We start from the raw sequence: 72,089 nt of genomic DNA on the forward strand, positions 1-72,089 counted from the left end.
ACGCACTATGCAAAGCATCCGAAACAGCTTTGGCGGAGACTGCAACAACAAGAGTAGGGGGCAAGTGTAGGATCAACAGAGGCAATTTATCCACATCTTGATTGTTTTGAGAGATGGTGCATGTAGGGAAAAAGATGGAGCCATCGAGTTACCCATAGAGATTGTGACCATGCATAAGCATTGAAACTTGAGCTTTCCACAGGGAGAAATTATGACTTGTTTTTAATTTTATGGGCAGTTGCGTAAGGGATTGAGAATTGGACAATAGTAATGGCGTTGTTGACTCCATCAACATTGGTCACAGAAATATTGGTGGCCATTTTAGTGGTTGGGCTAATAAGCGGGAAAAAAGACAAAGGATCGACTCGTGGGAGTTTAGTGTCGCTCTGATACCATAAAAGAGAAGAAAGTAGAAGATGAAAAATACTACTATGTTATTTGATTGTATGGCAGACCATTTATATATATATTTATAGCAGATGCATCAACAAGATAAACTTGAAAAGGATAATGCCTATCAGAAAAGAGTCTAAATAGGAGGAGAGAGTTACAACAAATTTTTAAAGATTAGTAACTACAAAATAGAATTCTACAGTAGTAAGGAATCTTAGAGTAAGCAATAATTAGCCTTTATTATAACTCACCAAGTTGTAAGAAAATATATACTTTACTAACACACTTGAGATATAGGGAATACATCACATTATAAGTGGAAGGTTAGTTACATGTTGTTGACCATACAATCTAAAATAATTTGTGAAGTTCTTTTCTTGTTTTTGTGGTGCAGTATGTTGAAATTTCTTATGAGATTTTAAAGTACCAAATAGTTTCAGTAGATTTTCAAACAGAATCAATTATAATAGCAAAAGAAAATAAAGTCTTTGATGTTATGCTCCACTTTGCACAGGAAATTTTGGGAGAGAACAAAAATTGAACTCAAATATTTTTTTAACTTAGTCAAGCGAAACAACTCAACGAACCTTAAACTATTTCATCATCTTTCTTTTCTCTAACATTGAAAAATAAATCAAATCAAAGTTAAAGCAGGGAAAATACAAAATTCTAAAAAGAGCCAGGCATACAATTCTTTACAAAGCTAGGCATATATTGTTGAAAATCCAAAAGCTTAATGAAGGAGCTTAGTTGCATCAGCTTTCCAAAAGTGAAATTTTCATCAACTCAAAAGAGAAACTATAGTGTAGACTCATCCTTTTTGTGGACCCAGCGTAAAGCAGCTAATGCCACGTGGTAGAAGCTTTAAATTAATGGATACCAAAAGATCGACAAAATAGTCCGGCCGACAAAAGTTAATGGAAAAGTTACATTACCAACACAAAGTAAACCAATCAAAATTACACAAGAAAGTCAAATGTCGACTTTGTCCTGAACGGCAAGCTCTAACTCTCCCTTATTAATACTCCTCTGTACACGGTAAGTGATTTTTGATTGTTTTCACGTAGATTAAAAATTTTATTTTTTAATATTAATTAGTAATAAAATTAATTATATTATCCTTTACTATTTTTTTTTACATAAATACTCCTAACATATACTTCAATAATATTTACTTCAAGGGCAGCGTAAAAAAAAAATAATTAATTTATTCTTAAAATTTGAAAAAATTACTTATTTTGAACAAGAAAGAAACCAAAAAATTACTTATTGTGTAGTAGGAATACAAATAGGAATATAGTAAAGTAAGGTACAACTTAACCTTCAATACATTTAAAAACCGACATATTAATATTGCTTTCGAAAGGAGAGAAACCAGTACCCCACTAGTTTAAGTTTGAGTTTAAATGAGCCTTTTTGGAGTACGAAACTGACCAATTATTTTTTTAATGTGAATTTGAATATTTTGAAACAAAAAAATTTACTATAAATTACAATAGTTAAGTATTTACAGAATAAAAGAAAACCTTGTTTGATTCTCCAAATAGTTATAGATTCACATAAATTTGAATGTGGATACTGATTTATAGACAACCAAATTAATTAATTTTTTTTTAAGATGAACTTGAAGCATGAATAGTATCCAACTTTCTTTAGGTTGGAAATTCTCACTTGTCTGAATTCTTCCTTTGTGCCAGTGGTAAACACTGGTTTAATATCCAAATCCAACAATATATTATACAGACGGCAATGGTGTTGATTTCCCTTCGTTAATCCACGACTCAAACTTCCTCCCGACGTTGGATTTTGTTGCCCCGACCACAATTGTATATATGTACACTTTATTACTTAAGTACTTGAGTTTTATATGTATAGTTAGTGGCATAGCAGGAATTTTAATAACGGAATTGGAAAAAAGAATTCAAGAATGCCACATTTGAAATCTTAACCACTTTGACACTACATTAGAAACCTTTCACTTTTGGTCTCTCGGTTCTTATTGGGATAGTACCACTCCTAAGTAAGCACATTTAACTTTTCAAAAATGTCTACATACTGCATATTCCTTACACAAAGGGACAAAAAATACACATTTTAATTAATTGAAAGTTGAATGTGCTTAATCATAGTATACCATAATTAAGAATTATAATTATAAATTATCAATAATTTTGAAGGACCAAAATTGCTATCATCCCTTCCTTATTTTTAAAAGGTATCACTAATTGTTTTAATTACCGTATAATATTAATTCAATTGTGCGTAACTGAAATCATTGCTAAGATATGAAAGGTCCTGTAATTTTTTTTAAAAGTTACCAGTGCGCATCTATTGGCACATAAAAACAAAGCACAATTAAGCAAAGAACTCATGCAATTTGTAAGCAGCTTAATCTGATTTATTATGGAACCACTTTGAAACGTATTTATTTACACCGTATGACCTTTTTTTTTATGCCATTCTTTAAGTTTTGTCCCGGTTAAGTCAGTGGACTAAATTTCACCTTTAAAATTAGTTGGATGATTTTTTTTTTTACTTTTACAAACAAATTTAGCCAACTAAACTTGGGAGGGATTGAATTTAAATAGTGGCTAAAAAGGCCATTTGTGCAAATATCCTCTTTGTAACATTTCAAGAAAAGAAATGTGTGATTGAGTCCACCTCTAACTCATGTTCTTCCAATTTGGCAAATAGATTCTTCTCTCGAGGCAATCAAATAAAATAATAACTTATCCGTATCCTTGTTTATATCAAATTAATGTATGGGATAAGGTTTGGTACACACTACTATCCTCCTCAGACCCCACTTATGGGATTAAACTGAGTCTATTGTTGTTGTTGCACATCAAATTAACGTATGCAATACATTTGTCTTTTATTCACATATTTATCACCTAATCATAAGTATTTTACTCTAATTTTAACTAATAAAGTTAAATTAATTGATATAATGTAGAGTAAGTTTTTACCGTAAAGTAGCTTAGCTCGTGGTAAGCCTAGTCCATAAATAAGAAATTAAAATTACATCGAGCAAGGAAGTAAACGAGTGGGCCATTAAAAGGAAAAAAACAACCAGAAAGCAGACCCTATCTCTTTGTTAAACAAAGCAAGCTGTAAAAGATCTTTGGTTATTTATTTAATCCCTTTAGTTCAAATTTTCATTTTGAGCTATATATATAGCGGAAGTGAGCAAGAGCGGATGCAACTTTACGTTATTGGGTTCATCTTAATTTAATACTTTTGACGTGAAACATAAATTTATATAATGAAAATTTACCAAAATTTTAACAAATTCTATGCTCATAATATTAAAAATATAATGAGTTCAAAGTTAAAACCTTATAAATTGAATTTATAGAGTTCAAATTTTGAATTCGCCGAGGAACTAGTACCTCGACAACGAGCCATCGTTTGGACTCCCTTAGTCCCTCGGATACCAATTCCCTTTTTACTGTTATATATCCTCACGATTATTGCATTTTTTACTAAAATATGCTAGCACAATGCGCGTGGTTTTCGTTTTCTAATTTATCTCAAATAAGTTATTCATCCCCTTTTTTATATGGTGTTATTTGTTTAAGTATTAAATTTAAAGAAAAAAGACTGGCTCATACTCGATCCAATTTAAATTATGTGAACTTAATCAACTTATTTCTCGTTTAGTTTGTTTGGAAAAAAATGAACTCTCTCTAGAGTTGTAAAGAATCGAACTTAAACTTTCATTGCCACACAAAATGCTATGGCATATTTAACATTACTTTTTTTCCCTTTATTTCTCACTCGGTATTTGATACATGCTTTTGAGATCCCGATTAATCTAGATTCGTGCCTCATAAGGATCATTAAAGGGGAAGTGCTCGCGCAGAAAATTTTCATTCTTAGGGATCGAAGCCGGGTCTTTAGTCAAGGGTGGAAGAATTTTATCATCCTACCACAATATTTGGTGGTTCTTTATAATCACATAAATGTTATAACATGTTTAATACCACTAGTATCAACAGATCTTTATTTTTTTCTTAAATTTCGTGACCAGTAAAATAATTTCACATAAATTGAAATAAATAGAGTAACAAATATACGCTTAGAACTTGTATCTTATATATACCATGATATTTTTGTGATTATAAATATATGTGATCATTATGTATATAGTCAAACCTCTGTATAACAGTCTCATTTGTTCCGAATATTTTTGTATGTTATAGCGAAATGCTGTTATAGAGAACATATATTATAACATAACATGGAAATTGATTCCACAAAAACTTGGCTTTTATAGTAAAGTGTTGTTATATGGGGATAATGTTATAGAGAGGTTTGATGGAAGAATTTAAATAGAGTAAAAAAAAAGAGTCGCATAAAACGGATGAAAGAATACAACAAAGTGACGATCATACGCCTCAAATCTTTGCTTGACATTAATATCATGGCACTTTGAAACATTTCAGAGACACCTTATTTCGAAGTGGGTAATTTAGTTTCAACCCTTAAAAGTAGTACATGGGATTCGGCATTTTGAATGTGCGCAACAAGAAATCTACAATAATATCATCCCATCCTCCTAAGTTGCCAACTAGTCTGTATCCAGCTTTCACCAATTCTGCCCTTTTCTGAGTTTTCCAGTTACCTTTATGTTCTGTATATAATTCTGAATCATTTTTTCCCCTACATGCAGCCACAACATTAATTAATTAATAATATATATCATAAATATACCATATCCATATGCCTAAAATCAAGATTAATTCTTACTTGCAAATGAACTTGAACCAAGAATGGTAGCCAGCTTTCTTTAGGTTTGCAATTCTCAGTTGTCTGAATTCTTCCTTTGTGTCCGTAATAAAGATTGGTTTAATACCCAAATCCAACAATATTTTATACAGTAACAGAACACCTGGCACTGCCGGTGATTTTCCTTCTTTAATCCATGACTCAAACTTCTTCCCGCTTGATTTTGTTGCCCTGACCACATATAATGTATACACTATCTTAGAGGACAATATAATTTTTCAGCTAAGGAGATTCAATTGAACTGCTTACCCAAAGCCGACTTGAGGACGAGAATAATAAGGAACATTAGATAGCGTGGTTTCATCTATATTAAAGACCCAAAGGTCCTTCCCTTCTTTGGAAATGTTAAGGGACTTGGCGTACTCGATAGCAGCGATTACCACAGCGTTACAATCGTCGCGGTATTGCTGGCTAGTCATGTACTCGCTCACGTAGCTTTTGCATTGAGTGGGTACTGTTTTCCAGTCACGGATGTTGTTGGTTTCAACTGCTATACGCCAGCTCAAACAATTGATTTTAGCACCAGCTTCTGCTGCTCCAGTAGCTATAAAGAGGAGGAAGAGAATGACCTTCATGTTATTGATATTTTATGTTACTCTATTTCTTAGTAAGTGAGTATGTGTGTTGGTCCTTTATATAGAGTTTGAACTTTGAACTGACCCCTTACCATCTTATGATAAGTCAGTGAATTACTTCGTGCCATCTTTCTGTATTTTTTTATTGTTTTAATAAGTAGTACTAGTAAATTATTGAAGGTGTTTGGTATGCTTTCTTCCTTAAAATTATTTATATTTATCATGATCGTACGGAGAAATAAATTATTGTTGTTGGTCCTAACAAAAGATGCCCAAAGGCAAAACGCAACCCCATCTTACAATTTTTGTTTGGTATCACTCTAAAAATGCAGCAAGCGGGTGTGGGGAGAACTTGAACCATTGGACCAGCACAAATACGAATCTAAAATTTCTATAATATATGTGCATTTTCAAAAAGGAAAAAAATAACTATTTTGTGGGTATTGAGTTCTCTTTTATTGAGTAAATAACTCATCATTCAATTAAGTGTATCATTCTTCTTTTTTAGAGCATAATACTTCATCCATTTCAAGTTAGATGATGTAGTTTAATTTAACACTTGGAAAAAAAAAAGACTTTGGAAACATGTGATCCTAAAAGCTTAAGGGGCAAAAACTTTGTGGGATCATGACATTTTCATTAAGAGTAAAATGGGTAAAATAAAAAATTTAAATTTAAATTGTTTCTAAATATAAAAATGTGTCACTCTTTTTATAATGTGAGTATGTCATAGGGAGTATTAGATCGATTTTAGCAAATATGTAATAAAATACCTAATTTAATAGAAAATTAGGGATTGACGTGTAGCATTATTTAGGGCTAAATCTGTCCTTGAACCAGCACCTATAATTCCAAGTTATTCACTTTCTTCTTCTTCTTTTTCCTTTTTTTGTATGGAGGACAGCCCCTGCCCCTCGACAACGCCCTATTTTGGCTTGGTCCTTTATACTTAGTAGCTACTCCCTCTTTTTCTTTCTTTTTATCTTCAATCATTGCATATTTAAATATAGGGAGAAGGGCCAAAATTATGCCCGTACTGTGTTAAACAGTTTACCTCTATCCTTCGTTATACTTTTCGATTCAAATTTAACCCACTGTTAACTGATATCGTATTATAATTTCATATATTTTGACATTATTTACCCTATTTGCTTGTTGTTTGGATGCTAATTTGTGCGACAATTGAGCTTAATAGAACTTATTTCACGTGTAGGAATGTTTAGACATGAATTGGAGAAAGATTGCACGAAATGGTACCTCATAGCTACAAAATGGAGCAATAAAAGAAGACTGTACAAGGCAATGAAAAGTCATGGTCATAGACAGTACAAGGCCTTGTCCAGGGCACTGTCATTGGCGCCCCTGATAGTGCCTCGCGCAGAATCATTGGCGCCCCTGACAGTGTCTCGCGCAGAAACAGTGGCGCCCCTGACAGTGTCTCGCACAAAAATGTTGGTGCCTCTGACAGTGCCTCACACCGACACTGCTATCTGAGCCAATTTTATTTCCTCACTATTTTTGGACATGTAGACTTCGGCCCCAACCCTATAAATACCTCCTAAAGTTAGTGTTTGAAGGGTTAGACATCATTAGAGAGGCAATAGGCTACAGAACACTTTGGAAGCACGAATCACTCGAGTTTTTCACTCCGCCTTTCTTTAATTTATAGTTCAATGCTTTTAGATATTACTATGATTATTTACACAGTTATGAGTAGCTAAACCCGTCATTTAGGGTGGATGGAATTAATTGTTGGATGAAGTCTTGATTGCGTTTTGATAAAATTTAGCCGTTTTTACGCTTTAATTGTTCAACTATGTATTTCTTATGGTTAATTGAAGGGTCCTTGATTAAACGTGTCTAGTTATCTTTTGTTGCTTGAGAGAGAACACTTGATAAGAGATTAATTACTTGAATTTAAAAGTATGATTAGAGATAACGAAACTTTGGCGCGATATTTATGAGTTATACGAATTATCATCTAGAGTAGTTCGAGAGAATACTTCTAGTAAATTATCGTAATTGATCGAGAGATAATTGCGGTAAACAAGAACTCATCATCTTTAGAGAGAGTTGCGGCGAGATTATAGCTAACGTGTGAGGAATTAATCTGGAAATTGGAGAAACCATAAATCCTAGATCTTTTTATCCTTGATTCAACCCCATTCTTCCTAGTTGATAGTTTTTATTGTCATTTCTTCTTAGTTAAGTAATTTTTGTTAATTCGCAAATCATATCTTGAACTCTGAAAGTTGTCTAAGCTTATTTTTAATGACACTAAAAAGTTGTAGCAAATAGGTTAGTTCTCTGTGGGATTCGATACCGGACTCTTAAACCAGATTATTTTTGCAACGACCGCTTAGTCCTTTTTATAAGGCATAGTTACTCGTGATCAAATTGTAGCATCGTTGCGGGGGAACTAACGGTGTTATTTGTTACAACTTGAAAGAATTGTTAGGATTTTTACTTTAGATCAATTTTTCATGGTGCAAAAAATATTTTCATTAAAATTCTCACGTTTGAATTCTTCTGTGCCTCAAGTGCATGCCTAGAAGCTCCTTGAGAACTGGTGAACTATTTGAAAGTCTCTCAGATTCCGAGAAAGAATTGATGACATTGAATCGGGCTAACAAAAAGGGCAAACAGCAAAAACAGAACGAACAAATCGAAATTTAAATGGGTGACGTCGAAAACGTCAACGGGAACAATAGAAATAATCAAGTTGACCCAAACATCAGAGTGGTAACACCTATTGTACCAAAGGCTGTTCTATATGATTGGGCGCAACCAACTGCTGACAATCTGGCAACTGCAATTGCAGTCCCTCTGATACAAGTGGAGACTTTTCAAATTACAAACAACATGCTGCACTTGCTATAGAATAAAGGGATGTTCTCCGGGTCTTACATCAAAGACCCACAACAACATTTGAAGAATATTCTATCAATTTGTGTCACTCAAAGACAACCGAATGTGACACCCGAAGCAATCAGATTGTTATTGTTTCCATTCTCAATGACTGGGGATGCTCAAACTTGGCTGAATTCGCTCCCAATAAACTCCATTGCTACTTGGGAGGAACTAGTCAAGAAGTTTTATCCACCCAATAAGACTGCAAGGAAATTTGATGAGATACTGCAGTTCAGGTAGAAACCAACTGAAATTTTGCAAGAAACCTGGAGAGGTATAAGGATATGTTTGTGAAGTGTCCACACCATGGCATCCCAGATCAGATGCTAGGACAGAGATTCTATATTGGTTTGGCTGACAGTCTAAAGGCCAATGTAGATGCTTCAGCAGTGGGTGCATTCTTGAGCAAATCATTCACAGAGTGTAAGATTCTTCTTGACAATATGGCTCAAAATTCAGGTTGGATGACGAGGGATACAACACTCACTCCAATAGTGCATTCTGTTTCTCTTGACCCAAACAATACAAATGCATAAAACATAGTCACTCTCGTGACCCAGATGAGCTTGTTGACAAAGAAAATTGATGATATGAGCACGAAACAGGTTCATATTGTTGACACGTCAAATGGAGGCCTATGCACTCATTGCATCAATCAGTCGTATATTTGCTCGTGGAGTGGAGAAAATGATAACCATGGCTTTAGAGAAGACATGAATTACGTAAATAATTTTGGGGTTCAGAGGCAAGGTGGACAACAATGGGGACCTCAAAATCAGCAGTAGTGACCAACCCAGCAATATTACAATATCAATCCTCGGGGAGCACGACCACAAGGCTAAGTTATGCCCTATCAAAGGCAACAGAGTTACAATTAGCAGCACCAACAACAACTGGCTTACCAACAGCCTCATCAACAGCAGGTGACCAGACATGGCGACAATTATGTGATAGAAATCAAGGGCATGTTGCAACAAATCATTGGGACAAATGGAAGGAAGAAAGAAAAGTTAGTCGCACATGACTCGGCTATTAAAGGCATTAAAACTCAGTTAGGCTAGTTGTCCATGGCTTTGAACAATCGCCCATAAGGAACGTTGCCTTCAGACATAAACATCGATCCAAAAGAGCAGAAACCGAATCAGTTAATGTCAGTGAGTCTCAGGAATAGAAGGGATTTGGACAGAGAGCAAAAAGTTGCTCAATCTAATAAAGATGCAGGGCCATTTACTCCGGTGCCATTCGATATTGATGAGTCGATGGAGCTCACAGAGGTTGTAATTGAACAAGCACAAGTTGACAAAGGCAAGAAGAAAGAAATTGAATAGTTTCCAGAACAGGTAGTGGAAACGACTTCTAATCAGGAAACAACACAAAGCAGTGGGCAGAAGCTACTTCCTGAACCATTCCATCAGAGGTTGTCAAAGAAAAAGAAAGATGATCAATATAGTAAATTCATGGAAATGCTCAGACAGATTTAATTGAATATTCCGTTGATGGATGCTTTGAGGGAAATGCCAAGTTATGCTAAAATGATGAAGGATTTAATGTCTCGAAAGTTTGATTTCCAGGACCTATCTACTGTAACTCTGACTCAAGCTTGTAGTGCGGTAGTGACAAGTCCTATGGCTCAAAAGTTGTCTGATCCCGGTAGTTTCACTATGCCATGCACAATTGGAAGTTATGTTTTTGCTAAAGCATAGTATGACTTGGGAGCCAATATTAACTTGATGCCCTTGGCAATATACACAAAGTTAGGCATTAGCAGAGCTAGACCAACCTCAATGTTGTTGCAACTAGCTGATCGCACAATGAAAAAGCCAACAAGAAGATGATGTGCTCGTCCAAGTGGGGAAGTTTGTATTTTATGCTGATTTCATTATTCCTGACTGCCAGGTTGATGAAGAAATACCCATAATTTTGGGAAGGTTGTTCTTAGCCATTGGGAGAGCATTAATTGACTTTGAGATTGGAGAATTGAAAATGAGGTTGAATAATAAAGAGATAATATTCAATGTTCAACAATCTATGAGGAGGGCTAGTGAATTTGCAAATTGTTCTAGTGGAGGCAGTTGATGTTATACTACAAGAGGAGGATGAGACTCTCTATGTCAGAGACCCATTAGAAGCTTATTTGATGAATTTGAAAGAAGTGGATGGTGAAGAGTTGACAGACTGGGTTATGGCTCTCAAAGGTCAAGGGTTATGGAAAAGGGAACCTCAATTTGAACCACTACACTTAGAAGAAAGAGAAACACCACTTGTGAAGCCGTCAATAGAGGGAGCACCACAGTTGGACCTGAAACCGCTTGCAGCTCACCTCAGGTATGCTTTCTTAGGGCCTAACTCTACTTTACTTGTTATTATCTCATCTGGTTTGTTAGTTGTGCAGGTAGAACAACTCTTATAGGTTTTACAGGAATGTAAGATTGTTATTAGTTGGACCATGATAGACATTAAGGGTATTAGCCTAGCCTTTTGCATGCATAAGATTCTCTTGGAAGAGGGGAAAAAACCTTCCAGGGAACAACAAAGAAGGCTGAACCCGAATATGAAGGAAGTGGAGAAAAAGGAATATATTAAGTGGTTGGATGCAGGCATCATCTTCTCGATTTCGGATAGTGTCTGGGTAAGCCCAGTCCAATGTGTTCCGAAGAAAGGTGGCATGACTGTTGTGCAGAATGAGAATAATGAGTTGATCTCTACTCGTATAGTCACGGGCTGGCAAATTTGCATGGATTACAGAAAACTGAACACTGCCACCCGGAAATACCACTTTCCCTTACCATTCATTGACCAAATGTTGGATAGATTGGCAGGGAGGTCTTACTTATGCTTTTTGGATGGATATTCGGGGTACAATCAGATCACAATAGCCCTTGAGGATAGAGAGAAAACGTCATTCACTTGTCCATATGTCATCTTTGCCTTTCGGAGAATATTGTTTGGCCTATGCAATGCACCGACCACTTTCCAGAGGTGTATGCTAGCCATTTTCACTGATATAGTTGAAGCTATTATGGAAGTCTTTATGGATGATTTCTTAGTAGTGCAGAATTCATTCAATGACTATCTTACCAATTTGAGAAGAGTGTTGAAAAGGTGTGTGGAGACAAACCTGGTGCTAAATTGCGAGAAGTGCCATTTTATGGTACAAGAAGGTATAGTGTTGGGCCATCGAATGTCAAGTAAGGGTATTGAGGTCGACCATGCTAAGGTTGACGTAAAAGAGAAGTTGCCACCATCCACGTCGGTCAAGGCAATAAGAAGTTTCCTCGGGCACGTTGGTTTCTACGGGCGATTTATAAAGGATCTCTTTAAAATTTCTAATCCCTATGTAAACTGCTTGAAAAGGATCACCCTTTGTGTTTTCTGATGATTGTAGGTTAGAATTTGAGGAGTTGAAGAAGAGACTAGTGATTGCACCAATCATCGTTACACCCGACCGGGAGCATCCATTTGAGCTCATATTTGATGCGAGTGACTATGCTATAGGAGTAGTTTTGGGGCAGCGAAAGGACAAAATGGTGCACCCAATTTACTATGCAAGTAGAACGCTAAGCGGTACACATCTCAATTATAATGTGACTGAGAAAGAGATGTTGGATGTAGTGTTTGCATTCGATAACTTTAGGTCTTATTTCATAAGTTTAAAAGTGATTGTTTATACTGACCATATAGGACTTAGTTACTTGATAACAAAGAAGGAGTCAAAGCCACACTTGATCTGTTGGGTTCTTTTTCTACAAGAATTCGATTTGGAGATCTGCGATAGGAAAGGAACGAAGAACCAAGTGGCAAACCACCTTTCAAGGTTGGAGGGAGCTGAAAAGAAAGTAGAGGTTGAAGATATAACAGAGACATTCCCGGATGAACAATTACTAGCAGTGGCAATAGAGGAGACTCCTTGTCATGCTGATATTGCTAACTATTTAGCAAGCGGTATTGTACCTTATGAACTCTCTTCGACTCAAAAGAAAAAGTTCTTTCGTGATTGTCGGTCTTATTATTGGGATGAACCTTTACTATGAAAGTCTGGGAGAGAGTGGTAGAACTAAGGTTGAGGAGGATTATGTCTATTTTCGAGAACTAGTTTGGGTTTATGCCGAGGCGTTAGACTACACAAGCCATCCACCTTGTTAGGAGATTGATGGAGCAGTATAGGGAGAGAAAGAAGGACTTGCATATGGTGTTCATCGACTTAGAAAAGGCGTACGATAAAGTTCTAAGGGAGGTTTTGTGGAGATGTTTGGAGGCTTTATGTATACATGTTGTCTACGTTAAGTTGATTAAGGACATGTATGATGGAGTAAATACCCCAGTGAGGACGGTGGGTGGGGACGTGGACCATTTTTCAGTTATGATGGGGTAGCATCAGGGGTTGGCACTCAGCCCTTTTTTGTTTGCTCTGGTGATAGACGTACTGACACGCCACATCCAAGGGGAGGTGCCGTGGTGCATACTATTTGTAGATGATATTGTATTGATCGACGAGATGTGAGACGGTGTGAATGCGCAATTAGAGGTATGGAGGCAGATCCTGAAATCTAAAGGTTTCAAGCTAAGCAAGACTAAAACAGAATACTTGGAGTGTAAGTTCAGTGGCGAGACTCAAGGAGGGGAAGGGGTGGTGAGGCTGGACTCGCAGGTCATCCCTAGGAGAGGGAGTTTTAAGTACCTTGGGTCTATTATTCAGAGGGATGGGGAGATTGATGAAGATGTCACACATCATATTGGAGCGGGATAAATGAAATAGAGACTCGCTTTCGGTGTTTTATGTGACAAGAAAATGCCACCGAAACTTAAGGGTAAGTTTTACAAAGTGGTGGTCAGACCAACAATGTTGTATGGGACTGAGTGTTGGCCAGTCAAGATCATTCATGTCTAGAAGATAAAGGTAGCAGAGATGAGGATGTTGAGATGGATGTGCGGGAACACCAGGTTAGATAGGATCAGAAATGAGGTTATTCGCGACAAGGTGTGTGTGGCCCCTATTAAGGACAAGATGTGGGAAGCGCGACTTAGATGGTGTGGTCATGTGAGGAGGAGGAACACAGATGCACCATTGAGGAAGTGTGAAAGGTTGACATTGGAGGGCCTAGGGAGAGGTAGAGGTAGGCCAATAGACATGGCGCAACTTCAGCTCACCGAGGACATGAACCTTGATAGGAAGATATGGAGGTCGAGGATTAGGGTAGTAGAGTAGGTAGTCTAGAGTGTTCATAACAATAGTATTGGTACCAAGTCTCGCTTTCTGTTGGCAGTAGGTTTTTATGACTAACCATTGTTTTCTTTCATTATTGATCACCTTACTGTTTTGTTGTTTTTATTCTGCTTTTATATGGCTTTTTGGTATTATCCCTTTTAGTCTATATTTTCATTAATGTGGTGCTTATCTGAGCTGAGGGTCTATTGAAAGTAACTTCTCTATCCTCACAAGGTAGGGGTAAGGTATGTGTACACACTACCCTCCCTAGACCCCACAGTGTGGGACATTACTGGGTATGTTGTTGTTGTTGTAACCTTTACTTTTAAAAATTTATGTGGATAACATGATCCAGAGGTGTATCCCCGAGAAAGATCATTCTTCTGTTTTGCAGGCTTGCCACGCTTCACCATATGGTGGGCACTTTGGAGGAATTCGGACAACTGCGAAGGTGTTGGAGTCGGATTTGTATTGGCCGACTCTATTCAAGGATGTCCATGCCCTGGTGAAATGTTGTTATGAGTGCCAAAGAGCCGGCAATATATCTCTCTGTCACGAGATGCCGATGACTACAATTCAAGAGGTAGAAGTGTTTGACATATGGGAGATTGATTTTATGGGACCATTTGTCAGCTCGTATGGTAACAAGTACATATTGGTACCAATTGACTATGTCTTCAAATGGGTTGAAGTTGCGGCTCTTCCAACAAATGATGCCAAAAGAGTGATAGGATTTCTAAGGAAAAATATTTTCACACAGTTTGGCACTCCGAGAGCTATAATCAGTGATGGTGGAACTCATTTCTATAATAGAGCATTCACAAGGCTGTTAGAAAAGTATGGAGTTCTCCATAAGGTTTCCACACATTACCACCAACAAATGAGTAGGCAAATGGAAGTGTCCAACATGGAAATCAAAAGTGTCCTGACCAAGACAGTGAATGCGACTCGGACTGATTGGGCAAGGAAGTTGGATGTTGCATTATGGGATTACCGCACAACATTTAAAACTCCAATTGGTATGTCTCTATACAAGTTGGTGTTTGGAAAATCCCGCCATCTTCCGATGGAGCTTGAGCACAAAGCCTTATGGGCATTGTGGCAGTTGAATTTGGATATGGAAATCGCAGGCACAAGTAGAGTTTCAAAGTTACATGAACTCGAGGAGTTCCGGCTACAGGCATTCGAGAGTACAAGATTGTACAAGGAAATGATGAAGATGATGCATGACAAGCACATTCTAGACAGGAACTTCAAACCCTGAGATCTAGTGTTGTTATACAACTCGAGATTGAGATTATTTTCGGGTAGGCTGAAATATAGATGGTCGAGACCATTTAGAGTTGTGCAAGTGTTCCCAAGTGGAGTGGTAAAAATTGAGTCCGAAGATGGAACGAACAGGTTTAAAGTGAATGGGCAAAGGTTGAAACACTACCTTGGAATGATTGAACAAAAAAGGGAGAAAGATGTGACGTACTTGGAAGAGCCTCAATATGTGAGCGAAGTGTAATCCTAAAAGCATGCGTCTTGCCGTGACGTTAAATTAGACGCTTCCTGGGAGGCAACCCATGGTCGTGTTGTAGTCATCATGACATGACGTTAACTAAGGCGCTTATTGGGAGGCAACCCAATTTGTAGCGTAGATTTAGTTTAGTTTTAGTTTTCATTTGATATTGAGGCGGATTAACAAGTGAGTTTTGTGTGGGTTTGTCGTGTTTTTGTAGGTAGTGGAGCTACTTGGAAGATTGATGTGCTCGAGATCCTAAACAAGCTAAAGGGGTGCAAAACAAACAAGAAGACATTGAGCAATCGTGGGGAGAAGTCTCCTCTTAGCGCACCTCATGTCTCCTAGCAGCATCCAAACATTGCCCCGCCCCATGCTAAAAATCCAGTGCCCCAGATGCTGCCTTGCGATGTCTGTCGCGCTAAGCTTAGCGCCCTAGACTTTATGATGCAACCTATATAGCATCATTATTGGCGCGCCTCATGCCGCTTCGTAGCATCCAAACGCTGCCCTCACGCTGCCTCGTGACTTCTAGCTCGCACGCCTCACACGGCCTGGCGCTGTCCAACGCGCTAAGGCCCTATGTAAGTCTCTCGATTTTTTTTCTTTTGTTTTTCCCATTCAACCAAACCCATTAACAAAACAACATTCCCCTCTTAATTAATTACCAGCCCCACAAACATCCCGCTCTTGTAAAACCCAAATGACCCCAGCATCCACAACAAAATGAGAAACAAAATCTTCTAACTAACTCCCAGCCCCCACTGTCCCGTGTTCAAGGAGACACCAAAAATCCCAACGCCTCAAGCCACCACCTTACCTCCAATGCCTCGTTCTCTTTCTCAAGCAACATGTATGATTTTCTCTCTCCTCTATTATCTTTTTTTCCTTGTAATTTCTAGTGTTAGGTGATATGCTCTACAAGGTGCAATTGTGCTAAAAATTTCCAACGCCAAATACCCCTTAGGATATGTTGTGATTGTTGTAACGAGTGTTTCACACTCGATTCCCAAGCCCATTTTGGGAGGATGGAGCAATCCTTCACCCACAAAGAAACTCACACACAAATAATGCATACAATGTGTTCGATAAATTGCCTCATTGGCGATTTTAGTCCCAATGGGAGCCCGAGTCTCCGGGATTGGTTGTTTTGTATTAGAAGTGCATAATTGATATAAAAACCTAAGTGTGGGGTAACTCTACGGAGTCGATGTGGATTGATAAAGTGTGTTTGCAATGACATACGGGCTATGTGTAGTGCCGAAATTTAGATACTAATACACTGAGTAGCCTATGGTTTAAAGTAATTAGCATATCATAGAGCATTTAGTGTGGGGTCACTCCGACCTTATTTTTGTGATAGTTGTTGTTTTCTTGCATTGACAATTGTCATTGTTGACAGGTACGTGCAATATGGTTCGTGCAACAGCTATTTCTGAGGCACCGGCTAAGGCCAAGGCACCACCAAAGGCAAAGGCCACCTCGTCAGGCCCACCGCCAAAGAACAAGAACTGAGTTGAGCCTATGTCTGGTAGTCACAGTGGTAAAGTAAAGCAAGTGTCTTATGCTTCTATTGGGGCACAACCTCAAGAGAGAGCGACTCGTAAGTATGGCATCAAGAGTGTGCCCCCATATGGGAGGGGATGGTACACAAAGTGTTGCCCAAACTCATATCTCCCTGATTTTGCAGTTGATGAGCACAAATTGAAGTCCTGTGACCCTCAGATTTGGGAAAGAATACATGAACTAGGACTGGGTTTTGTATTTAAAAATCCTGGAGAGGCAAACTTTAGCTTAGTGCGCCAATTCTACGCCATATGGAACATTGAGAATACAAAGCAATTGGTGCCTATTCGTGGAAGGCTTATTGATATTTTAGCTAGTGCATTATATAGATTTTTGGATGCCCCTGATGTCCTATGTTGTCTGTTGTGTGACTTTTTTGACCGGCCTGCTTACACAAATATTAGGCACACACTGTGAGGTGTTAATTCGAATGCGGTGTGAACACGGGACAAGATACAGAACACCCGTACTTCTTTGCTGAACGTGAAGTTTATGAAAATTGCTAAAGTGTGGTTGCGCTTGCTGAACACGAGACTACTTTCGTGTGATTATGATTCTGTTGTTGTCCGATAGAGAGTATGTCTAGTGTATTTCTTAATGAAAGGGTGGTCGATGAATGTAGGCCAGTTGATACGTAGCCAGATGGCATAATCTAGAAAGGGCACTCTAACTAGAATATTCTTATGCAATATTTGTGTAGAGAGCAAGTGGATGAGGAGCCCAAGTTTGACATATTGATTCCATCCATATCTCGAGCTACCGACATAGCGGTTATCCGTGGGCCAGATAAGGGAGATGGTACGACATTGACTACAGCGGAGCGTCAGGCTCGCGATGAGAGCATCCTGGCTTATTTGTATAGGATGATGGATTTGCAGTTGAGGATTAGGGGTATGCCTGCTACTTCAGAGGAGAGGACTTAGTTGACTGAGCGGTTCCCGCTCACCATACCTGCACAATGATTAGTTGGTTTATCTGTGGGCTAGGGGTGCCACAGAGGAAAATATCAACACTCTAGAGCATTCGGTACAGGGTGACGAGGAGCAAGTTGATCTAATGATTGATGCCACTGGTAAGGATCTGGGTAATGACGTTGATGATTGGGATGAGGATGACCAAGCCTTATTCGATGAGGGTCATCGTCTCGAGGATTGATCAAGGAGTTCTTATTCACCCTTTCTACTTTAATTATGCATTGGGGACACTGCATTTTTAAGTGTGGGGTGGGTAACTCTCAATGTGCATAGTAGTAATAGATTAATAACCATATTAGCTTCTTCTTCTTTTCTTTTTTTAATTTCTAGCTTATTATTTACTTTTTTGTTAGCTTCTTGTTTTATTATTTTAGGATACTTTAGAATAGTATTGAGTAGTGTAGTAGTTTTTATTTTATATTTTATATTTTATAAAAAGAAAAAGAAAAAGAAAAAAAATTTGACTTTTCCCGATGATGGATCTCCTAGACAGTTTTCTTGAGGGATTTAAGTCTAATAAAAAATACAAAAAAATAGATAATAGAAAAAAAATACAAAAACATATCTTTTATTTTTCTTAGGTAGTAATAATCCCCCGTGGTTTTTTTTCATTCCTTGGTTCTTTTCCGTGAGATGTAACTTGAATCGGGTAATAGTTTTAATTTATTTATTTTTACTTTTATAGTAGTATGTAGGAAATAAAGGAGAAACTGATGTGATTTGCACCCTTTGACTTGTTTGATGGTTGCATATTTAGGTTCTGGCATGCGTTTCACCTTCCCTTAACTTTAAATATATGATGATACCTTGGTAAAAATAAATAGCATGTGGTATAACTCCTATGTCTCGACTACTTGACTTGTGTTCACTTTGTGCTTTATGCTTAATATATCTCTTGGATTTGTGAATACTTGCTTGATTGAGAGTCCGAATGAAATCGTCCTTAGGGAGTCATGTGCCATGTGTGAAGTGAGTTCTTTGCATAGTCCATGTTATTGTATTTTAGTCTAGAACTTGCCTATAATGTGAATTGAATCGAAATCCTAGGTATTGCTTGGTTTGAAAAGTGATGTTAGACTTTCTTTGTTCTTTTTGAGCTTTGTTGCCTATCACAAATAAAATCGTCCCGAGTTACCATTTTTGAGCCTATAAGCTTTTCTTTTGGCACCCGCATTGCAAGCGTATCCCCGTTTATTCTTAATTGAATCATTTTGATCCTTAGACCTCTTAAAGCACTTGAATTGTAAAGAGAGCGCTAGAAAGAAGTAATGAGGAAACTTGGGGTAACTTTTGATTGGAACCAATAGAAGGATGAAATGTGCACTTGTGCTGTAAATAAAAATCCATTAGCGGCAAGGCAAAAATACAAAAAAGGGAATAAATGAATAAATAAAAGTTTCTTATTTTTGCTAGTGGATGTGATCTAAAGCAGTGCATAAAGAAGAAGGAAATATATTCTGGGGTGAGCTATCTTGTGATGATTGAAGTGGATTGAAGGAATTTTGCGCCTAAAGTTGAATACGTGATGTGTTAAAGTGCTTAGGAAGGTTAGCCACTATATCTTAAATATAGTCTACCCGTCCCTTAGCCCACATTACAGCCATAATAAAGTCCTAGTTGATTTCGGATCGAGCGGACCTACATTAGTAGATGTTTACATAATGGGCAAGCCTATGGTACCTTTTGCGTGCATGTGACTTCTTTGAGAAAGTGGATGATTTTTCTTCATATGTATGAGTCCTTAAAATATATTGGATCATGTGATTCAGATGTGTGGACTGCTTACTCTTATTTTTATTGTGAGGGCACATGGTTTCACAAAGGATATGTAACATTATTAGACTTCTCTATTAGATTAAGTATTCAAGCCTCAGGTGCATTGTGACATTGAGTTAGTTTTCAAGGCTAGGATTGTTATAATCATGTTGTTCCTGAGTTGGATGTTTTGAAATTGGGCATGAGTATGGGAAGTGTATTTTGATCGCATATGCTAGAGCTTAATTCTTACTATCAACCATGGTCATAAGTGTAGCGTGCTGTGAATGTGTGGCTTATTGGGTCCTTGAAGAGGAAGTGTTTGGTTGGTTGACTCAAGGGCGAGCAACATTTAAGTGTGGGGTAATGATGTCGTGCTATAATTTCATATATTTTGACGTTATTTACCCTACTTGCTTGTTGTTTGGATGCTAATTTGTGCGACAATTGAGCTTATTTCATGTGTAGGAATGCTTAGACATGAATTGGAGAAAGGTTGCACGAAATAGTACCTTAGAGCTACAAAATGGAGCAATAAAAGAAGACGTGCAAGACATTGAAAATTCATGGCCATAGACAGTGCAAGGCCTTGTCCAGAGCACTATCATTGGCGCCCCTAACGGTGCCTCGTGCAGAAATATTGGTGCCTTTGACAGTGCCTCACGTCGACGCTGCTATCCGAGCCAATTTTATTTTCTCACTATTTGTGGACATGTATACTTCAACCTCAACCCTATAAATACCTCGTAAAGTTAGTTTTTGAATGGTTAGACATCATTAGAGAGGCAAGATGCTACATAGCACTTTGGAAGCACGAATCACTTGAGTTTTTCTCTCCGCTTTTCTTTAATTTGTGGTTCAATGCTTTTAGATATTACTATGATTATTTACACAGTTATGAGTAGCAAAACCCGTCATCTAGGGTTGTGGAACCAATTGTTGGGTAAAGTCTTGATTGCATTTTGATATAATTGAGCCGTTTTTAGGCTTTAATTATTCAACAATGTGTTTCTTGTGGTTAATTGAAGGGCCCTTGATTATCATGTCTAGTTATCTTGTGTTGCTTGAGAGAGAACACTTGATTATATTGTTGTTGAACAACGCCACTTTTGAGAAAGTTAAGAGTTTAATTACTTGAATTTAAAAGCGGGATTAAAGATAATGAAGCTTTGGCACGATATTTATGAGTTATACGAATTGTCAGCTAGAGTAGTTCGAGAGAATACTTCTAGTAAATTATCGTAATTGATCGAGAGATAATTTGTTACACTCTATGTTTTCGTACGTGAAATGTTACATATCGCAATTTCATACATTAAAGTTTCGTCGTAAGTTAATCGACATAAGTTTGGGAATGAGATTATTTTGAGATTATAAGCATTTTGCTATTTCAAAATAAGTGATTAGTAAATTCGTGAAGGTGAGAGGGTAAACAAATCAAAGAAAATGCGTTTCGTCGAGGTTTGACAATTTGGGGTAAAATACGGTCCAAACTATAATACCCCATATTTATGGACTTGTGCCATACAAGATACCACATGACCATGATAGTAAGGTGTATAATGTATGTTAAAAGTGAGTAGTATTTTAAGTAATTTGAGATAATTCTTAATTATGTGGATAATTGATTAATTATTGAGTAATGGAATATTACCTAGTTAATTAAGGATTAGTGAATAATTAATTAAGGTGTTGGATAAGGCCTAAAGGCCCCCAAACGTGGCAACAATATATGTTCCATTTGGTGACTTTTAAGTCAAATTACAAGGTGGCATTTGGAGAATTTTTTGTGGCCAACTCATTACCTTAGTGGGGCCCACACCCACTAAGGTAAAAGACATCTCAAAAATCCAAAGAAAGACATATCAATTCTTCATAGCAAGATATAGTGCTTCAGCAAATTCGCACAAGTGATGGAACGTGATTTTTGCTTCAACAAGAATTTATCCGAAGTTATACTACGAGGCTTCTTAGAAACAATAACGGAATTTTGCGATTCTAAGAGAGTACGGTACAATCTTTCTCAAGAATATCACATGAATTTTCCTATACTTCGATCTGCCGTTACATGTTATCGCAATTGACGTGTGTTAGAAGGATTGTCAAGAGAATCAGTTCAGGTATGTTAAGGCTAAACCCTTCCTTCATTTTGGCATGATCTCGTAATTACATGTGTTTGATAACGAGGCATAAAGAGAAGTTCATACTCCCGAATTTATATACATTATTATAGTCTCATAAATTACAGTATTCTCTTTATCGGTACTTCATATTTAATTGAGTATTATCTTCTTCCAGTCAAGAGAGCAGAGAGCCTATATATACAGTATTACAGTATTTTTATTACCATCGAGCTATAATCGATGGGCAGGCCCATATTGGGCAACCTTCGATCAGATGGTAAGTTATATACCGAGCCTACTGTGCCGAGCGCCTATGAGCGAGCCCAGTTGGCCGAGATACAAAGCCTAGTATGGGCGAGCGCCTATGAGCGAGCCTACTACGGCAGAGCAGTTGTATATATACCGAGCCTTATAGGGCCTGACAGTTATTTTACTTACTATATTGAGAGAGTTGAGTCAGTATCAGCAGGTAAGCATATCTTCAGGTTATCTTTGACTCCCGGTTACTTTCAGTTATTATATTATCAATTCAGTTTTAGCTTTCAGTTATTATGTTGCCTTACATACTCGGTACTGTATTTCATACTGACGTCCCTTTCTCTGGGGACGCTGCATTTCATGCGTGCAGGTTCATACAGACAGGCGGGTAGACCTCCTCAGTAGGTGTTGCCCGAGTTCAGCTTTATCGGTAAGCTTAACGTCCTTCGGAGTTGCTGGGTCTAGGAATTTTGTGTACATCTTGTGTATATATGTATATAGGTTATGTGTAGGTCGGGGCCCTGTTCCGATCACGGTACATCTATCAGTAGAGGCTTGTAGACATATCTTGCTAGTTAGTGCAGTATGTTGGGCTTGTAGGCCTTGTATGTATATTTTGTTGGTTTGTCAGTTGTAGTAGTTATGACGGCCTTGCCGTCCCAACTTTATATTGATGTTTAGTCAGCTTTGGTATCCATTCAGTTTTATACTTTGCTTCGCAAATTATCTTGCAATGTGGCCCATGGCCAAAGTATGACATTATATGTTCAGATTCCCTTAGTCGCAAGTTGGTACGCAATGATAGGTGAGGCACCAGGTGCCGGTCTCGCCCCCTAGGTTTGGGGCGTGACATAATTGCGGTAAACAAGAACTCATCATCTTTAGAGAGAATTGCGGCAAGATTATAGCTAACGTGTCAGGAATTAATCTTGCAATTGGGGAAATCATAAACCCTAGATCTTTTTATCCTTGATTTAACATCATTCTTACTAGTTGATCATTGTTATTGTCATTTCTTCTAAGTTAATTTTGTTAATTCGCAAATCAAATCTTGAACTCTAAAGGTTGTCTGAGCTTATCTTTAGTGATACTGAAAAGTTGTAGCAAATAGGTTAGTTCCCTGTGAGATTCGATTCCGGACTCTTAAACCGGATTATTTTTGCAGTACCCGCTTAGTCCTTTTTATAAGGCATAGTTGGGCGTGATCATTAACATAGTAAACAAATTTGTCAGTAACACAACATTGGGACCCCTAAATTAAAAATGCCACGTAATTAACCTCACCACCCCCAATACCTTTTATCCCCTTCGAATTCTTCTTCAACCAGCAGTTTCACCACTCAAAAGACTCAATTTTTCACCACTAAAAAGAGCTTCAAAACCAGAATTTACTCAATAATTTTATGCCTCAACAGTATATTCAAGTAACTTAGAATGAACTTCAACACCTGCTGTAGAACATGACAAGCCTATTGGATATTCTTCAAACTTTTCGAAACCCTTTAATGGTGATTTTAGTCTCCTTTCAAATGCATCTCCCAAATCGGTAAGTAAATCTAAAATAAAGTACAACAAATGATTTTTTTCAAATGATTCTAACAATGATTAACCTCCAAATTTCATTTCTCAGATTTCGAAATTTGAGATCCGAAATTCTTGCGCAAATCCATCAGCAATATAAAGATATGGCCTTTCCAAATTTCAACAAACACATGATGAGAATGAAAATGAAAAAGAAGGTGATTTAGAGAGTTTGGATAAAGCGTACAGTCGCTGATGACCTCCAGCGAAGATGCCGATGAAGATGAAGAAATCAGCAAGCCTCAAATCGCCAACAAACCCAGCTAACAATTTCGCTCAAACTTCAATGAATCTCAATACTTTTATGTTCTCAAGCTTTCTTTACAAATTCTTCAATGGTGTCGTCACAGTAATCAAGCAAGATATGAAGAAAAGAAATATTTTATATGACATAAAGTGGGTGTTGAGTAAAACTAAGGTAGTGATACTTTGGTGGCTTTTAATCTTATCGACAATTTTTGTCTGTGTGAGTTAGTTAATTTGAATTTCTTGCTGGAATTGGGGAAAAAGCAGGCAGGTGACGGTGGACGATAGAGATGGGGTAAAAATTCCAAATGAGAATGTTTTTTAAATTTTTTTTTTTTGATTTTGTAAATCTATGCAATAAATAAGATATTGTAAAAAATGGTGACATGGACTCCAACTTCCATTTTATTTAGAGGTGGGCGTCTCGGTTCGGTCAGTTATTATGAAAGTAAAGTTCGGTTTATCAGTTTTTGGTTTTATAATATTAATAACCAAATCAAACCAAAGTATTTACGGTTCGGTGCGATTTTTTTAAAGTTCGGTTCGGTTATTTCCGATTTATTTTTTGGGTTATTAACGGTTCAAGATTTTTATATCTTGGATTTACTTCCAGTGGTCATAAAATGCGAGAAACTTTGTTCTAAATCAAGTCTGGCTAATATGGTTTGGACGCATTAATGCGGATTGAGTGATTTCAGCTACTCTAATCTAGAGAATCTTGGAATAAACAAACACAAATCTAGTTGTACTTGAACAAAGTTCTATTGTTAATTATTGGATTCAGTTCCTTTTAGAGCAACCCACTACTACTGTTTCTAGTAGCAATATGAACAAAATAACAATTAACAAAATAACAATTAATCTACTAGCAGGATTTCACATCCAAACAGAACACAACAGCTACCAAAATTGCTCAGAGATCAATGAAACTTCAAAATAACTTAGCAGAAAATTACAGAAAGTCAAGTCCATGTACCTATTTAACAAAATAACGTAGCATAGAAAGAGATCAATAGAAGAAAGTTACATGCTGACTTTCACTTAGCGGAATAATCAACACAAGAAATTTTCACCAAAATCGAATGAGCTAGGAACATAGAAAAGGAACTCAGAACTTAGAAGAAGTCGCAATAATCTGAGGAAGAAGGATGAGCGACGAGCTGAGGAATAACGCGTCACAGTCGAGCTGAGGAAGAAGGCAGCAGTCGCACAGAGCTGAGGAAGAAGGCAGCAGTCGCACAGAGGAACCCTAAATCTAATTTTTGATTTAGATTTGGGAAATGAGAATGTATCTGTAAGACTAAGTCTTAGGTAATTAGGTTTGGGTAAATTGGGTGGGCTTCAAATGGGTATTGGACTATTGGGCTTAGCCTTCAGATGGATAATAAGTTTTGGACTCTCAAAAGAACCCATATGTTCAAACGTATTTTTCTCAACTAATACCCAAAATTTCGATTTTTCGGTTTAACCGAAAACCGAAACACCAAAACCGTAAACCGCACCGAAAAATTGAAATTTAATAATTTAAAAATCGTGCACCGACCGAATAACCGATTAAACCGAAATCGAAAAATCGAAATTCACGATTCGGCCGGTTTTTTCGGTTCGGCCGTTATTATGCCCACTCCTAATTTTATTTGCGGAGTGTGGTGCCACAATGGACATCCGTTAGGGTTAGGGGCAAATTTGTTTAATATGTTAATGGCGGGATTAAATTTGAACGGAAAGTATAACGGATGATAGATGTGAACTATTTAAGATAGTACATGGATATATTCGGCACTTTTTCCGTTAAATATACTACCAAGTATCAATCAATTGAGCACGATTTTTATGGTTTTTGCTTTTCCATTTTTTGATAACTGAATTCCGTAACACCAATCTCACGAATCAAATCTCATGGAACTGCTTGAGGTGTATGTAAGTTGGCTCGAATATTATGATTATAAAAATAAAAAATACAAATAAAAAAGGAACTCCAAACAGAGGAAAATTTAGAGGATTGTTTATGGATTTTTCGTGAATCCAGTAATTTATACCTAGACTTTTTATATATATAGAAAATTCACTAAATATTTATAAATATCTAACTCAACCATCATTGTAATATTAACTTGGGTTACTGTGAAAACTGATAGTTTTCACAAACCTCAAATTCTAAATGTCCTCTTATTTTAATGCCAAAGGAGACAACAATTATGGTAGAATTTTGCTTTCTCACGTCATGAAACGCAACTAAGACCCTTTTTTCCTTTTCCCTTTTTGTGTACAATAACTGAGATCATTCTCTAGGATATGAAGAACAGATAATAAGTGACTATTTCAGGGTTTTACTCTAACTGAGATGCCAAACTTGTAACCATTTTACTTTCTTGGAAGTAGTAAGCTAGAACAAAATAAAACAAGATCCAATTATTTTTTAAATTTTTAGGCCACTCTTTAAATTATGTCCCGATTAATCAAGTGGGCTAAAATATTCTTTTAAAACCAATTTAGCCCACTAGACTAACAAGAGATAAGATTTAAATGGTGACTGAAAAAAGGCAAAAGAAAGCAGACCTACATCGATTGATAATTTTAATAATATTAGATTAGATGCACCAAGCTGTTAAAGATCTTTGATTATCAGTTTTATCTGAGACGACAGAACTGGACCAGTGGACCGGACCACCCCCTTTACTTCATGTTTTCATTTTGGGCAACAAAGGAACTGGTCCTCCACAACGAGCAATCGGTTAACCTCAGATAACTACTTATCCATATTTTATCCTCACATTTATTGCATTTTATTAGAAAATGATGACCATAATTTGCCTGATTTTTGCTTTTCCATTTATCATCAAATAGATTACAATACTATCCTTCAGCTTTGTCCTTTTGATTAGATTCCTTAATTGTCCTATTATCAAGTCCGGGGAGGCAGCAAAAGTTAGCCCATAGGTTAAAGAGGTTGCCAAGATCATATAAAAAGATGAACAGGAGCACCAATATTGAACTAAACAAGATTTTGGATCTGACTCTAATATCCTACTATTAAAAGATGAATATTGAGACTAACTCAACTCGAAAAACTAGCTCATAAAGTAGAGATTCCTTAAGACAATATAAGAACAAACAACCCATTCCTCAACTAATGTGGGACTTAAACAGCTACTCCAGCTGATATAGCAAAACTTGTAATGTTTTCGTTTATTTCCTGAAAGTAAGCTCGTAGCGTAAAACAAGATTTGTAACATTGGAGCTTAACTCCGCTCGAATGATTTCGATAAGATACAAAGGTGCAGCATTATTGCCAGTTAGAAAGATAAAAGATTAAAAAAACTATTATAATCTATTTCACAATCCAGGAGACTTTTAAGTGAGAAAGAGACGGACAAGCTAAATAACAGCAGGGCAGCCCCATCGGCTTTGCCTAAAGCCAAAGTTAAAAAGAAATGTCAATCAATCATAAAGACAAAATTTCCATAAAGTATACAGTCTGGAGAGAAAACTCTCACTTATTTCACTAACTCACAAGCCTTTTAACGAGGGAGCGACAAGCTAAAACATAGCGCACCTAAAGACAAAGTTAAAAGAAAATCAATCACAAGAACAAAATTTCCATACAGACAGTTTATTCTTCAAGGAGGCAAGCATGTTCTGTAATCATAGTGATAAACGGGTTCTATAACTAAATCTAAAATTTGAATTTTTTTTTTGGCAAGAAGCATTATTCTAAAATTTGCAATGACAAGTCATGGAAAGTGATAGATGCATAAGCATGGTAATTGCGCTTACTTTCAAGAGAATTATTGCTGATAAAACAACCGTTTTCATTAACCTTTAAGAGGAAACAATCAGGGTTGAGTATAGACATTTGAGGGAAGGTTCCCAATTGAAGAAATTAGTGTTTCTTATAGACAGATTGGCAGCAAAAGGTTAGAGTCAGGTTCACTTGAATTCCATTCTGGGAACTTCAAATTATGAAAACAATTTGAAGGAAGTTAATCCATTTCCAAACCACTATTAATTTCGGTCGCTATAATATTACAAATAAATGCAGTAAGAGCAGCACTACAAACTAATACTAGTATCACTTATCTGGAATCTGGACAAGAATACAATTCAGGATCTGTTGTCAAACACCAGGCATCCAAAGTCCATGCAGTATATTCATGCGGAAGAATTTTCCTAGCATCCAAAGTATGAATACAGACATCAACAAAACATCGAAGACAGTTAAAATAGATGATTTCCAGAAACTGTGTTAGTTGCTAGAAATAAGCAGCTTTGCACTTGCCCCAGCTTCTTACCATCTTCTATTCACTTTTCACCCAAACATGGTAAGACGGGTGATCAGCTCAGTTAAATAGTTTTCCACAAAAGGGTCCCAGTTGTACTAGAAATAAGCAGCTTCGTTCTTGGCCCAACTTCTTACTGTCTTCTATTCACTTTTCACCCAAACTCTGTCAACACAGATGGTTAGTACAATATCATGCTTCCACACTCCAATCTCTAAAGCAAGGCATCTATATATTTCATCTAGAGTGGTTACCACAGCCAAATAGAATTTTGAACATTAAAGTAACTGTGGAAGTAACCATTCACCGAGGTGTATTTTGTAAATATGCACCAATAAACAGACTAAAAGATCAGATTTGGAACTACTTCCACATAAAAAGGATTCATGTCTTCAACAGCTGATCGGTCTTCAAGGCAGCAGCTTAATTCATAATCATCAGAGTTATAAATGCCAACTTGTCCTCGATTTAAATTCAATTTAATGTCGCTTTAGCACCATGCTTTGGTCTAGGAGATAGCACAAGTAAATCCTTAAAGCGTACAACCATGAGCAGCTTAATCCCATCCCTGTTTCCTATCACCTTAATGGGCTAACCACCCAACCGGTGATTGGATGTTGTCTGCGAACTCTAGTTGTTCTATGTGAACCACTTTGTAAACGTTCAAGGATGGTATATGTGATTGAATCAGCTGTCAAACCCTGTTCTTTCAATTTTGCATATAAACTAACAGCTTCTGAAGTTCTCCCACTTCTCTCCAGACAGTCAAGTAGGATATTGTATGTCACTATGTTAGGATAACAACCAGCTGCAAGCATTTCATCAAAGAGGCGATATGCCATCTCAACTTTTTCTGTCTTCCCAAAGCATTCAATGAGAGTACTATATGTTACAACATCAGGATTCAAGCCCTTTTCCTGCATCTCAATGAATTTCACGTGCGCTTCATCAATGTCACCATTCTTCCCCAGACAATTTATTAAGGAGTTATAGGAGACAATATCAGGTTTACAATTGCTATTCTCAAGTTCTTCAAAAATCTTGAGAGCTTCCTCAACCTGTCCTGCTCTACCAAAGCTAGAGATCAAAATGTTATAAGTAAATATGTCTGGTGAAGGGCCATCCAGTTTCATCTTCTCATAGAGATCATGAAGATGAGAAATCTGCTTTACTTTCCCAAGAGCAGAGAACACAGTATTATACATGAAGGTATCTGTTTTTACTCCCTTTTCATTCATCTTATTCAGCAAGTCAATAGCCTCAGTTACTTTCTTACTGTTGCATAAGCTCTCTAACATGGATAAGAAAGCATCACGATCTCCTCCATCATGGAAGCTCCACATATTGCAAAACAGCCTGTGAGCTTCGTTTGCATGGCCTAGTTTACTCAATGTTCTAACAAGATATGCATATATTGGTTTATTCATGTATCTCTTAGATATTTCCACAACTTCATCAAGTCTTCCAAGTTGCCCTTCTGCAGCCAATACATTTAAAATAATACTGTAGGTAAATTCATTTGGACGGCAACTATTCTCCACCATCTTAGAGAAGACAAAGATAGTCTTATCAACCATTCGGCCTTTGGCAAGAGCTTCGATCATAGTATTATAAGCCATTAAATTCGGTGATATGCCCTTTGACAGCATTTCCTGAAAAAAAGACAGTGATTCGCCGGGCTTCCCTAATTTCCCGGTCATTCTGATCAGAATGGTATATGTATATTCATCTGGTTCGCAGTGCCACATCTTCATGTCCTCAAAAACCTTGTAGCCCTGATCAACCTGGCAAAGCGCTGCACATTAGAATCATTAGACAAGCAGAACCATATTCATCATATATTTCAATACACACTCATGGAGTGGAGTCAAAACAGCTCTGTAGCATAATGCATGTATACTGTTTATTAAGTATTTTAATCTTAGAGACAATAAATACACTAGCAAACTCAATATCAAGACATCTGACCATACTTGTATTATTCTCATACCAAGAAATAATGATAGCACCTGTGACTAGAACTCTTCCTATCCGCTTCAACAATAATCTTAATTGAATGACTGCACCTTGCAAAACTCAAAAGTCGAAATAAGCGTAAAACACCTTTTTTAATATCGGTGGTGTTGAGCCAATGTGTGCACCTCGACTAATTCACCAGGTACTTGCTTATCTCCCACTACTACGATACTGACAAACACTATACACCAAGGTTTAAAATACTGAAAAGATTCACCTAGTGTCACCTTCGTCGGAGATCAAACTTCCGTACGCAAAGTTGTTACTCCAGATTCTCGACTACTAAGCCAAGACACACTATACACCAAGGTTTAGAATACTGAAAAGATTCACCTAGCGTCACCTTCGTCGGGGATCAAATTTCCGTACGCAAAGTTATTACTCCAGTTTCTCGACTACTAAGCCACCCATTTAGAGGTAAAGGTGATGATGCACTTCATTTGCATTTCCTATTTTTAATAACTAAGACAGCTCATTTCCATTGAATTTGGTGTACCTAGCTGCACCACTAATTTGAAACCTAGATATAGAAATTAAACTCGATTCAATCTCATAAAAAACTACAATAATAGAAATTAGATACAACAACCGAATGAAGTGGTCCAATTTGGAGTGAAGGCAATCTGGTTTCGTTGATATCTAGACTTCAAAATATTTCATAAAAGGCGCCATCTTTGTTCCACAAAGACAGTAAGGTTTACCATGTGAAAAAAAAAAAAGTAATTCATTAATCTCAATTTCACAATTGAAAGACAGACTACAAATATCTTTTACACTATAATTTTTCTTCCCAAAAAGAATACTTTAGTTAATAATGCCAAAGATCAAACCTTTTGGTCCCTAGCAAGAGCATCAAGAAGCATGTTGTACGCAAATATATCCAATCTATAGCCACGCCTCCTCATTTCTTGGTAAACTTCTAAAGCCTTATCCGAATTGCTCAATCTAATATAAGCTTGTAACATACACTTGTAACTGTAGCAATTCAACCTCAAATCCCATTTTTGAACCAACCCCAAACACTTCGTCAGCTCATTAAGCCCATTCCCTTGTTGGCCGTCTCCGAATATTCCAATTAGAAGATTAACGGTGGAGATGTTTCCACTTATACCAGACCGTTCCATTTCATCGATAATTTCGCGGACGCAATCGAGCCGGTTCGGTAGAGAAGACTTGGAGAGGATGAGAAGGATGCGATTGTAAGTGAAACAGTCATGGCGAAACTTAGGGATTTCGGAGGGGCAAAATCGGAAGAAACGAAGAGCTAAGGTTGGGGATTTGAGGTTTTTGAGGATTTCGGAAGCTTCGGAGGGAGTTAGAGTTAAGGTTAATGTGTCCAAGTAGTCGGATAGGTCAAGGAATGGATCGGATGAAGCGGAAGGAGGTGATTTTAGAATTTGGGAGATTTTACAGATTAGGTCACGGCGGGGGAGAGCATAGCCTCTGGAGTCTGCTTGGAGGGTTGGAGCATCGACTTCGACGGCAAAGGAACGACCATCTTCTGCTTCGACTACCACTCTGCCGCTGTATTTGGTGCCGAAGCATCGGAACTGCTGCCGGAATGTCTGCCGGAGCCGGTAGCAGGGATGCCGGAGCTTCATGGACTTTGTTATGTTCAATTGGACACAGACGGAGTGACACCATGGGAGCTCATTCAACTACCTCGACAGGCCCTCTTACTTAGCGGCCCATTGGGCCAAAGCCTTTCAATTGACGTATGTTATATTCCAATTTCCAAGCAACATATGTTTACTTACTTGCATCCGGTATTTACATCATACTAAATAATTAAAGAAAAATATATATTATTCAACCATGATTTGCATCCATTAATTTTTTTGTAAACATGGCGCAAGTAAGTTTTTACCTTTTGTATTTACATAATAAGAGGTTATGGCACTAATCATTCATCAGGTATCTTAATTTTTGACATAATGGCTTTGTGTCGGCGTTTCTCGTTTAACATAGGTTACTTCACTCCTATTCCACCTCCAAGTTGTCTGTGTTTCTGTCGACGCATTGAAAAAATTGAGCGAAACACTTGCTAATGGCATTCAAGATGTGAATGAGCAAAACTACTATTCCAAGGGGCTTGAGATAATTACCTAGTAAATTAGAGGATTAGACAATCTGTCTATGTTCATATACGCAAAATGACACAACTCTGAGCCAAAAACACACAGCATAAAGTCCAACCTAGATAATATACAGTACTGACATCTGCGTAGACTGCATCACCATTTACAAAAACATTCACTATAACCCATCTCAGCGTTTTCTGAACACAATGTTTATCATCTCTTTCAAATTCCTGCAGGCCACTATCTCAGTATCTCCGAGATCTAAAGCTGCCATTGATGTTTCAGCTGATTTGGGAATAATACACTTCTTATATCCCAGCTTCGCCACTGTATTTATCCTTTTGTCCATTCTTGGTACCTAATAATTTTGCAAGGAGAACAAAGAGAAGTGAATCAGAATGGCAGGAAGAGGAAAAGAATATCAGAATATGTCTTGTGCATGGTGAGCAAGTATGGTTAAGCATATACAATCTCCAACTTAATGCCTTTCGAAAACCCATAGGCCTACAGCTGGATGGAGGGGGGCTATAATATTCTTTTTCTCAACTTTGGAAACCAACAACCAACAGGCAACATAATGAATGACCAACTCCAAGCAACAGCACCTATAAGAAGAAGCTACATGGCTTTTGTCAGCCCGGACATTAGAAAGGTGAGATAGGATGCATGAATTATGGTATTTATGTTTGATAACCGAGGAAATGGAAGATCATAAAAGTAGACTCATAAAATTTGGAAAAATAAAAACATCACAAGTGACAAAAGTGCAGTTTTTTCCACCTCATGACTATAAAACAACAAAAGGATAGAGAAAAAAAGGAAAAGGAGAAAATCACAAGAAAGAGGTACGGTAGTTACAAGTAAATCTCAACTGGCTTTTCGAGGTGGAGCCAAAAGCAACATTTATAGTTAGAATCATGTTTTTGCCTATTTGGAAAAATATTGATATCAACTGGCTTATTCGAATTCGAATAAGCTATTATTTAATCTTAATTGCATTGTGTGAGGCCAGATAGCATCCTCAAATTCGAATAAGCCATGTTATCAGGGTGCAAATCCCAAAAATTTCACAAGAAAACAATTAATTTGGGAAGTGTACAGAAAGTAAAAAGGGGAATGGGGCAAGTATAATACCGTACGAATTTCACCACCAAGGCCAATTTCCCCAATGAATGCTATGCCCACAGGAAGAGGGAATTCCAAAAAACTGAAAAGGATACAATGCACATGCTTACAAACATCTACATACTTGACAAGAAATATAAAAATAATTACAAGAATATAAATAAATGCAGAAATCCTCTAGTCCATTTCACATTCTCAAGATTGGACAGCCAAGCCAGGCACACATCGGTTTGCTTTTACTTAAATAGACATTGGTTATGTGTTACAGCTAAGTAAATGTATCTTCCCAGTCACAAGAAGCAATTCCACGCCATCAAGAAAACTGCATGCTTCTTTTTTCTTTTCCTTTCCTCTGTCCATTCACTCCCTCCTTTGTCTTTCACATAGTTTGGTATTAATGTACAGAAAACATCCACAATAATCACATGTTCATTCTGTCGCACTTTATGTGACACTATTTAGCTCAGCACGAAGTTTAAGGTGTCTATTTGACTTCTATGTTATACAAGAAGTAAAACTATAAATACTTTGAAAGTTAGTTACAGGAAAAAACACCACATTAATTTTAAGCTTGATTAACTAAATGAATTTGAATTTTTAAATTATGTAAAGGTTCTGTAAAATAATAATATGAACTGGGAGAGAAAACTATATAGGCGCTGACCTGCGAAGACAGATGACTAATATACATGAAAAATATACCTGCTACAAATTGCCGCTGCTACTGCAAGATCTCCAGCAGTCTCTGACAGGCTAACGCCACTGACAACATTGAGAAAAATTCCCTATAATCAAATAGAACAGGAACCACATCAAGGATCTAAAGAATATGTCAAATTATAAAAGAAAACACAAAGTATACACTGAGAAACCAAATATATATAAAGGAAGATCAAATTGAAAAATATCCTGAGGAGAAGCCATAAAAGGAAGAAAGTATTCTGGGAATGTTCATTAGAATCATTACATTCTCTTGCAGCTTGAGACCAGCTTGCTTTATAAGAACCTGTATACAGTAGTAAAGAAACCAGTTAATTTGCATCTTCAGCATACCTGATCGCCCACAAAAAAAAAAAAAAAGTAGCCCATGGCATCTGAATTATTCAGTTTCAGGAAAAGGACATATCAACGATTTTCAAGAATATTAAATTGGTTTCTATACAGTAGTAAAGAAACCAGTTAATTTGCAATCTTCAGCATATCTGATCCCAAAGAATGTAGCCCATGGCATCTGAATTACTTAGATCAGGAAAGAAAAAAGGAAATATCAACGACTCTCAAGAATTGGCATGTGAACCACAAGTTTCAGCAGTAGATTGAAAGCAACAACTTGATCCCTATTAGAAGAATCTACTAATTTCCTTACGAGCTCATGTAAACTTTGAAGGAGTAATACTCACTGAAATTATCATCTCAGCTCTGCCAGCTTGAACACCATTTACTTGTCTTGAGACAGATGAACCAGCGACACACAATGCCTACATGGATATAGAAATTTATTCAAATGACAATATTTGAGAAAATGTTACATTAGAAGAGCAGATTCATGGGGAAGTAGCAAGGGAGATATTTAGGTTGCTAAAAAACAATAAAACCGCTTAAATCACAAAGCTCTCTTCCTTCCCCTCATCGGTACACCTGTGCAGCTGTCATAGCTTTTGGCAAGAGAAATTGAAAAACGTAGAGAAGACGTTGCACAAGGGATTATCACTGCACCATCTTTTTTCCAGGACCTGACCATTTACCCACTTGACTCTGATGTTTGTCATAGAAATCATCCCATATCTTCGTTATAGCCCTCCATAGGCCTTACCCCATAAGACATGGTAATTTGATCAGTCCTTCACTCACCTTCTTGGGCCATATTTGTCTATAATGAAACTTCTCCACAATGCTTGGTTCTACTTGAGCATAAACTAATAAAGACTTGAGAATGCCCAAAACAAATTATTGCATGAAGACATACCTGAATTTCAATAAGAAAGGCTCGAGATCCATCCATAATTACAGCAACAGCTAATCCAGCCAGAAACTCAGAATCCGATTGCTGCTCACTTAGAAACATTTCACTTGGGTTTGAAACAGCCTGCAAGCCTGATTGCGACATTTCAAATACTCCAAGCTGCAAACAAAAGACACTAGGTTAGCTGATTGCACCAATTTGCAACACAAACAAACATGTCAGAGCACACAATAGGAAAAAATACATAAATCAGAAAAAAAATTAAGAAATCATTATTAGGGATGGTCCAAAACTTTCAGTATGATGTTCCACAGAATCATAACTTGAAAACACTTCCCTGATATGAGAATCCTACAAAGATATAAGCATAATCCAGACTAAAAAGGTTTGGGAAATCCTTTGGCGATTTTACCCTAGAGTAAGTCACGTCTACATATTGACTTTTGACAAATCTTTAACCAACATCAGAAAGGGATAACCATTATCAATCAGAATATGCTGACCAGATAAGAAGGATAACCTTCTTGGAACACCAGTAGCCCAACATCATGAAATGAAGCCGGAAAATCAGACTCCAAATGAAATATGAGCTTGTTTCTGGCAAGACCAGAACATACCTCTAACAGCTACTCGCCTACATCACTAAACATGAATAACATTGTGACTTCCAGCAGTGAAAAGAAACTTGGGACATATAAACCCGAGGAGAAAAGGCTAACGAGTTGAATGTCAAATGCAGCGTTAGTTAAGTAAGATAACTCAAGCAAACAAACACTGCTCAGTCTATAGCGCTTGAGATTAAAAAACCTCAATTATAACTTACTTGTTTTTTAATCTACATATTACCTCTGGGAAGGAGATAATAGAATAAATAGTTTTTTTTTTTTTTTTAATAACTGAGAAATCCTGGAAGGCCAGTGGCGCACGGTTTGAAACTTGGTGGATAAAAGATCTGGCCCTCTACCCTTCTCCGCTTAAATACCGAGCCTTCGTCATCGAACCATGACGTGCGTCTAATCCACACTCACACGATGCGCTTTTACCACTAGACCAAAACCCTGGGGCAATAATAATTGTTTGGTTTAAGAACCAGACAACTTGATTTTGGAAAAAACAAGTCGTCATTAGTTTCCAATAATAGTTAGAAGCCAATGTTTCCTGGGAAAAGGCAATGAGCCTTTTTTCAAAGAGAGAAGAGTGGAACGCATCATTGTCAAGCGGGGGGCCACTGTCTGTTCAGTCACATTTCTGCTTCAACAAATTGCCTTATGACCCCAGAATAATATTTTTCTGCCAGAATAACTTTTTCTTTTGTTTTCCTTCAACAAAGTTTTTACTCAAAAGTATCGTAGCAGCAAAATAAAGATGCTTAGTCATATTTAATCTTATTACTTCTACCCATATGAAGGCCTCCAAAATTGTTTTAGAATTATAGACAGCAGCGAAATATTAGAAAAAATCTACTTGAGCTAGATCCAGATACTCACTTCTTCTTTTTTTTGAGAAGGTAGATACTCACTTTTGTTTTCCAAAAACGTAACCAATACCACTTCTCCCAATATCAAAACATATTCTGATCCATACGCAATCAAAGAAAATGAACATCTATGTAAAAATTCTTTTCAAGTTCAAACATATGTGTCGCATATGTTGTAATAAGTTTGGCACCCTTCCATGTTGGAATAAGTTTGGTACCAAGAGGCGACACAGTTGAGGATGACATTAAAAGTTTTTCACATATTAAATGTGGTGGACCAACCATCTTATGCCAGTTTTTGTAGAAAATATGTTCTATAAAAATACGACAACTAAATACGTTTTCAAATAAAGTGCAAGTAATACAAATCAATTCTCTCCATTTCTTTTAACCCCCCCCCCCCCCCCCCCAAAAAAAAAAAAAATCTCCAAACTTGACAGTAAGAATGAAGCCCTATAACTAAACGATATTCACTACTCCTAGCAGAGAAGCCTGAAAATTCCAAGAAATCAACATTCTAATAAACTCAAAACTAACTCTTTATTAATAAAATAAACTCAAAACTAGTTAATTGACGCATAGATCCTCCATTAAGTTGCCCCTTATCTTCTCCCTCTTCAAACAATGAAGGGGATGCTCTGTCCCACCAGACTAGCACTAAAATCATATAGAGCATTTCAACGAAAACAAAAGAAAAAGAAAAAGGAGAAGGGGGAGAGAGAAAGCATCTGAATACCTCATCTGTGGATCCAAATCGATTCTTTACTGAACGAAGTAAACGATGAGATGAATACTTCTCTCCCTGCAATTTCAGGGTTTGAACCCGGGCATTGATGAGAAAAGGATATGGAATAATACAAAAAAAAAAAAGAATAAGAACCTCCTAAAGCAAAAAATGCACAGAGAAAATTGTTCTTCTACGAAGGATGTCTAGTGCTCGGTCTGGAAGAACTGACTCCAAACACATTAGATTCTAAATGCAGCCAAAAGAAAATATGCACAGACATGATACATTACTATCTCAAATGAGTAAAACGGCCATACAGAGAAGCCAAAGAAGCCATACAAATTATAAAGGATATGCCCACATGTTCAGGGGCTCTGAATAAATTGACCAAGCACAAAAATAGCATTCTACAAATTATCACTAAAAAGAAACATGCACTTTACGATACAGCATCTCTAGCATAAGCACAATGGTTTACCTTCACTGTAAAAAGCCATATCAAAACCTCTTTTTCCTCTTTGAGATAAACAAAGGCCACAAAAAAACATGTGTACTTGCATGGCAAATAACAACACAGGAGGAGATACTACTCAAAACTGAAATTCAGACAGTACTTACTTCCATATAAAGAACAACATCAACTATGTGTTCCAAGACGCGAACAGTACTTACTTCCATATAAAGAACAACATCAACTATGTGTTCCAAGACGCGAGGCCCAGCTATTTCTCCAGATTTAGTCACATGTCCAATCTGAAGATTCCCGAGTTTAATATCAGATCAACAGATAAATAACTGGCAAAGAGAAGGAAAGAAAATTTCTATAAAACCAGACAAAGATTCTGGCAGCTGAAAGCATATGAATTCTAGTTACGCATAAGTTCATAACAGAAAAAGAAAATTTCTCCATCAAGAACAATATATCCTCTGATAAGTTCGAATGACAAATAAAGGTGAAACTCCTCTTATTAATTTTACCTCCGTAGTTTTCTTTTAAATCAATTGAAAGAATTTAATTTGCTTTTTGCAAAGGAGGAGAGGACAAGAGGGTAATTAAATAAAGCCATCCAAAGTACAAAAAAAGATGAACAACCTTGAATTAAATTACTGCAAGAAATTTAATCAACCAGATGTATTTAAGTTAAAGCACAACGTTAATAGTCCACCCTCACCAGAAACACAGGGATATTGGTCTTCTTGGCAAATCGCAGCAATGCTTCTGTGCATTCTTTTACCTGTCAAGAATGAATCAGTATCAAGTATAATGACTCAACACTGTTTTGACAAGCAACTAAATGGTTGTCTATTTCATTATTTACAAAATAGTAAACCAGAGCTTTATCAAGTCATCCTTAAGAGACAGATTCTATCCTGAAAATTCTGGTAGAACAGCTGCCTTGAGACAAAAAGACTTATTTATAGGAAACTCCCTCACATGAAAGCTATTAATAACAAATGAATAGAGAGCAACCCTTCCCATTCAAATGGATAAAAAACTTGGATGAACTCTCAATTAAAATTTACTATGACAAAAGAAAGCATAGCACAAAACAGTGAACCTGCGATAGACCTCCTGCACTTCCAGTTACTCCTCTCAGATAAACTGTCTGGATGGAATCAATTATCAAAGCTCGCAGTGAGAGGGTTTGGGCCTTCTCCAGAATATCCTGAATAAAGACAGCAACATGGGATAAAACACAAACGCATCAGATGTATTCACTTTAAGCATATGTTCAGTATTATATCTCAGTCTGCAACCTTCAAGTAGTCCAGGTTATTTTTTGAACAAATGCGCGAAGGACCTAGCTTTTCACAAGAGAAGACGAAGCACACAAACTAATACAAAGATATTTTTTATCATTGACATAGTTTAACCGACCTACATTTCATTAAGTGAACTTTTTTTATCTGCGACATTTACACATTATTCTTACAACAAATTGCATTTTTAAAGATTAAAAAGATAAAAATATCGATCTATTCTCTTCTTTCAGTTAGATGTAGAAATTTCGGCTAAACGTCGGTAACAACTAAGAATATCAGAAGTTTGTTCAAAAAATATAATAAAAGTACAACTACTAAGATATTTTGGTAAATACATGCAAGGTAATATACTCCCAACTTTATGTTCTAGGGTAGGCAAAATCAGTTTGTCTCCAACTGAACAAAGACTGCAATAACAAAGAGATAGTGGATGATTTATGTGATGAAGTATCTAGGATGATTCCTAAATTCAAGCTTTTTAATTACTATGAGCCTTAAAAGAATACTAAAGGCCTATAAGGTGAAGTGCTTGCATAGTATAACAAAGAGATATGAGGAAATCACTAGCAAGGAAAACATGGTTTGTGTTCTCATTAAGACCTGCAATTGTTATTCAAAGCCTCTGCAATAATAAAAGGGTAACTATGTACATAGCTGAACAATGCACATTAATCAAACTGAATTCTTAGAACCACTAATCAGTTCCCATCTAAAGGTTCAACTTAGAATCTTCTTCTTCTCATATCTTCTGCTGTCTACCCTGCATGTTTATGCTAATTAACCTAGCACCCAAGTTTGCATTGTCGAAGTCAGGCTAGTTGTCTAAGGCTCAACTTGCTACGCTTTCGAAGGGAAAAGGGGCGGGAAGGGCCTCATACTTCATATTGTAAACAGCATGTGAACACAAGCCAATGGGAAAGATTATGCAACACCTTAAGAACAAAACCTATTTTTAAGAAACACTGTTTTCTCAAATCAGCTCTATTCATATTTCACTGATTAATAACCTTCCAAAAATTTTAAAGATAGAGGTCATTCAATTGGCAGCCACAACCAGTTGTACTAACTCTAGGCATAGTTGTCGGCCAGTTTAAGAATATTAGTCAACAATTAATACGAACAACACATTAAAACAGATTAATCATGCTAAACGAAATTGACATTCATAATAATTGAAACGAAATTGACATTCATAATAATTGAAAGGGTTAACCTCAATATCTGTACTTGCATAAAGAAATAATTCATCTGTCCCGATTCTCATCCGATCAGCTCTGTTTCCAATTTGTTCAACACTCTGCCATGAAGAAGACTCAAGACAGGACGTTACCAACATTTTTCATGAGCATAAAATTGCATGCAAGAAAAAAAAAAGACTATTTAAACAAGAAAGCTAGGATAAAAATTTGGAAAAGTTTACAAGCCATCGACATTTCCCCTATTTTGTTTCCATGCATTACAAAGCCAAAACACAAGCATAATTTTCCAAAATTGAAACCATGTAGATCTTTATACACTCCCTTTGTCCAAATTTATGTGGTCTAGACATGGAGCTTCAGAAAGAAAGAAAGATTTTTGAAACTTGTAGTCTAAAACAAGCCATACACATTTGTGTGGCTACAAATCATCTCACAAAGAGCAAAATGGTAAGTTAAAGTTAAGTTGTTTCTAAATATAGAAAGGTATCATTCTTTTTTTAACAAAAAAAAAAGAAAAGTGTGCCCCATAAAATGGAACAGAGGGAATAATTGCTATTCACTTTCCCGTTTTCCAGTTAAACCAATCACTTTTCCTTCGTAGACATGTTTCTCAGTCAAGTAACCATATGCTCAACCTGCATGAGAATCAGCTACCTCACTGAAAAGGTGAATATGGTAAAGCTACAGAAGTGATTTATGCATCAACGAAGATATTACTAACAACAGTTACTCAGAACCAGCCCAATCAAAACTCAATTGACAATTGTAACTACAATGGCAGTTACAGATAGCACCTAAGCCTTCATATACCATCAAGTTTATCTATAGACATACAATATATGTCATTTATCAAAAAGAGAATCTGTTATGACAAAGTAAGCTTTTAAATTGGTTTATGTTTTGCCAATGACAGGAATAGGTTCTATGTTGGAGTATATCTACATTCATGCCCATGGTAGAATTTCAGTTTTAGCAAATACAGCGCCATTTTAAGCTGTAAAAGCAAAAAGGCACTGCTCAATTAGGAATTATAAACACCCACCTCTTCACCAGACACATAGAGAACAGGTGCTGGTCCCCCCATATCACACCCCTCTGCAACTATGGCTGCGATCTTGCAATAGAGAGTAACATAGTCAAAGTGATTGGAGAATATTAGATAACTTCAAATGATATGACTTAGAACCAAAAATTTATGTCTGCACACAGCATCATACCTGTAACAATAGCGTGCTCTTGCCAACACCCGGATCACCGCCAACTAAGACTAAGCAGCCTGCAACATAGGGAAAAAAAAAAAGAAAGAATCAGTCCGTATTGAGAAGGTAGAAACCAAATAGCTCCCAAATAAATTAAAGTCAAAATGCTCCACGAAAACAATGGGGATAATTCTTAAACAGTGAGAAGCAGAGACCAAAGACGGCCTAGAGAGTGACTGTACATATAGCAGCAATTATTTATCTGCAGGCACATATTATTTTGGTTGAGGCTCCTAGTCCATCTGTGGCAAGTTCAATGCATATCCTTTTACACTGCTCACCACAACAAATACAGTAAAAGCAAAATACAGAATGAACAACTTCTGGAAGCTTGCATTTTCTTTTTTTATTTGCAGGTGGATAACTTTGAGTGCTATACAGAAAACATTCAGGCTTCTCAAGAAATTTCAAGGTTAAAGTGAACATGTTACACGTTAGTAACATGATCTCATTAATAACAGAGTAGTAGGCAGGCTACATTACTTAAGTTATTTTTGGAATTTTTCGCGGAATAGTATAGATATTTGGGTATACCTGTCTAATGCAGTACTGCTGTCAAACTAGAGATGGAACTTGGGTAATGAAGGTTGTTACCATCAGTACTTGGGCTTCTCCTTGAATTCTATGATACAGATGTAACCATACGGTGTTGTGCCCACTGAATAAAGGAGTCATCAATTAATTGCGCACTTCCTTTTTTGATAAGGCTAATTTTAATTCTATATTTTTCTTTTCCTCCTTATTCCAAATTAGCAAGTCGAGCCCTAAAAACCACCCCATTTCTAAGCACTTAACATAAATCATTATAAGTCAAGAATTTCCTCAACTATAGTGCCTCAACCCTAAACATGTGGGTGAGTTCTCCTCCTTCGTTATAATTTAGCTTCAGCCAGTTTCTACCAGGATGCATACTGACAGATACAATAACAAACTCAGTGAAATCCCATAAGTTGGGCGGGATGCATACTGACAGATGTTTGATTAAATTGAAAAAGTTTACTTCACTATCCACAAAGCGTCAAAATGACAACAAACATTAGGAAAACCTGCAGCCAAACTACTAGCAGTAGACATATAGCCAAAATTTAGTGACACTAGAAGGAACCGCTTTAAATGATTTCCTAAATAAGAACTTGTTCTGAATAGATTTTAACACATTCCGCACTTCAAACATTCTGTGAAACCTGATCTCTTTTTTTTTTGGGTTAATTTTTATAAACCTGAACTATCTTTATGAAATTTTTTGACTGAATACATTTTGAATTTTTTCAGTTGAGATTGCGAGTCATAATGAACTTCATGTATAAAAATAGGGACAAAACAAGGCAGTACCCGGCACAAGACCACCACCAAGTACTCTTCCAACTTCAGCTCCAAAGAGGCCAGACCTATACAAGTACAGTATTTCGAAGTGTTCATTGACATTTTGCAACCATCTTCACATATTAATGTCAAAGTCAAAAAGGCATACTCATATAAAGATATGAACTAGATAAAGACAAGCAACATTCATTTTTTTTATATTATTATGAAATTCAAAGTTCCACTTAGATCAAATTCATTTATGACTGCCACTTTACTTACAGAGGGATTCGCCAATTTAATTGATTGATCCCTTTATTTACATCCGTCAATTTCGTAGGCATGGCTTTAACAGACTGATGAGGCAGCCACGACCTTGTCACATTCTCAGTGACCTCAAACCCACTCGTAGGACGCTCTATCCCTTCCGAAAATCGCTTCATTGTATTAACACCATTACACTGCTTACAAATCCCCCACCATTGCCCATCATCATAACCACAATCACTACACACCCACACTGTTTTACTACTCTTCCCACCCTTCCCCTTTTTCTTGGTACCATTCCCTAGAACTTCATAAACCCTAGTCTTTACACCGTTGGAATAATTTCCATTTACTGCAGTCGAGTTAGACTCTGTTTGCGGGGTGTGTTCGTCACTAGGGTTTTTTTGACTTGTTGAAGGGGCAGCCCAGCCTTGTACGGCGGCGTCGGTGAGAGAGGTAGACTCTTTAGGAATTTGTTGACGGGGAGTTGATCGGAACTGGCGGGATTGTTTAGGGTATTGGGAGGAATTGCATAGAATGGTGAAACGGAGGGATGAGAGGGGGGGTTTTGGAGGGAGATTGAAAAGGTGTTTTTGGAAGTGGAGGGCTCTCAGTGCTTGCATGTCTGCTACTTGCATTAAAGAGAAAGAGGGCGCTGGGATTTTTATAGGCGCAAAATTTGAACAGACCGCTCCCCCTGTCCGATAAACGGTCGGAAATGGAAACCTTTCTTTTTCCCGGGGTCCGAAACGGAAACTCACCCCTCTTGGCTCTTATATCAACACAATTGCAATTAATTACTCACACGCTTCGCTTTTATTTGATATCTTTACTAAAAATATATTTTTACTTTTACTTATTTATTTTAGTAAATCAAAATAAAAATAAAAATAAAAATTTATTTTACCTTTACCGCTAATTACTAATTTTCAAAATTATTTTTTAAAACTTTTTTATCATTATTAGAAGTTATAAGATAAAATATATACTATAATAATTATATTTCTGGAGCGTGAAAAATTCAAAATGGAGTAAAGGGAGTGAGTACTTCCTAATCGCCGACTTGTTAGGAATAGTTGTACCCGTTTTACATAATGAATTTAACTTAGAAGTATACTTTAAATAGTGTAAAGAATTTTTTATCCAATTAAAATAATTTAATAATATGTTGTGACAGGTAGTGTCTTCTTTTATAGTAGATAACAAATACAATCTATTACGGTTAGTGGCCAAGCGAAAACTCTCCAAAAGTGTCAGAATTGAAAAAAGTAAAAAAATCTTCTGATAGAGCACCATCTATCATGAGATTTTTTTATTTTTTTCAATTCTGAACACTCTTAGATATATATATATATTACTTATAATTATAATTTATTTGACTTTTTCACATTATTAATGCATAAAAATTAGACTATTACATAAACTTTAAACAAATTAATTAACGTATACCTTTCCTAAAAAACACTTGCATGTATTGTACAAAATGCATTATTTTGCACTTCTCAAGAGGTAAACAAATTAATACTGGTATACTTATTAATTTCTAAAATGTATATTCATTGGAGATAATTAATTTGGTGTCTTTACTCATTAATAATAACAGTTAAGCATTTCAGTCCCTTCACTATGAAAAAGATTTTAATAATCGTGGAAGAAAAAATAATAAAAGAAATTGATAAACAAGAAATTAAAACCTGAAGACATATAAAATCTCTCTATATATAGAGAGAGAGAGAATGAGCACACAGGAAGTCAACATACCTGCTTGGCATGGCTGAGGGTATTGCAATAATTTCATGAAAATTGAGCAACATGATTGGCCGAAAAGCAATTTTACTGTAGTTATAACATAAATTATTCAGTGCCTTGACGAAACTACCCTCGGCTGTCAAACCTCCTTGTTCCCGAAAGGATAGGGGATAGGGGAGTTTTTCCAATTAAAGTGACAATATTCGAAATGGGATTATTTATTCGATTAGAGTCGCCACTTGGAATAAGTTATGGTGTCCCAAGTCACCAGTTTATTTTAAATCCCAAATCGAGAAAATTTGACTCTATTTATGGTCTGCGAACACAGAAGACCGGGTAAAGAATTTTGTTAACCCGGGAGAAGGTGTGAGGCACTCCCGAGTTCCGTGGTTTTAGCACGGTCGCTCAACTATTAATAATTGGCCTAATTATCTGATTTAATACATGTTTTAAAACCTAATGTGCATTTTTATCTTCTAAAACGCATTTAATTATTTATGGAATTATTTCCGGAACAAGTCACGATGTCGTACACTTGTCGTTTTGGCAAAAGTCGCAAACCGCGCCACATGAAATGCACCCACGATTGACGACATGCTTATTTTTATTATCATTTGAAGTTACGGTCAAGTCGCGTGAAACGCGCACTTGAGTTGGGATTCATGTATCGTGACCATGCAACGGGAACCGTACCCATAGTCACGATGATTTATTAATCGCGTCAAAAGCAAACTGGCGTATTTAAATTATTTTCCTAAGATCTAAACTTTGAGATTATTGCAGAGGCACATATTATGGAAATGGAGTTGTTTGAAAGTCAAGAAATATTTTATTTACTTAGAGTATTGACAAGTTATTTACACTTAGAAAATTTTATAACTTACTACTCAATCTTTGAAATTACAAGGCATTTATCTATTATGGAAAAAGTGGGCTAGCTTTATCCTAAAAAAAGACATGGTCTAGCAAGGTTCATTTGACCCAATTCTATTAAAAGTATCATGATAAAAATCAATCCAAAACCAGGATAATGGGTTGTGCACTTAAAATCTAGTGAATTGAATCCAGCCCCAAAGTTGCCCGTTAAACTCTAAGAAAATCTTTGAAAGTAATCATCTGACCTTAGTTCCTTCATATCATTATTTTATAGCTCCTAAGATAAATCTAACCAGTTCGGGTTCATGCCGGGTCGTTCGACTACAGAAGCTATACACCTTGTTAGAAGGTTGGTGGAACTATACAGAGAGAGGAAGAAGGATCTGCACATGGTGTTTATTGACCTAGAGAAAACGTATGACAAAGTTCCTAGAGAAATTCTCTGGAGATACCTGGAGGCAAAAGGTGTGTCGGTTCCATACATTATGGCGATTAAGGACATGTATGATGGGGCTAAGACTCGGGTTAGGACAGTAGGAGGCGACTCTGAGCATTTTCCAGTTGTGATGGGGTTACACCAAGGTTCTGCGCTCAGTCCGTTCTTATTCGCCCTGGTGATGGACGCGTTAACACACCATACTCAAGGGGATGTGTCATGGTGCATGCTATTCGCCGATGACATAGTTCTGATTGATGAGTCGCGAGCCGGGGTTAACGAGAGGCTGAAGGTTTGGAGACAAGCTCTTGATTCTAAGGGTTTCAAGCTGAGCAGAACGAAGACGGAATACCTAGAGTGTAAGTTCAGCGCTGATCTAGGGGAAGTGGGCGTGGATGTGAGGCTTGATTTGCAGGTCATCCCGAGAAGAGGCAGCTTCAAGTATCTTAGTTCGGTTATCCAGGAGGGAGGAGAGATCGATGAGGATGTCACACACCGTATTGGGGTAGGATGGATGAAGTGAAAGTTAGCATCTGGAGTCCTGTGCGACAAGAGAGTGCCACCGATACTCAAAGGTAAGTTTTATAAAGCGGTGGTTAGACCGGCCATGATATATGGGGCTGAGTGTTGGCCCGTTAAGAACTCACATATCCAGAAGATGAAAGTAGCAGAAATGAGGATGTTGCGGTGGATGTGCGGACACACTAAGATAGATAAGATTGGGAATGATGATATTCGGGAGAAGGTGCATGTGGCTCATATTGATGACAAGATGCGGGAAGCGAGGCTTAAATAGTTCGGACATGTTCAGAGGAGAAGCCTAGATGCTCCGGTACGGAGGTGTGAGCAGTTGGTTGTGGAGGGCACCAGAAGAGGTAGATGGCGGCCTAAGAAGTATTGGGGAGAGGTGATCAGGTAGGATATGGCGAGACTCCAGATTTCTGAGGACATGACACTAGATAGGAAGATGTGGAGGTCGAGTATTAGGGTTGTAAGTTAGGAGGTAGTTGAGTCGTGCCTTACTTCGTACTATTGTAGGACTAGTCATGTAGGGTTTTTGTGTGAGATAGCTAGTGGCAATGTTGTGGATTACTATTTCGCTTTTCAATGCATGTCTTATTTACTAGCTATCACTTTTTCTTTGCATCTTTCTTCTAGATTTCATGGTGTTCCTATTGTTCTTATGATTGTCGTGGTGATACTAATATTTACTAATATTATCTCCTTTTGCTTTTTATCCTTTTTCTGGATTTCATGGTGTTTCTATTTATCATATGATTGTTGTTGTGATACTAATATTGTCTCCTTTTTGTCCTTTTGTATTTTTATTTCTTTTTGAGCCGAGGATCTTTCGAAAATAGCCTCTCTACCCCGTCGGGGTAGGGGTAAGGTCTGCGTACACACTACCCTCCCCAGACCCTATTAGTGGAATTTTACTGGGATGTTGTTGTTGTTGTTGTAAGATAAATCTAACGAGAAAACCAAAACGACAAAAATACTAATGAAACAAATAATAGTAATGACGTAAGCCCACTTAACTAATTATATCTGGCCACCATAAGAGATACTGTTCTCAAAACAATAATTAAGAAAAAAAATAGTTTTTCTAACATGGATAAACATATCAATTAGGACAACACATTATAAATCAAAATAAAATAACTAAAATATTGACATAAGAAGCATCGTGGAAATCAATAGACAAGTTGTTAAAGAAGAACAAGACGGACCTTTTTGGAATAAACTTTTCACTTTATTGACATAAAAATCTCCAAGTTCAAATTACCGAAAGATGGTGCCGGCTACAACTTGAAGGCAGACAGGTCGTCAGACGGAGTTCAAACAGCCTCGACGGATCTGGATCGCAGATGAACGAGAACCTCACTGGAAAAGATTTCGAATAGGAGCTTTCTCGACGATAAAACTCGACGGAAGACCTTATTGTTTTGATAACCTCTGGACGTGTTTGTGCGAGAGGTTCTAGGATGGGCTTCGGCGATGATTTGGTGACTGTTTTCGGATGGTTTAGCAGTTGATCGTCGGGCTGAAACAGTGGAGTTTTAATGAAGAAAAAGGGCTGTTTTCATGGCTGTTTGGACGGTTATTTTGCTGGAAAAATGAAGCTCTTTTTTTGCTGGTTTTTATGGAGTTTCAAGGCTCATTCGTGGTGGTTTTAGGTTGTTTTTGTAGCTGGGTTTGGGTAAAAAGAGAGGAGCTTTACATGGCTATAAAAATAGTGTTCAATGAAGGAAAGGACGTGAAGAAGATGGGGTCGAATCCAGCTTTGTTGGGGGAAAGCTTTCTCTTTCTCTCCTTCTTCGTTTCTTTCTCTTTTTTGTTGTTTTTTTTTCCCTTCGTTTTTCAGATCTCCCTCCTCTGTTTTTGCGTCTCTGTTTCTTTTTTCTCTTGCCGCTAAAGTGGGGGAATTAGCTTAGGATTTTTGGGTGTTAATTTGGTTTTTATATGGTAGTGGGGAGTGAGTATTGGCCTTTGGATGAAATTAGATCAATGGCTATGACTAAGGGAAGGGTTTGATGGGTGAGAAAAGGGTTTGGGCTAAAAGGGATTGGGAAGAATAGGACTTTGTCTTGCTGGGCCACCAAAATACGAAAATGAGCTCCCAATTGGCCCAAATTCAATTCTTACTCATTGAGCAAAAAATAAAAATAAAAATACTAATACTATCAAAATATACTAATTAATACAAAATTATTTTTTGGGTATTTTCAAATAATAATAAAAATAATATCTTTCTAAAAATACCTAATACCTAAATTAAATAGATAAAATGAAACTATTTTTGTATTTTTTCAATTTTTGTGCTTTAAAAAATAGAATTAAAATTAATAATAAAGTAAAATCCTATAGAAATAAACTCAAATAAATATTCTAAAAAAATACTAGGACTATTAAAGGTAATTCTAATGTATGGGTCAAAAATTACGTGCTTACAGCTGCCCCTCTTTGCTTGGAAACACAAAGTGTTTTTGAACAAAGAAATAAGTAAGCGGCGTAATTGATTTCTGACCCGACACTTAATTCAAAAAGATTGTGACCGAGCCCTGGTATCTGAGTTGCCTACATATCCTTGGCTATAAAGGAATCATGCCACGTGTAGTTCAGAAGTGATGGAGTGTGTGGAGAGGATCAGAGAGTCGAGTGAGATACCGTTCCGTCGAGGTTCCAGTCCGCGATCCTGTTATTACATCAAAATCAAAAATGAAAAAGACTAACTAAGCCTGTCAGCTATGAGTTACAAGATTTCTTATCTATAAGTCTTCCGAAGCTTGATCTTGAGTCTTGAATGGTTCTTCATGCAGACTTTTGATTTGAACCTTGATGCTTGCTAGCTGCAGGTGCAGATTCATCTCTTTAGCTTCTTCGGATCAAGACGGGGCATGAAAAGCTTGCGACTTCAGTCATGTCTTGAGCAGCCCATATCTTTTCATCTGCTTCTACATTTTGAATTTACTTTTTTTTCTTTTATTCTGGATTGAGACTTCTTCCTTTGGTCATCTCGGACTGCCAGCTCGCATTCTTAAGGCGACCTTCTGTACTTCTAACTTGAATTGAAATTTGAAATGGCTTCCCTCGTTCTTCAGGTGGACGCCTGCAACTGACTTGAAATTTGAAACGAATTTCCTCGTTCTCCAGTGGGCGCCTGATGACTTAAAACTGAAATGAATTCCCTCGTTCTCCAAGTGGGCGCCTGATGACTTAAAACTTGAAATAAATTCCCTCGTTCTCCAGGTGGGCGTCTCATTTTGACTTAAAACTGAAATAAATCCCCTCGTTCTCCAGGTGGGTGCCTGATGACTTAAAACTTGAAATAAATTCCCTCGTTCTCCAGGTGAGCGCCTGATTTTGACTTAAAACTGAAATGAATTCCCTCGTTCTCCAGGTGGGTGCCTGATGACTTAAAACTTGAAATAAATTCCCTCGTTCTCCAGGTGGACGCCTGATTTTGACTTAAAGCTAAAATGAATTCCCTCGTTTTTCAGGTGGGCGCCTGATGACTTAAAACTTGAAATAAATTCCCTCGTTCTCCAGGTGGGCGCCTAATTTTGACTTAAAGCTAAAATGAATTCCCTCGTTCTCCAGGTGGGCGCCTGATGACTTAAAGCTAAAATGAATTCCCTCGTTCTCCAGGTGGGCGCCTGATGACTTAAAACTGAAATGAATTCCCTCGTTCTCCAGGTGGGCGCCTGATTTTGACTTAAAGCTAAAATAAATTCTCTCGTTTTTCAGGTGGGCGCCTGATGACTTAAAACTTGAAATAAATTCCCTCGCTCTCCAGGTGGGCGCCTGATGACTTAAAACTTGAAATTAATTCCCTCGTTCTCCAGGTGGGCGCCTGATTTTGATTTAAAACTTGAAATAAATTTTCTCGTTCTCCAGGTGGGCGCCTGATTTTGACTTAAAGCTAAAATGAATTCCGTCGTTCTCCAGGTGGGCGCCTGATGACTTAAAACTGAAATGAATTCCCTCGTTCTCCAGGTGGGCACCTGATTTTGAGTTAAAATCGAAATAAATTCCCTCGTTCTCCAGGTGGGCGCCTGATTTTGACTTAAAGCTGAAATGAATTCCCTCGTTCTCCAGGTGGGCGCCTGATTGACTTAAAACTGAAATAAACTCCCTCGTTCTCTAGGTGGGCACCTGATGACTTAAAACTTGAAATAAATTCCCTCGTTCTCTAGGTGGGCGCCTACTATCACAATAACACAGACAAAATAGAGAAAATTTTCTGCCCCCGTTTGTACCAGGAACATTCATTGATTGTTAGTTGCATCCCATTATCCAAGAGGGTCCTGAAAACTTAAAACTAGATCTCATTATTCAGGAGGGTCCTGAAAACTTAAGACTGAACTTATCTGGAACATGCTTTCCTCATAGGGATTTTCTGGCAAAGCGAAAAAGATTTCTTGCCCCTTCTTAAAACAAAGAAAATTTTGTCAGTTTGAAAATGTGGCGGTTAGTTTGTGGCATCCTTGCTGAAAGTGTCTGCTTCTTCCACTATCCCGCTTCATTCTGATTAGATGCTTCGGGCTACAAAGAATTGTTTGACCTTTCAATAGGACCTCGACCACAAAACCTCTGAATGACTTGAATCCCTTACACTCAACTCGTCGTATGGCACTTTCATTCTGACAACTGTTGAACCTTCGCATTTCCTACAAATTCATGAATCACTTGACCACCCGAACTTCAGTTACCACCGCATTGCTCATTCTAAATCTTGTCCCTTGTGATATGCCTGGCCGAATTTCGCTTGGTGCAAATAAAAAGCTGGTAATGAGCTTTGAAGTCCTTTCTTGCTTTCTTAACAAAAGACTAATTTGACAGAGACTTAGAAAAATAGACCCAAAAGAAACGAAGCGAAATGACTTCGAGAATTAGGAATAAAAAAGAAAAAACATAGATGACTATTTGAAGAAAAATGGAAAAGAGACTTATCTGAATGAAGCAACTAGATCCAATGATCATGACATGCACTTCGGACTGATCAGCCTAATCCATCCAACTAATCACATTTCAGTTCATGCCATGTCTTCATACTTCAAAACCGGGTTTTCCATAATTCAATTTCTCTGTAAAGTCATGAACCTCATTCGGCTTGTAATGCCCCGAGGGGTTTTCACCAGCAAACCTCTCTCATTTTCTCCTCTCTCAACTCATTTTCGCCTTACAGTGCCCGTACGGGTTTTCACCAATAAGACTCTCTCATTTGAATTTTCTCTCGACTCACTATCGCCCTATGGTGCCCTGAAGGTTTTTACCAATAAGACTCTCTCATTTGAATTTTCTCTTAACTCACCATCGCCATATGGTGCCCGTGAGGGTTTTCACCAATAAGACTCTCTCATTTATTCACTTTTCCTTGTGCCCATGAACAAAGGTGCTACCCATGATGTAAATAATACCTCCATCTCACTTGACTTGGCATCCTCAAAGTTGATCAGAAGGTCTTTCTTTGGACTGTAGTGTAGGTTTTGGACAGGGTTAGAAAGAAAGGGTGGCATGCAGGCTCAAAATAATTTAAGATGAAGGGGTTCAAAATTACAACTTTTGGAATCAGATCCTTTTACAAAACTAAAACTTTTGCCCCAGTTTCTTCGAATCTGGGGAATTTTAAATTTTTATTTTGATGGGACCGAACCGTGTAAGGCTGCCTACGTATCCTTAAAAGGTATCAGGTCGAACGTAGTTCAAACATAAGAGTTTTGTTTTTGTTACCTTGCTTTTCTTTTTCTCCTTTCTTTTCTCTTTTCTTTCTTTGCTTTTCTCTTTTCCTTCTCTTTTTCCTTTTTTTTCTTTTTTTTTTCTTTTTTTTTTATATTTCTAACTCTGCTTCTAATTCCAAAAGAAGGGTATGAAAGAAAATAAATAAGGCTCAAAAAGGGGTAACAAATGATAAAAGTGTTTGGGATAGCAGAATAAAATGCCTTCGTCATTCCAACTTTGAACATGCCTAGTACAAAATGCGATTGAAGATAAGCAAAGAAATCATACATAATATCTCTTGACTGCATCAGAATTGATATCCATATTCACACATTTACCTTCTATGTCTGTTAAATACAAAGCACCATTGGGCAACACCTTTGTCACAATGAACGACCCCTTCCAGTTTGGGGCGAACTTGCCTTTAGCTTCAGCCTGATGTGGAAGGATGCGTTTCAACACCAGCTGACCCACCTCAAATTTCTGGGGACGCACCTTCTTGTTATATGCTCTTGCCATTCTTTTTTGATACAATTGACCGTGACATACTGCTGCCAATCATTTTTCATCAATCAAACTCAATTGCTCTAGCCGGGTCTTGACCCACTCATCATCATCAATTTCAGCTTCGGCAACGATCCGCAAGGATGGAATCTCAACTTCCGCAGGTATAACTGTCTCGGTTCCATATACCAACAAATAGGGAGTTGCACCTATTGAAGTGCGAAGAGTAGTGCGATAACCCAGTAAAGCAAAAGGTAACTTTTCATGCCATTGCCTGGAACCTTGCACCATCTTACGAAGTATCTTCTTTATGTTCTTGTTAGCAGCCTCAACAGCTCCGTTTGCCTTAGGACGATACGGAGTGGAGTTTCGATGCATAATCTTGAACTGTTGGCATACCTCTTTCATCAAATGACTGTTAAGGTTAGCAGCATTATCTGTGATAATTACCTTGGGAATTCCAAACCGGCAAATGATGTTTGAATGAACAAAATCTACCACCGCCTTCTTGGTCACGGACTTGAAAGTTACAGCTTTGACCCACTTAGTAAAGTAATCAATGGCCACCAGAATAAACCTATGCCCGTTTGACGCTGCCGGCTCAATTGGTCCAATGACATCTATGCCCCAAACAACGAAGGGCCAAGGTGCAGACATTGTGTGCAACTCAGATGGCAAGGAATGAATCAAATCACCGTGCACCTGGCATTGATGACATTTGCAAACAAAGCTGATGCAATCTCGTTCCATGGTGAGCCAATAATAACCTGCTCGAAGAATCTTCTTTGCTAGGATATACCCACTCATATGCGGCCCGCAAACTCCGGAATGCACTTCGGCTATGATAGTCGAAGCTTGTTTAGCATCTATGCACCTTAGTAATCCTAGATCTGGAGTTCTCTTGTACAATATTCCCCCACTTAAGAAAAATCCACTAGCCAGACGTCGAATGGTTCTCTTTTGATCACCTGTGGCATGTACCGGATATACCCCCGATTTGATGTATTCCTTGACATCATGGAACCAAGGCTCACCATTAGGTTCCTCCTCAACCACATTGCAATAGGCATGCTGATCACGGATTTGGATATGCAGAGGGTCGACATAAGTCTTATCCGGATGGTGCAGCATTGACGCAAGAGTAGCCAAGGAGTCGGCAATCTCATTGTGAATCCTGGGAATATGCCTGAATTTTACCGACCTGAATCGTTGACGAAGATCATGCAGACATTGTCGATATGGTATGAGCTTCAAATCTCGAGTCTCCCATTCTCCCTGAATCTGGTGAACCAACAAATCTGAATCTCCCAAAACCAATATTTCTTGAACTCCCATGTCTATAGCTAGCCTCAAACCCAGAATGCATACTTCGTATTCAGCCATGTTGTTAGTGCAATAAAATCGAAGCTGAGCTGTTACGGGGTAGTGATGCCTTGTTTTAGAAATGAGTACAACCCCTATTCCGACACCTTTCATATTAGCAGCTCTATCAAAGAAGAGTTTCCAACCTGGATTTTCATCATGATCAGCCTCGTCAACATACATCACTTCTTCATCAGGAAAATAAGTCTTCAGTGGCTCATATTCTTCATCCACCGAATTCTCGGCCAAGTGATCGGCCAGGGCTTGGGCTTTTATCGCGGTCCGAGTCACATAGATGATGTCAAACTCTGTGAGTAAAATCTGCCACTTTGCCAATCTTCCTGTGGGCATAGTCTTCTGAAAGATATACTTTAGAGGATCCATGCGAGATATGAGGTAAGTAATGTAGGATGACAGATAATGCTTCAACTTTTGTGCCACCCAAGTCAGGGCGCAACATGTCCTTTCAAGAAGAATATACTTAACCTCATAAGGAGTGAACTTCTTGCTGAGATAATAAATGGCTCGCTCTTTTTTGCTTGTGATGTCGTGTTGACCCAACACACAACCGAAAGAATTATCCAATACCGTCAAATAGAGAATTAAAGGTCTCCTAGGTTCTGGCGGGACCAGCACATGTGGGTTTGACAGGTAACTCTTGATCTTATCAAATGCTTCCTGACACTCATCAGTCCACTTAACCGCAACATTCTTCTTCAACAACTTAAAGATGGGCTCACAAGTTGTCGTGAGTTGAGCAATAAACCTGCTGATGTAGTTTAACCTTCCGAGAAGGCTCATTACCTCGATTTTGTTCTTTGGCGGTGGTAATTATTGGATGGCTTTGATCTTTGATGGGTCCAACTCAATACCGCGTCGACTGACTATGAATCCCAACAGTTTCCCGGACGGGGCACCAAATGCATATTTTGTCGGATTGAGCTTGAGGTTGTACCTGTGGATCCTTTGGAAAAACTTTCTCAAGTCTCCAACATGGTCGGACTGTTTCTTTGGCTTTATGATCACATCATCTACATAAACCTCAATTTCCTTGTGTATCATGTCATGAAATATGGTAGTCATTGCCCTCATGTAAGTTGCCCCAGCATTCTTCAAACCAAATGGCATTACCCGGTAGCAGTATGTCCCCCATAGTGTGATGAATGCTGTCTTTTCTGCATCTTCCTCATCCATCAGGATTTGGTGATATCCTGCGTAGCAATCCACAAAAGACCCAATCTCGTGCTTGGCACAATTGTCGATCAGAATATGGATGTTCGGCAATGGAAAGTTATCTTTTGGACTTTCCTTATTGAGATCACGATAATCAACACAGACCCTGGTCTTACCATCCTTCTTTGGTACTGACACGACATTAACTAACCAAGTGGGATATCGAGTAACCCGAATGACCTTTGCGTCAAGATGCTTTATGATTTCTTCTTTGATCTTCACACTTATGTCAGTCTTAAACTTCCTTAACTTTTGCTTGACTGGAGGGAATGCCGGATCAGTTGGCAATTTATGAACTACCAAATCAGTGCTCAAACCCGGCATGTCGTCATACGACCATGCAAAAACATCTTTATATTCAAATAATGCTTTGATTATTTCTTCCTTGATTTGTGGTTCCAGATGCACACTTATCTTGGTTTCCCTGAGATTATCTTGATCTCCTAAATTGATTGCTTCAGTTTCGTTCAAATTAGGCTTGGGTTTTTCTTCAAAGTGATTTAGTTCTCTACTGATTTCCTGAAATGCTGCTTCTTCATCATATTCTGTTTCATCATCACACTCTACTTCTTGGATTGTTGTTTCGGAATTAGATTGGCTTTTAAGATTTGGCTAAAAATTCCTCATGCATGTCATGTCATTGAAACCAGCATAAAAAGAACTGTACAGAAAAAAGAAATAAAACAAAAATGAAACGCTATTAGGAATAATGGAAAACGGAAAATTGTATTTCATTGAAAATAAAGGATAGAATGGTTTGTACATCAAAACAAGCAAAAAATAAAAAATCTGGATTACAACCCTGGAATAACCCAGATAACAGAAAGGAAAACAAAGCAAACTACCAAAACTCCTTCCGGGTGGGGAGAGGAGTAGCTTTCCAATTGCTAAGCTTCACATTTGGCCCAACGAGCTGCACATCGACATTACTGGAACCTTCCCCGATTTCCACCATGTTAACTTCATCAAACAAACTCTGGAACCTCTTGATCAACTCTTCATCAAAGTCGACCACAGGTTTTGGGACCGCTGATATTGGGCGTTTTGCGACCCCTAGCTTGACAAAAGATTTGGAGATATGTGGAACAGGCTTAGGAAGTGACCATGCCTTTCTTTTCAAATTTTTAGCCTTTTTCATGTCCTTCCCTGTGAGTGTGAATCCCAAACCAAATGTACCGAAACTTTCACGTGGACACACAGGATGTGCAATACCCTGCAGAGACGAACCCAGTCCTTTGCCTGGCACAAAACCATTCTTCAACATTTCATTTGCTACCATGACGGACACGAAGGATAGCTTTGGACCTGGAATGCATTCTCCTTCAGGAATCTTCTCGACAGACACTGTTTCAAACGTTTGGTACACCCAAGGCCCTTTATCATCTTCAACTTCAATAAATGGAACAATTATGTCATTGTAAGCAGATAAGTTCTCATCACCGTGCACAACTATTTCCTGCCTGTCCCATTCGAACTTTACCATTTGATGCAGAGAAGACGGGATTGCCTTGGCAGCATGTATCCATGGCCTGCCCAACAACAAGTTGTAGGAGACAACCACATCTAGCACTTGGAACTCCATAGTGAACTCAACTGGCCCTATTGACAATTCGAGCATTATATCACCGACAGAATCTTTCCCTCCTCCATCAAAGCCTCGAACACATACATTGTTCATGTGGATCCTTTCAGTGCCGATCTTCAACTTTTGCAAAGTGGACAGAGGGCAGATATTTGCACTAGAACCATTATCAACCAATACCCTTAAGACAGCAGAATCCTCGCACTTCACTGTAAGATAAAGAGCTCGGTTGTGCTCCGTACCCTCCATAGAAAGTTCATCATCTGAGAAAGTGATCCTGTTTGCTTCAAAAATCTTGTTAGCAATCTTTTCCAAGCGGCTTACCGTGATCTTATCAGGAACATGGGCCTCATTTAAAATATTCATCAGGGCTTTTGCGGTGTTCATCTGAATGTATCAGCAAAGACAAAAGAGAGATCTGAGCTGGTGTTTTCCTTAACTGCTCTACAATGGAATAGTCTTGCATTTTCATCTTTTTCAGGAACTCTTCAGCCTCTTCTTCGGTGACCGGCTTCTTTACTGGGATGTGGCCATCCTTGAATGGCTTAGCTTTCCTCAGTTCTTCTGGGGTAAAACATCTCCCAGAACGAGTCAGTCCTCCGGTTTCATTGACTTCTTCCTCTACTTCTTTCCCTTTATATGTTACTATCACCTGTTTGTAATTCCACGGGATGACTTTTGTGTCAACCATTGGTAATTGGGTCACTGGCTTAATAATAACGGGGGTAATACGAGCCCCTTCCACGATTATGACAGGCTTGCCTGAGACCTCTGGTACGATCACTTTTTGCTTTTCCTGGTTCGCTTCAACATCAATCAGAGGCCCTTTCACAACCAATACAGATGGCTTCACGTTGAGCGTGCTTAGCTTCTCCGACACCCCTTCAACTGTCAAGGGCATTGCTTTTGCAGAATCTGGAGCTTTAACTGGATTACTTTCACTAGCCCGGATCATCATGACAGACTTGGAAGAATTCTTGGACTCCCCATCCTTATGAACTATCTCAATCATATGTGCCTCTGCATGGGCCGGCAAAGGATTTTGGTTGATGTTTGGTGCCTCCGGGTTCTGGACCACAATTTGATTTGTAACAATAAACTCTTGGATCGCCCTCTTCAAATGCCAACACTTCTCCGTGTCGTGCCTTGGGGCATCAGAACAATATGCGCATCTGAGGGAATAATCAAGGTTCCTTGGATGTGGATTTGGTGTATTTGGCTCAATCGGCCTTAAAACGTCCAACTGCCTCAACCTTTGAAATAAACTGGTGTATGACTCTCCAAGAGGGGTGAAGGTTTCTTTCCGCTGCTGCCTCTCTTTTCTATAATTCGGCCTTTATCGAAAGCTTGGACCAGTAGGGTTTCGATATGGTTGTGGGGGTGGATAAGGATTTTGTGGAGTTGGAGCACGCCATTGCGGGTAAGGAGGGGGTTGCGCATATGACTATGCATGGTGAACATGGTATTGGGGTGGTCTGACTGAATATTGAGGGTCTTGTGGTGGGAAATAATGTTGGGATGGATTATATGGAGCTTGGGTGTAGGCTTGAGGTTGGGGTCGAGGTTGGGTGTATTGGTGAGGCGAACCCCTTGGGCCACGCCTTGATCCAGAGACAAACATAGTGACATCATCTTTCTTCTTTTTGCCTAACAGGCTTCCGGTGCCACTTTGAATTGCTTGTGTGGTTGCTTTTATGGCGGAGTAGCTCATGATCTTGCTTGACTTGAGTCCCTCTTCCACCATTCCTCCCATCTTTACCACATCGTTGAAGGACTTACCTATGGCTGAGATCAAATGGCCAAAGTAAGTAGGTTTTAAGGCTTGAAGAAAGTACTTGACCATCTCATCTTCTTCCATTGGAGGATTGACCCGTGCAGCTTGTTCTCTCCATCTGAAACCATATTCCCTAAAGCTCTCACTGGGCTTCTTCTCTACCTTGGTCAAAGATAGGCGATCCGGGATAATGTCTATATTGTACTGAAAGTGCCGAGCAAAGGCCTGAGCCAAGTCGTCCCATGTGTACCACCTACTAGCGTTTTGGCGGGTGTACCATTCTAAAGTCGCACCACTCAAACTCTGACAGAAATATGCCATTAATAATTCATCTTTCCCACCGGCGCCTCTCATCTTGCTGCAAAAGCCTCTCAAATGGGCCACGAGATCTCCATGTCCATCGTACAGGTCAAACTTGGGCATCTTGAACCCAACGAGCAGTTGGACATCAGGGAATAAGCATAAATCCTTATAAGCCACACTTACTTGGCTTCCTATCCCTTGCATGTTCTTCAAAGATTGCTCTAGACTCTTCACTTTCCTGAATATCTCATCCTGCTCCACGTTCCGGGATGGTTTCTCAGTTTCAACAGGAGGTTCAAAGTGAGGGGTGTAGGAATAAGGAGCCGTGACTTTGAAAGTTGGTTCCGGAGCATAATATTGGGTATCTAGAGCTTGGAACGCGGGTTCACTAGAAGATCGGTGGAAGGTAGCTCGCGGAGGGGCTACGAAAACAGGAGCAGATGTCGGAGCCGGGTATGCGGTTGTTTTGGCTGGTGGAGCATGAAAAGTTTGGGACGAGGTGCCAGGGTAGTGGTGGAAAGGGGTAAAACCCGGTGCATGCTGAAGGGAAAGATCAACGGTAGTGGGATTCTGGGCTTGTTCCAGTGGTGGGATGAAAGCGGGATTTTCTGTGTAGTTAGCGGGAAATGAAGGTGGAGGATGCCCCCTGATCCAGGCTTGATACATTTCAGCCATTTGATGCTTCAACCTGTGGACCTCCTCTTTCAATTCAGACTCTGATTCTACAATCTCCCTCGGCGGGTCAATAACACCCGTGTCCGACTCTTTGCTAGTCATGACTACCTTGTGCTTTGATCTGGTATTATAGGGGTGACTTTCCAGGATGCCAACAAACTAACCACCTAAACAAAACCTGTCTTATTATGCACACACAATAACTTGGTCAGTTTTGAAGCATTTAACAGATAGGGAATCGCATATTGGGGATGTAATGCACCTGAGCAGTTAAACATTTCTAAATGCTTTGCGACGGCTTATGTGCTTCATCCCGGCTCTTTTCCCAAATTTCGAATCCTGATTTTTTTCCTCTCTCATTTTGCTGTGTTTCGCTCTTTTAATTCTCTATCTTTTTTTTCCTTTTGTTTGGCCCCTCTTTTCTTTCTTCCCTCCTTTTATTTTCCTCTTTTTTTTTTCTCTAATTTCTTTTAAGACTATGATCGAATCCTATAGGGATTGCCTACGTATCATGACGCCGCATGAATCAGATCATTACGTAGTTCAGGGAAATAAATGCAAAATGATTTTTTTTTTCAATATTTTATTAATAAAAGACATCTTTTTGGATTTTCTATTACAAGGACTTAAAAGTAGTGATGACTACAAAAGACAAATCTACAGACTTGAAATAAAGCAATAAGCAGCCTTGACAAGGACGAACAAAACTCGAGGAAAGTAAAATACAGACTCAAAAACTAACTAAAAAAAATCAAAAATACATAAGAGCCTCCACTGGTACTTCGGGGGCTTGCGGGACATCAGCCGGTCTCCGTACGGGCCTACGGGCAATATCATTTTGAAGGTGGTCTAGGTCAACCATCACCTGTCGAACGAATGTCATTACAGAAGCAAAAAAACATAGACTTGGTCGTGTCTTCACATTCATGGCATTTCATTACAATATAATCAGCTATCTCTTTAATCCTCATTCTGATGACACCCTTTTCTTGAAGCAAACGTCCAATCTACTGGTCCCGAGCCTCTAACACTTGTGTATCTGTGTTGTTTTGGTCTTGTAACTGTTGCAGGCTTTCTTGTAGTTGGTAAATCAATGCATAACAATGCTCTCTTTCTATCTTGAAATCCTTTATTTGCTTGACCATTTCATTTTCCAGGGCAACCAACTTTTTCTGTAAAATTGCTACTTCTTTGTCATATTTCTGCTTCAACTGGTGGGCTAATCTAGCATGTTCTTCTGCACTTTTGGCCAACTTTGCTTGAGCATTTAAAAAGTCCTTTTCGGCCTTTGTCAAGTCAAAACCATAATCATGCACTTTTCGCCTTAGGTTGGTTATAATTTTCTCATCTCTCTCACTTCTTACCGATGTCTCGGCGGCTATTTTCATTCTCTGGATTTGGGCTCGAAGGGCTTCATTTTCCCTAGCCAACCTCTTCTTTTCCCCTTATCTTCAGCTGCCTGCAAACTACTATCAAATTTGATTTTTTTAATTTGTTCTTCTAGTTTGTTTATAGTAGTCCGGTATTCCTTTTCTTTAGCTAACCAAACCCATTGCTCTCGTGCTCCATCGGTGAATTGTTGGACATGGGGCCTTTTGACGGGCTGTTCTGGCTCTTGATCGACCCGACTTCTTTTACTATACCATATGGCATAGTTGGATCCTACTTCACCCATGGATAAATCTCGTACTTGAGTCTGTGGTTCCAAGAACCTACATTGGTGCCAAATCTGACGAACCCTTTCTTCTGGAAATGTGGCTTTTGGGCATAGTTCAATAACCTGTGGACTCAAATCTTCGTCATAGGGGACTGTTTGGTATCTGCCCAATTGGCGTAGGACCCGATGCGGGGCATATGGCTGAATACTCCGAAGACCCATTAATAAAAGAAAGTACACTCCGGCGGACATGTAAATAACTTCATCGACCGGGAGCCAACCGAAAGTCCACTCAATTTGATTTGCGTTTAAAGAACCCAAATACACGAACCATGCCTCAGTACCTTCTGGCAACTCATGACCGTTTACTCGGTTTTCTTATTCTTCGATGCAATTGAGTCCGGTCAGACCATAGTTCATGTAACATGGGCGATGACAAAGATGTTCTACCAACCACATTTGTAAAAGCAAGTTGCAACCCTAAAAAAACTTTATCCCGGCTCGACAAGCGGTTAAAGCTCGGTAAATTTTTGCGAGAATCATCGGTATGATAGTGCCATTGGCCTTTTTGACCATAAAGTCGACCACTCTTGCGAGACCCAATTCTATATGTCTGTCACTCCTTGGGCATATCAGAGTGCCTAAAAATGCCACCACAAAGGCCAAACCCCTACGTGCTTCCCATTTGTCTTTATTTCCCTGATGATTCAAACCAGTGTCTGGAGCCTCAAATCCGTGGGGGTCCCCATACCGGCTGTATAAGAAACGGAATGTGCAGAATCCTCCGGCTAAATTTTCATCTTTAACATGCCGGCTAATACTCAAGAGGTCCAAAAACTTATGAGGGGTTACAGTTCTTGGTGCTACTGGATATTGATGCCTTTGCTTCCCTTCGAAACCAGCATAACCTGCTATTTCCTCTAGTGTAGGGGTCAACTCGAAATCAGAGAAGTGGAAAACATTGTGTGTCGGGTCCCAAAACAGTATCAAAGCTTCGATTATATCAACCCTTAGTTTAATTTCCAGAAGACCAGTGAGCCCACCTAAAGCCTTTGTCACAGAACACTTGCTGATCTCCTCCAGGTCGTTCCACCACATATGGAGTCCTAGTGGAATCTCGTCTACGACTCGAAAAGGTATATTTTCAACAGTGCTCATCCTGCACATTTTATTTAAGGCGACTGGTTAAAAACAAGTGATTTTTGATTTTTAATTTTATTTTTTAACCCCAAAAGAAAGATTATTTGTGCAAAATAAAACTCAAACAACTCAAGGCCACTTTGCAAATACGGCCCTTCAGCCCTTCAGAAATGAAGATTTTAAAGCTGTGCTTGCTAAGTGGCCAAAATTAGGAAAAGAGCCATAGGTGACTATTCTGGTAAAACAAACTTCCTGCGTCCCGTCGGGACGTTTCTGGCTATTTGGACAGAAAGTGACATCCCCTAAATTTATTTATGACAAAATGATGCATTTTCATATTTTCTGATTATTTTTGCAAAAACGGGGCCGGACCCGATGAGGGTTGCCTACGTATCTCACATCCGGTGAGAATCAAACCCGCGTAGTTCGGTCAATTTTGATGCACAGAAAAAAATATGATTTATTTTGAAATGATTCTCTTTTTTTTTTTTTTTTGAAATTTTGGCAGAGTAACGGGATTTTTGAATATCAGGATTATCAAAATCGGGCATTTTTCTATCCTACCTCACTCTTGGTTTTTCTTTTTCTTTTTTTCTTAATTTTCTTTCCTTACTCTAGAAGCCGGTCAACATACAAGCCAAGCAAATTAATACACAAGTAGCACGTAAAGAATGTATCAGGATGGTCTTTTGATTTTCGGGTGCACCTATCCTAGACGGACCCAACCTCTGTGTTGAGTCCCCTAAGTCAAATGCACGTGATGCAAGCAAACGTGCCTACTATGGATCCGTCATGAGGTTGTGTTATTCTAAGTTTTAAATCCTGGGTGTATTGTTCTAGACCTGGCTTACCCGAGCGGACAACTTGAGCCGGGGGGGGGGAGGGGAAGGGGAGGGGGCATCGTACCGGGAATACAGAAGCTTCACCGGCTTTGCAACTTGTCCGAACCTCATTTTAAAATTAGGATATGACTCTAACAGAAAAGAAGTCACGCGAAGCGCACGCTCCCCAGAAGATTTAGAAGACTCAGAGAGAAGGAGGGTTTCGTAGCAATTTATATACAGTTCAAACAATATCAAAGCGGTAAAAAGCGGCATTTAGCAAATTAGGTTCAAACACGTAAAAATCAGATAATAGACAAAAACCAAGTATAACAGTGATTCTAAGCTCGAATTCTGAACCCTGAACCAGAAGTTCTGGGTTTTTTTCCCCAGCAGAGTCGCCAGAGCTGTCACACCTCCTTGTTCCCGAAAGGATAGGGGATAGGGGAGTTTTTCAATTAAAGTGACAATATTTGAAATGGAATTATTTATTCGATCAGAGTCGCCACTTGGAATAAGTTATAGTGTCCCAAGTCACCGGTTTATTTTAAATCCCAAATCGAGGAAATTTGACTCTATTTATGGTCTGCGAACACAGAAAATCGGGTAAGGAATTTTGTTAACCTGGGAGAAGGTGTGAGGCACTCCCGAGTTCCGTGGTTTTAGCACGGTCGCTCAACTATTAATAATTAGTCTAATTATCTGATTTAATACATGTTTTAAAACCTAGTGTGTATTTTTATCTTCAAAAACGCTTTTAATTATTTATGAAATTATTTCTGGAACAAGTCACGATGTCGTACACTTGTCGTTTTGGCACACGTCGCAAACCGCGCCACATGAAATGCACCCGCGATTGACAACATGCTTATTTTTATTATCATTTGAAGTTACGGTCAAGTCGCGTGAAACGCGCACTTGAGTTGGGATTCATGTATCGTGACCATGCCACGGGAACCGTACCCATGGTCACGATGATTTATTAATCGCGCCTAAAGCAAACTGGCGTATTTAAATTATTTCCCTAAGATCTAAACTTTGAGATTATTGCAGAGGCACATATTATGGAAATGGAGTTGTTTGGAAGTCAAGAAATATTTTATTTACTTAGAGTATTGACAAGTTATTTACACTTAGAAAACTTTATAACTTACTACTCAATCTTTGAAATTACAAGGCATTTATCTATTATGGAAGAAGTGGGCTAGCTTTATCCTAAAAAAAGACATGGAAAGGTTCATTTGACCCAATTCTATTAAAAGTATCATGATTAAAATCAATCCAAAACCAGGATAATGGGCTGTGCACTTAAAATCTAGTGAACTGAATCCAGCCCCAAAGTTGCCCGTTAAACTCTAAGAAAATCTTTGAAAGTAATCACTGACCTTAGTTCCTTCATATCATTATTTTATAGCTCCTAAGATAAATCTAGCGAGAAAACCAAAACGACAAAAATACTAATGAAATAAATAATAGTAATGACGTAAGCCCACTTAACTAATTACATCTGGCCACCATGAGAGATACTGTTCTCAAAATAATAATTAAGAAAAAAAATAGTTTTTCTAACATGGATAAACATATCAATCAGGACAACACATTATAAATCAAAATAAAATAACTAAAATATTGACATAAGAAGCATCGTGGAAATCAATAGACAAGTTGTTAAAGAAGAACAAGACGGACCTTTTTGGAATAAACTTTTCACTTTATTGACATAAAAATCTCCAAGTTCGAATTACCGAAGGATGGTGCCGGCTACAACTTGAAGGCAGACAGGTCGTCAGACGGAGTTCAAACAGCCTCGACGGATCTGGATCGCGGATGAACGAGAACCTCACTGGAAAAGATCTCGAATAGGAGCTTTCTCGACGATAAAACTCGACAGAAGACCTTATTGTTTTGAGAACCTCTGGACGTGTTTGTGCGAGAGGTTCTGGGATGGGCTTGGGCGATGATTTGGTGACTGTTTTCGGATGGTTTAGCAGTTGGTCGTCGGGCTGAAACAGTGGAGTTTTAATGAAGAAAAAGGGCTGCTTTCATGGCTGTTTGGACGACTATTTTGCTGGAAAAATGAAGCTTTTTTTTTTGCTGGTTTTTATGGAGTTTCAAGGATCATTCATGGTGGTTTTAGGTTGTTTTTGTAGCTGGGTTTGGGTAAAGAGAGAGGAGCTTTACATGGCTATAAAAATGGTGTTCAATGACCGAAAGGACGTGAAGAAGATGGGGTCGAATCCAGCTTTGTTGGGGGAAAGTTACTCTTTCTCTCCTTCTTCGTTTCTTTCTCTTTTTTGTTGTTTTTGTTCCCTTCGTTTTTCAGATCTCCCTCCTCTGTTTTTGCGTCTCTATTTTTTTTTTCTCTTGCCGCTGAAGTGGGGGGAATTAGCTTAGGGATTTTGGGTGTTAATTTGGTTTTTATAGGGTAGTGGGGAGTGAGTATTGGCCTTTGGATGAAAGTAGATCAATGGCTATAATTAAGGGAGGGGTTTGATGGGTGAGAAAAGGGTTTGGGCTAAAAGGGATTGGGAAGAATAGGCCTTTGTCTTGCTGGGCCACCAAAATACGAAAATGAGCTCCCAATTGGCCCAAATTCAATTCTTACTCATTGAGCAAAAAATAAAAATAAAAATACTAATACTATCAAAATATACTAATTAATACAAAATTATTTTTTGGTATTTTCAAATAATAATAAAAATAATATCTTTCTAAAAATACCTAATACCTAAATTAAATAGAGAAAATGAAACTATTTTTGTATTTTTTCAATTTTTGTGCTTTAAAAAATAGAATTAAAATTAATAATAAAGTAAAATCCTATAGAAATAAACTCAAATAAATATTCTAAAAAAATACTAGGACTATTAAAGGTAATTCTAATGTGTGGGTCAAAGATTACGTGCTTACATCGGCTTATCTCATCAACAATCAACACACCACTTTTTAATGTTTTGTTTTTGCCCCTGTTTTCATCATTTATTGCGTAGTTGCCTGCATGTGTTTGGTCAATTTGGCAAAGTTTGAGCACATCTTATATAGTGAAAAACAGTTAGGGCTGTGCATAATTTGGTAAATACCGAATTACTGTACTAAAATCGAAAATTTTGATATTTGGTATTCGATATTTTGGTATTCGGTATGGTATTTGGTTTATGTTTTAAAAATAATTTGGTATTTGGTATTTGAAAATAAAATACCAAAATACTGATACCGTACCAAAATATATATTATATTATACAATACACATATTATTAATTATAACATAAATATAAAAAATCTAAAATTTAACTTTCCTTTATTTTATAAATTTATCAATTAACTCTAAGCTAGTAACAAGACATTTCTAATGATCAAATTTATTCCTTTATGTATAATTTTCTCTCTCTGGGTTGATATTTGTTGGTTTTGGACAAAACTTTTGTCAACAAACATTTTTAGTTTTGTATTTTTGAGTGCTTTAATTAAGAATATTACAGTTTATGACTCTACGCACTAGTTAGTATTCAAACCGAATAAATTGAAGTTATCGAACCGAATAAATCGCAACCGAAAGGAGAAAAATCGAACCATACCGAATTTAATTAAGTACGGTATTGGTATAATATTTTAAGAAATCGAATACCGAAAATATCGAACCGAAATATCTAAATACCGTACCGTACCAACCAAAGAACATCACTAAAAGCAACAGATGTGGTGTCAGAACTTTTTGAAGTTTTTTGCCCTTGTTTTCATCTTTTATTGCATAGTTGTTTGTATATGTTTTGGTAAATTTGGCAAAGTTTGAGCATACTTTTATATCCAGAAAAGTAATAGATATGGTATAGGAGAAACACCTAGCAATTGTTTGTGAAATCTTCTATGCTCATATTTTCTCTCTTTTTTCCAATCCCTTTTTCACGGAGCAATGTATTTTTAGCTAGCGTTTGGTCATAGATTCTCAAATTTGTTCTGAAAAATCTGATTTGGGTGAAGTTTAGTTTGAATATGAAAATGTGTTTGGACATCAGTTTTCAAAACATATTTCTTAAATTTATTTTGGAAAAATATGAAACATGACTTATACCCACAAGTTCTAAAAACTATCACAAATACCCAACAATATCATTATCAATAACATTCATTATATTATCGCAAACCATAGTTTTGAACATAAATAAATTTGATACAAAATTATCATTTTTATAATGAACTACATGATACACTATCAGGTGACCGAGAAGACAAAGCAACATTATTACAAAATAATAAATTGTGGGCTCTTTTATAAAATACAAAAGTTTAGGGCAATTTTTTAAAAATGTAATAGTGATATTTTGGCCCAAAACCAACTATTGAGATGGTTTTGGGATTTGAAATTTTACCAAAATGTAGGCAAAATCTATGGCCAAACATGTGTTTGCCAAACAAAACCCAAATTTATTTTGGCAAAATCTATGGCCAAACGGTCCTTAGTTTTTAACTTTTTAAAATTGCAAGAACATTCAAGCTTTTATTTTATTTTCTTATTGGACATACAATCTCTTTATTTATACCTCTACTTTAAATAAATAGAGCAACAATAAACTTAGTGTAATCACACATGTGGGGTCTGGAGAGGGTAGTGTGTACGTAAACCTTAACCCTACCTTGTGAAGGTAATGATGTTATTTTCGATAGACCTTCGGCTCAAGCAACAATAAAAATTAAGTGACAAATAGTACCAACAATAATATAATAGGAACAAATATCACAACATGTAATATAAAGAACCAAAAAAATATATAATAATTTTATAACAAATTATATATGTACTGATATACACAGTTGAACTATAGCGAAAGACTAAAATCTATCTACACAAAAAATAAAGACTAATTCTATCTGTGAGTATTAAAATGGAAAATACTCAATGTTTTAAAGGAGCTTAGAGTAGCAAGCTGATTTTCATTGCTTAAAATGATAATTTATATTTAAAAACATAACTTTAACAATGCAATGTAAAGTTACAATAAGCCGTAATAGTTCAAAGACGAATTTTTTATTTTTATTTTAAATTAACATAGTTTATTTCATGATACAACAATAATTGTTGCATATAATATTTATTCTTGCACGCCAAATCTCTTTTTTTACAAATAGTGGGTTATCTAATATTTGATCTTCAGTTAACAAGAAAATTTTCATGCTTTTGTTAGAGGTCACATTAGACTTCAAGAAAATTACTTTCTAAATACTACATTAAAAGAAATGAATTTTTATTGTGCATTTGCAAATAAAATAAAATAAAAATATATTTCACAACTTTGAGGTACTTTGGATGGTATAATTATGCTATTTGGTCCTCTAATTATCAAAAGTACTACAACCATGCATTGCCTATTTTAAATATGCTTAAGCAGAAAAATATAAAATTATAACAAAAAGAAACAAATTAAACTAAAAGTTCGGAATATCATAAAATAAGAATGATAAGTAAGAATGAGCCTTGCATGTTTTCAGCTATTGAATATTTTTAATATTATTTTGTGTAATATTAAAATTTTTTAATACTTGATGATTACTCTCTATTCTTTTGCTATTTAAAATTTCAACCTTTGATCCTAATGGTCCACCCAATGATATGTATACATGTGTGTGTTGTGTGTGTGTTAACATATATAATTTATTTATACGGGCTCGAAAAAGTAAATTGTAAATCTAATTATCTTTTTATGTAAGGATTTAAAAAAAACCTCGACATGTAATATAGTACTTGGACCCATGCTCAGCATGTGCCATCTTTTATCTTCCTAAGGTGCATAGGGAATTTTCTCCAATAGGAACTGAAAGGGATCTTTAGCGGTAGGTGCATACTCAATGATTCTATCAATAGAGTCAAACCTCTGCTCTCTATACCATTTACAAGCTGTAGGGTAAGTATCAAACTTTTTATAATGAAATGAGGCTGACGCATATAACATTGAGTAAACCTTGTTATCGTATTCTTTAGTATGAGAAGGATTTGCCTTCTTAGCATCATTAAATGTACGCTTAGAGAACACTATCAAAGACCTTGCTAAATCACGCTCATGGAAATGTAATACTCCCGCGCGATAAATCCTACCGCCGAAGTCGACGAATGCTGGCAGATAAAATTTATACCCCTCATAAGCTGACACTATATCAAGTATAAAGGTTTCATAACGGGCTCGCTGGATATCTGTCATGAATTCTTTTAGCAATGCAGGATAGAGGTAAGGCGGGCACTTATCACCTCCATTTGATAGGTAAGCTTCTCTCAATACCTTGCATCCCTCGGCTACATTTAAGTAGGCTAGAAACTTCGGCATCAGTAGATCTATTTCCACTAATCTATTATAATTATTTTTAATGATATCTAAGACACCCACATTTATCTCATAAGCCTCTTTCTGTAAGGTATTCATGGTGTCACACATTTTCGTAGTTTTCACCCAATAAAATATTAAAGTTATTCTTATCGCGGGATGTTAATAGATTATAGCGATTATATAAATATAAATTCCCGTCATGTTCGCTTAAATAACCTCCAGTAATATCAGATAGTGATTTAGGCGCCTCTCCCCTCACTTTAAGTTGTTCTACAACACCCACTCCTTAGGAGGGCATACCATAGGTAGACTTAACTGGATCGGTAGAATGCTTATATCAAAATTACAAATTACAAATTACACATAGGCTTTTATTTTAATACTTACCCTTCTTTTTTTTATCAACCTTTTGATCAGGAAAAGATAAATCGTTAGATATTGTTATCAATTCTCTTTCTAATAAAAATTCTACCAATAATATACCTATATTCTTACTTATACAACCAGAAATTTTATACATTGCAGGTTTGTTCCCAACTCGTTGATAATTCCTTTCAGACAGCAATTTAGTATGAACTCTAGCCATTCTATATAGTTGGTCTACAAGGGTAGAAAAGCGAACGACTGGACTCTCATTAATACTATTGAAGAGGCAACCAAAGATGTAAATAATAATGCCTTCCAATTTATACTGATGAAAGATGTTTAGAAGATCCAACTCATCGAAAGTGAGTTTCTTACTAGCTTTAAGATACTCCTTAGCAGAGGGCGCATCCTTCTTAACCAAAAGATTTATCATCATAGGTGTAGCCTCAAACATACTCTGTATATCATCATATGGATATGCTTGTTCTTCAATCTTCTTTTGTAATTCGTATAATTTATCACTTGAATACATGTCTACTTTCGATTTACGCAACAATTCCAAGACAACACTTTGGTATTTGCAAATATTAGTTTGTTCGGTCATATATAATCCATTATCTTTGGAAATATCATTAAACTTCGATTCGAGCACCGGTCTATAAATTTCCTTTAAGATATTTATCAAATCAGGGTTTGCATCCGCGTTATAGGAACGGCTCAAATAAAGGGTCCTGGCCTTCCTAATATCATTCTTTCTAGCATTATGGTAACGGATACAAATGATTTAATATTAATTTTTATATTCTGTATGTATTGCTCATCCTGCGCCAAATCGGTAGCGTAAATCTATGACAGCTAAATGGCGTAGGTATATTAATTACAGGGTGATCGAGTTTTATTTCCTATAGAGTTCTAGATATGTTAGTACCAAAAGTACTGCAACCATGCATTGCCTCTTGTAAATATGCTTAAGCAGAAAAAAAAATAAAATTATAACAAAAAGAAACAAATTAAACTGAAAGTCCAGAATATCATAAAATGAGAATGATAAGTAAGAATTAGCCTTGCATCTTTTCAGCTATTGAATATTTTTAATATTATTTTGTATAATATTAAATTTTTTTAATACTTGATGATTACTCTCCATTCTTTTGCTATTTAAAATTTCAACCTTTGATCCTAATGGTCCACCCAACGATATATATACATGTGTGTGTTGTGTGTATGTTAACATGTATAATTTAATTATACGTGTTCGAAAAAGTAAACTGTGAATCAAATTATCTTTTTATATAAGGATTTAGAAAGAATTTCGACATGTAATATAGTACTTGGGCCCATGCTCAGCATGGACCATCTTTTACAAGTATATATATATAAAATAGGGACACAAGGAGGTGACGTGGCACCTCCCATTGATCAGGATTTATATTTATCTTTTTTTTTTGATTTTTTTCCTCATTTATTTCAATTTAGGTGCTTAAAATACCCGAGTGAAAAGGCACGTATTTAATTCTCTTACTTAGTGTCCCTCTCCTTTTCTTCTTTCTTCAACTTGCCAGTTAACCCATGTAATCTCCATCTCTTCAATTCATAAAAACTCCTATTCGTACCGGACGCATAATTACATATATATCGTGCCTCTTGATGGACAAATGAAGAGACACTTTCAGCAAATTCTATAAGGACCTTGGTTCTCCATTTCACCATAAAAGATATTATCCGATTTGCAT

The 72,089-nt window shown here is 37.5% G+C and overlaps 4 protein-coding genes across 5 annotated transcripts; all 4 read right to left on the reverse strand.

The window, feature by feature from the left end:
* Nucleotides 1-4,787: 4,787 nt before the first annotated feature.
* LOC104116211 (acid phosphatase 1-like) lies at nt 4,788-5,885 on the reverse strand. Its single transcript, XM_009627025.4, has 3 exons — nt 5,434-5,885; nt 5,146-5,355; nt 4,788-5,058 (listed from the first exon to the last, which is right to left on the reverse strand). The coding sequence occupies exons 1-3, from the start codon at nt 5,757-5,759 to the stop codon at nt 4,881-4,883; spliced, it is 714 nt and encodes a 237-aa protein (XP_009625320.1). The 5' UTR covers nt 5,760-5,885; the 3' UTR covers nt 4,788-4,880.
* A 21,901-nt stretch (nt 5,886-27,786) lies between these two features.
* On the reverse strand, nt 27,787-31,904 carry LOC104116210 (pentatricopeptide repeat-containing protein At1g51965, mitochondrial). Of its 2 annotated transcripts, XR_690808.4 has the most exons (3): nt 31,009-31,904; nt 28,175-29,946; nt 27,787-28,052 (listed from the first exon to the last, which is right to left on the reverse strand). XR_690808.4 is itself a non-coding variant. In XM_009627024.4 (2 exons), exons 1-2 carry the CDS (start codon nt 31,777-31,779, stop codon nt 28,741-28,743), a joined length of 1,977 nt encoding a protein of 658 aa, XP_009625319.1. In that variant the 5' UTR covers nt 31,780-31,904; the 3' UTR covers nt 27,787-28,740. The 2 variants fall into 2 exon arrangements, 1 of the variants encoding a protein (XP_009625319.1); XM_009627024.4 differs by having other exon boundaries at nt 27,787-29,946.
* A 353-nt stretch (nt 31,905-32,257) lies between these two features.
* LOC104116209 (uncharacterized) lies at nt 32,258-44,105 on the reverse strand. Its single transcript, XM_009627023.4, has 15 exons — nt 43,358-44,105; nt 43,106-43,161; nt 41,732-41,790; nt 41,557-41,628; nt 40,529-40,612; nt 39,111-39,218; nt 38,724-38,786; nt 38,170-38,304; nt 37,561-37,626; nt 35,351-35,506; nt 34,785-34,862; nt 34,352-34,390; nt 34,087-34,169; nt 33,394-33,466; nt 32,258-32,617 (listed from the first exon to the last, which is right to left on the reverse strand). The coding sequence occupies exons 1-15, from the start codon at nt 43,978-43,980 to the stop codon at nt 32,447-32,449; spliced, it is 1,866 nt and encodes a 621-aa protein (XP_009625318.1). The 5' UTR covers nt 43,981-44,105; the 3' UTR covers nt 32,258-32,446.
* A 12,413-nt stretch (nt 44,106-56,518) lies between these two features.
* On the reverse strand, nt 56,519-60,160 carry LOC138908632 (uncharacterized). Its single transcript, XM_070199312.1, has 5 exons — nt 59,243-60,160; nt 57,755-58,375; nt 57,420-57,693; nt 56,655-57,323; nt 56,519-56,526 (listed from the first exon to the last, which is right to left on the reverse strand). The coding sequence occupies exons 1-5, from the start codon at nt 60,158-60,160 to the stop codon at nt 56,519-56,521; spliced, it is 2,490 nt and encodes an 829-aa protein (XP_070055413.1).
* Between the last annotated feature and the right edge of the window lie 11,929 nt (nt 60,161-72,089).

This window comes from Nicotiana tomentosiformis, chromosome 3 (assembly GCF_000390325.3).
Source record: "Nicotiana tomentosiformis chromosome 3, ASM39032v3, whole genome shotgun sequence".
Taxonomy (NCBI): domain Eukaryota; kingdom Viridiplantae; phylum Streptophyta; class Magnoliopsida; order Solanales; family Solanaceae; genus Nicotiana; species Nicotiana tomentosiformis.

Bases quoted from the DNA above. Each gene is read 5' to 3' on its own strand.
- LOC104116211 (XM_009627025.4), bottom strand. From the start codon at position 5,759: ATGAAGGTCATTCTCTTCCTCCTCTTTATAGCTACTGGAGCAGCAGAA. The intron at 5,356-5,433 runs GTAAGCAGTTCA...ATATGTGGTCAG, and splicing joins CGTCCTCAAGTCGGCTTTGG to GGCAACAAAATCAAGCGGGA. The intron at 5,059-5,145 runs GTAAGAATTAAT...GGCTGCATGTAG, and splicing joins TGGTTCAAGTTCATTTGCAA to GGGAAAAAATGATTCAGAAT.
- LOC104116210 (XM_009627024.4), bottom strand. From the start codon at position 31,779: ATGAAGCTCCGGCATCCCTGCTACCGGCTCCGGCAGACATTCCGGCAG. The intron at 29,947-31,008 runs GTTTGATCTTTG...GCGCTTTGCCAG, and splicing joins CTCTTGCTAGGGACCAAAAG to GTTGATCAGGGCTACAAGGT.
- LOC104116209 (XM_009627023.4), bottom strand. From the start codon at position 43,980: ATGCAAGTAGCAGACATGCAAGCACTGAGAGCCCTCCACTTCCAAAAA. The intron at 41,791-43,105 runs GTACTGCCTTGT...CCTATGTTGCAG, and splicing joins TGGTGGTGGTCTTGTGCCGG to GCTGCTTAGTCTTAGTTGGC. The intron at 37,627-38,169 runs GTAAGTACTGTC...CTGAAATTGCAG, and splicing joins ATGTTGTTCTTTATATGGAA to GGAGAGAAGTATTCATCTCA.
- LOC138908632 (XM_070199312.1), bottom strand. From the start codon at position 60,160: ATGACTAGCAAAGAGTCGGACACGGGTGTTATTGACCCGCCGAGGGAG. The intron at 58,376-59,242 runs GTAGAGAAGAAG...ATTGTGGTCCAG, and splicing joins ATCGCCTATCTTTGACCAAG to AACCCGGAGGCACCAAACAT. The intron at 57,694-57,754 runs GTAGAGCAGTTA...TGATACATTCAG, and splicing joins AAATGCAAGACTATTCCATT to ATGAACACCGCAAAAGCCCT.